The sequence below is a fragment of the Chlorocebus sabaeus genome, chromosome 11 (genome assembly GCF_047675955.1).
Source record: "Chlorocebus sabaeus isolate Y175 chromosome 11, mChlSab1.0.hap1, whole genome shotgun sequence".
NCBI lineage: Eukaryota > Metazoa > Chordata > Mammalia > Primates > Cercopithecidae > Chlorocebus > Chlorocebus sabaeus.
Genome location: NC_132914.1, coordinates 118534113 through 118605304, shown reverse-complemented (window position 1 = coordinate 118605304; position 71192 = coordinate 118534113). Strand labels below are relative to the sequence as shown.

Below are 71192 nucleotides of genomic sequence, written 5' to 3'. Positions count from 1 at the left end.
AGAGGTGCCTATTATGACCTGGTTTGCATGGCTCATTTCCTTAGAATTGCTTCCCATGCAGTAAGAAAATAATTCTTAGAGCTGACCGTCCAAATCTTTGTGAAGGTAAGATTCATGAGTCTATGTTAATGATGTTTAACTGTGCTCAATGTGTATATATTGTTCTGTATTTGCTGATAGGTCACTTGCTCTCATGTGATGATTTAGTTTCTCCAATTAGACTGCAAACACTGAGGGGCAGATATTGATCTCTGGTTTCTTTGCCCTCCAATACAGTGTTGTGTCAAAAATTAGTTGTTGGCCAGGCACAGTGGCTCATGTCTGTGATCCCAGCACTTTGGGAGGCTGAGGCAGGTGGATCACTTGAGCCCAGGAGTTGGAGACCACCCTGGCCAACATGGTGAAACTCTGTCTCTACTAAAAAATCCAAAAATTAGCTAGGCATGGTGGTGCACATCTGTGATCCCAGCTATTCAGGAGGCTGAGGCAGGAGAGTCACTGGAACCTGGGAGGTAGAGGCTGCAGTGAGCTGAGATGGCACCACTGCGCTCCAGCCTGTGTGACAGAGCGAGACTTTGTCTCAAAAAAAAAAAAAGAAAGAAAGAAATCTGGTTTCTATTCTGCCACCAAAGGGCTGGGTGACCCCCAAGGCCTCAGTTTCCTCATCCTAAAGGACTCAAATTATTTTTGAGAAGGTCACCAGCCAAGTAGCTTTTGTTATAAAATGCAGATGTTCATATTTTTTTTCTACTGTGGTAAAATTCCCTTAACACAAAATTCACCATTTTAACCTTTTTTTTTTTTTTTTTTTGAGACAGAGTCTCACTCTGCCACCCAGGCTGGAGTGCAATGGCACGATCTTGGCTCACTACAACCTCTGCCTCCTGAATTCAAGTGATTCTCGCACCTCAGCCTCCTGAGTAGCCTGGATTACAGGCATCCACCACCACGCCTGGCTAATTTTTGTATTTTTAGTAGAGATGGGTTTCGCCATGTTGGCCAGACTGGTCTTGAACTCCTGACCTCATGATCCGCCAGCCTCGGCCTCCCAAAGTGCTAGGATTACACACGTGAGCCACCGCGCCCAGCCTTAACCATTTTAAAGGGTACAATTCAGTGGCATTTAGTAACTTCACATGCAACCATCACCGCTATCTGTTCCAAAACATTATCGTCTGCATATGGATTATCCAGAAGAGTTAAATTCGAAGAGACAGGAAGCAGATTGGTGGTTGCCAGGGGCTGGGGAGAGGGGAAAGTGGGTAGTGATTGCTTAATGGGTACAGAGTGTCTTTTAGGGGTGATGAAAATGTTTCACAACTAGATGGAGATGATAGTTGCCCAATATTGTAAATGCACGAAATGGGACTGAAGTGCTCACTTTAAAATGGTTAATTTTACCACAATTTAAAAAGAGAAGGGGGAAAAAATAGCTTTGTTTATTAATTAATTAAGCACTTCAGATGTAGAGAGAGATAATTTAGATTAGTTAATGGGCTAACTCAATGAGACCCAGTCTAATGCCCCCATTACATCTACAGCACTGTGCCCTGAGATTTTAGCAGTGGAGACCAGTTAGGCTATTCATGAGCTTTCACATCTCAAAGTATGGTTAGAGGACTCATACTCTCAATATCACCTGGGAGCCTGTTAGACATTCACAAACCCAGCCTGCCCCAGACCAACTGAATGAGAATCTGTACTTTTTAATTTAATTTTATTTTTGAGACTGAGGGAGTCTCCCTGTGTCACCCAGGCTGGAGTGCAGTGGTGCAATCTCAACTCACTGCAACCTCCGCCTCCCGGGCTCAGGCAATTCTCTTGCCTCAGCCTCCCCAGTAGCTGGGATTACAATGCATGCCACCACACCCGTCTAATTTTTGTATTTTTAGTAGAGACAGCGTTTTGCCCTGTTGGCCAGGTTGGTCTCACACTCCTGGCTTCAAGTGATCTGCCTGCCCCAGCCTCCGAAAGTGCTGAGATGACAGGTGTGAGACACTGTGTCCGACAGAATCTATATTTATTTAACAAGCTTTCCAGTGATTTACTTGCACATTAAAGTTTGGAAAATCACAGTTATAGGAACACTGAAGTGGTACAAGCTTATCCCACTCTAGGCAACTAAATGTATATTAATATAATTTCAGTTTTGTTTTTGTTTTTTTTTGAGACGGAGTCTCACTCTGTCACCCAGGCTGGAGTGCAGTGGCACGATCTCAGCTGACTGCAGCCTCCGCCTCCCAGGTTCAAGCAATTCTCCTGCCTCAGCCTCCTGAGTAGTTGGGATTACAGGTGTGCACCACCATGATCGACTAATTTTTTTTTTTTTTGGTATTTTTTTTTTAGTAGAGATGGAGATTCCTCATGTTGGCCAGGGTGGTCTCAAACTCCCGACCTCAAGTGATCCACTGGCCTTGGCCTCCCAGAGTGCTAGGATTACAGGCTTGAGCCACTGAGCCTGGACATAATTTCAGTTTTTTACAGAGGATGCATTGCGGCATGATTGCTCGCTTAACAGGCTCCCTTCAGTCTTTAATTTCCGATCTCCCTTAAGGCATTGGAAAATTTAACCACCATCAAAATATTTACCCATGATTTTCAAGGAACTCAGCTTTTGAGTAGATGAAAGTCTTTACAATTCAAAACACACACCAGCGACCAGAAAAAGTTAACATAAGCTTCCAAATCAGCAAGGGAAATTGCCTTCTTATATGAGATGTGGCAGAGTTTATTTAAGGAGTGATGCGCCTTAATTCCAGCACTTTGGGAGGCTGAGGCAAGAGGATCACTTGAACCCAGGAGTTTGAGAGCAGCCTGGGTAGATAGGAATACACGTTGCTACAGAAAATGTTAAAAACATTAGCCAGGCGTGGTGACATGTGTCTGTGGTCCCAGCTACTTGGGAGGCTGAGGCAAGAGGATCACTTGAGCCTAGGAGGCTGAGGCTGCAGTGAGCCAGGATCAATCATGCCACTGCACTCCAGCCTGGGTGACAGAGTGAGACTCTGTCTCTGAAAAAATAAGTTAAATAAAAAAGTAAAAAGAGGCCGGGCGCGGTGGCTCATGCTTGAAATCCCAGCACTTTGGGAGGCTGAGGCAGGTGGATCACCTGAGGTCAGGAGTTTGAAACCAGCCTGGCCAACATGGTGAAATCCTATCTCTACTAAAAATACAAAAATTAGCCAGGCATGGTAGCGCAAGCCTGTAATCTCAGCTACTCAGGAGGCTTGAGGCAGGAGAATTTCTTGAACCCGGGAGGCGGAGGTTGCAGTGAGCCGAGATTGCACCACTGTGCACTCCAGCCTGGGCTACAGAGCGAGACTCCATCTCAAAAAAAAAAAAAAAAAAAAAAAAAAAAATTAAATATTTTGTTTTAGAGTACACTTCTGAATAGGAATTTTTTTTTTATGCCTCCGCCTCCTGGGTTCTACCAATTCTCTTGCCTCAGCCTCCCAAGTAGCTAGGATTATAGGCGGCCACCACCATACGGGGCTAATTTTTGTATTTTTAGTAGAGATGGAGTTTCACCACGTTGGCCAGGCTGGTCTCGAACACCTGACCTCAAGTGATCCGCCTGCCTCAGCCTCCCAGTGTGCTAGGATTAGAGGTGTGAGTCACCATGCCAGCAGGATTCTTTCCTCTCCCTCTCTCTCTCTCTTTTTTTTTTTTTTGAGACAGGGTCTTCCTCTGTCACCCAGGCTGGAGTGCAGTGATGCGATCATGGCTACTGCAGCCTCAAACTCCTGGGCTCAAGTGATCTTCCTACCTCAGCCTCCTGAATAGGTGGGACTACAGGCATGCGCCACCATGCCTATCTAATTTTTTTTTTTTTTTTAAGTAGAGAGGAGGTATTGCTATCTTGCCCAGGCTGGTCTTGAAATCCCAGGCTCAAGTAATCCACCCACGTCACCTTCCCAAACAGCTGGGATTACAAGTGTGAGCCACTGCGCCTGGCAGTGAACAATATTCTCAATGGATGATTTTAAAGACGCTGTTCCCTTCAGCCTAGGGTACCCCACCTTTTCTTTGTGCTTTGGTCCTGTCATTAGTACTTCCTCAGTATCCCAAACTTGAAAATCAAAAGATACGAAGCGAACACGATGATACCCATGTTCTACCTAATTTTATGGTTTTAACTTTCTTTTTTTTTTTTTAATTTTTTAGATGGAGTTTCGCTCTTGTTGCCCAGGCTGGAGTGCAATGGTGCGCTCTTGACTCACTGCAGCCTCTGCCTCCCAGGTTCAAGCAAGTCTCCTGTCTCAGCCTCCCGAGTAGCTGGGATTACACGTGCATTCCACCACGCCTGGCTAACTTTTTTTTCTATTTTTAGTAGATACCGGGTTTTATCATATTGGTCAGGCTGGGTTTGAACTCCTGACCTCAGGAGTGATATGATCATGGTTCGCTATAGCCTCCACCTCCCAGGTTCCAGTGATCCTCCCACCTCAGCCTCCTGAGTAGCTAGGACTACGGTTGCATACCATCATGCCCAGCTAATTTTGTTTATTTTTGTAGAGACAGGTCTCCCTATGGCTCCACTTGCCTCGGTCTCCCAAAGTGCTGGGATTAGAGGCGTGAGCCACCACACCGGTGGTTTAACTTTCTCTTACCAATACATTTAACAAATATTTATTACATGCCAATTACATACTAGATGCTGCTACTTGTATGAAGATTTAGCAATGACCAAAGGAAAGGGAAATGTATTAAAATGACATAGAAATTATCACTGGGTTGTGGAATGATAGTTTTGCTATTTCTGATTTATCTTGTTCTCCTTTTCTATATTTTTCATGTTTTCTGCAAAGAGTATGTATCACTTTTTATAATACCTGAGAAAACATGGATGGGCTTAGTGGCTCATGCCTATAATCCCAGCACTTTGGGAGGCAGAGGCCGGAGGATCGCTTGATTCCAGGAGTTAGAGACCAGCCTGGACAACATATATGACAATGTCCATTCTTTTATTCATTAATTGGCACAAATTAAGACCATGAAGAAGTGTTTCCTTCCTTTACCCCATACACACGCAGTGAAAAAAATACTCATTCAAATAACTCAAAATGACCAGAAGACTAGAGAAGTTTTCTGGCAACTTAATTGCTTTTGTCGTTCAAGATCATTAAGAACCTGAAAGGAAAGAGATAATCATCTAGTTTTTAAACCAGAAGCTTATGGGAAACATGAGTTCCAATGCTGTGGCTGGGAAACATGAAACCACTTTGAATTTTCCGATAATTCTGGCTTAACGATGACTTGTTAATCATTCCCTCAAAATTGGACTGGGCTTTAGAGTGAGTATATATTATATCCCTGACGTCTTGTAGAAATAGGGATTTATTTTATTTTATATATCAGAGATGTTGTCCAGGCTGCTTTCGAACTCTTGGGCTCAAGCGATCCTCCTGCCTCGCCCTCCCAAAGTGTTGGAACTACAGGCAAGAGCCACCGTGCCTTTTTTTTTCCTTTTTTTTTTTGAGACGTAGTTTCGCTCTTGTCACCTAGGCTGAAGTACAATGGTACGATCTCAGCTCACTGCAACCTCCACCTCCCAGGTTCAAGTGATTCTCCAGTCTTGCCTCCTGAGTAACTAGGATTACAGGTATGTGCCACCATGCCTGGCTAATTTGATGTTAAGTAGAGATGGGGGTCTCACCATGTTGGCCAGGCTGGTCTTGAACTCCAGACCTCAGGTGATCCACCTGCCTGAGCCTCCCAAAGTGCTGGGATTACAGGTGTTAGCCAGCACACCTGGCTAATCTGGCCTATTTTTTATTTTTTTATTGCTTTTCTTTGAGATGGAGTCTTGCTCTTCCGCCTAGGCTGGAGTGCAGTGGCATGATCTCGGCTCACTGCAAGCTCTGCCTCCCAGGTTCTGGCCGTTCTCCTGCCTCAGCCTCACAAGTAGCTGGGACTACAGGCGCCAGCCACCATGCCCAGCTAGTTTTTTGTACTTTTTAGTAGAGACAGGGTTTCACCATGTTAGCCAGGATGGTCTCAATCTCCTGACCTCGTGATTCGCCCGCTTTGGCCTCCCAAAGAGCTGGGATTACAGGCGTGAGCCACCGCACCCGGCCAACCTGGCCTGTTTTTAAGGACTAAATAAGAAATTTGTTCTGATCATCTCTGAGACTTTGGAAAGTTCCAGCTTTGATTTCTAATATTAGGAAGGTTTTTTTTTTTAACTAATTTTTTAAAATTTATTTTTGAAACGGAGTCTCAGTCTGTCACCCAGGCTGGAGCGCAGTGACACAATCTCGGCTCATTGCAGCCTCTGCCTCCCGGGTTCAAGAGATTCTCATGCCTCAGTCTCCTGAGTAGCTGGGATTACAGGCGTACGCCACCACGCCTGGCTAATTTTGTATTTTTTAGTAGAGATGGAGTTTCACCATGTTGGCCAGGTTGGTCTCAGGTGATCCACCCGCCTCAGCCTTCCAAAGTGCTGGGATTACAGGTGTAAGCCACTACACTCGTCCATAAACTAACTTTTTAAATTGATGCATAATATTTGTTTGTTTGTTTTTTTAGACAGAGTCTCACGCTGTTGTCCAGGCTGGAGTGCAGTGGCGCAATCTTGGCTCACTGCAACCTCTGCCTCCCGGATTCAAGCAATTTTGTCTCCCTGTCTCGAGTAGCTAGGACTACAGGTACATGCCACCACGCCTGGTTAATTTTTGTGTTTTTAGTAGAGATGGGGTTTTACCACATTGGTCAGGCTGGTCTCGAATTTCTGACCTCAGGTAATCCACCCACCTCGGTCTCCCAAAGTGCTGGGATTAGAGGCGTGAGCCACTTCGCCCAGCTGATGCATAATATTTGTACATATTTATGGGGTACATGTGATATTTTGTTATGTACATAGAATGTGTAATGATCAATTCAGGGCATTTAGGGTATTCATCACTTCATGTATTTATCATTTCTATGTGCTGGGAAAGTTTCAAGTCCTTTTAGCTATTTTGAAATATATAATGGGGTGGGCGTGATGACTTATGCCTGTAATCCCAGCACTTTGGGAGGCTGAGGCAGGTGGATCACTTGAGATCAGGTGTTTGAGACCAGCCTGACCGACATGGTGAAACCCTCGTCTCTACTAAAAATATAAAAATTGGCAGGGCACGTTGGCTCAAGCCTGTAATCCCAGAACTCTGGGAGGCCAAGGCGGGCAAATCATGAGGTCAGGAGATCGAGACCATCCTGGCTAACACGGTGAAACCCCGTCTCTATTAAAAATACAAAAAATTAGCTGGCGTGGTGGCAGGCGCCTGTAGTCCCAGCTACTTGGGAGGCTGAGGCAGGAGAATGGCGTGAACCCGGGAGGCGGAGCTTCTCCAGCCTGGGTGACAGAGCGAGACTCTGTCTCAAAAAAAAAAAAAAAAAAAGGCCGGGCGCGGTGGCTCAAGCCTGTAATCCCAGCACTTTGGGAGGCCGAGACGGGCGGATCACGAGGTCAGGAGATCGAGACCATCCTGGCTAACATGGTGAAACCCCGTCTCTACTAAAAATACAAAAAAATAAGCCGGGCGAGGTGGCGGGCGCCTGTAGTCCCAGCTGCTCGGGAGGCTGAGGCAGGAGAATTGCGCGAACCCGGGAGGCGGAGCTTGCAGTGAGCAGAGAGCGGGCCACTGCACTCCAGCCTGGGTGACAGAGCGAGACTCCGTCTCAAAAAAAAAAAAAAAAAAAAAAAAAAAAAAAAAAAAAAAGAACAAGGTGTGATGGCAGGCACCTGTAGTACCAGCTACTTGGGAGGCTGAGATGGGAGGATGGCTTGAGCCCAGGAGGCAGCGTTTGCACTGAGCTGAGATTGCACCACTGCACCCTAGCCTGGCAGATAGAGTGAGATTCCGTCTCAATAAAAATAAATAAATAAATAAATAAAAATTAGACAAAAAAACCCAAAATGGACTGCAAAGGTGACGAGAACGGACTGCTTCAGATAGGTTATCCTCTGGGGGTATTCTTTCCCTTTCCCTGTGTTCAGGACTTTTTGCTATGTGACTCTGTAGTTCTTCTGGCTAAAAAGGCAGAATTTATTTCCCAACCCTTGAATCTGGGCTGTACTTACGCTTTAGCCAAAAAAATGTGGCACAAGCATTGTGTGTCACTACTGAGCTTAGGACTCAAGAGACCCAGGTGTTTCCCCTTTTGCAGTCTTGCACCTCCACCTTCACCGCAAGATCATTCTCTGGGGTAGCCTGATGGGGAAGAGACAGAGAGAAACACTCTGGTCACACCCATTCTAGATCAGCCACTCAGCCAGCCCTCTCATCTGTGATCCAGCGCCCCCAACAAAATCCACAAGGCTCCCCAGCCAACCACAGATGTGTGAACAATTATGCTTATTGTTATATCACTGAGGTTTTGTAGTTGTGACACAGCATTATTGCAGCAGTAGGGAACTGATGCATTGCTGTTATTTGGCATTGCATTGCCAAATAATCAGTTCCCTACTGCCACAATACATTATATGTATTCATCAAACATTACAGGTTCAGGAACTCTTTCACACTAAAATGTATGCTTTTTTTTTTTTTTTAAATGGAGTCTGACTCTGTCACCCAGGCTGGAGTGCAGTGGTACCATCTTGGCTCACTGCAACCTCCACCTTCCTGGTTCAAGTGATTCTCCTGCCTCAGCCTCCCAAGTAGCTGGGATTACAGGCATGTGCCACCATGCCCAGCTAATTTTTGTATTTTTAGTAGAGACGGGACTTCACCATGTTGGCCAGGCTGGTCTCAAACTCCTGACCTCAAATGATCCACCTGCCTTGGCCTCTCAAAGTGCTGGGATTATAGGTGTGAGTCACCACACCCAGCCAAATGTATACATTTTTTAAAAAGCAAGGAATTAACATCCTGAAAAGAAGCAAAAACAATAAGCAAATGTGTTTCTACTTCTATTACTGAAAGTAGCCAGTTCTGCTGGCAACTGCCAGTTAAACATTGAGAGTAAGTCAGGGTGGCTCCAAGGAAATGAAAAAGGTAAGTGTAAAATTATGTAATCTTTCTCTGATTAGCACTAAGAGATATGGGTAGTGGGTTTAACCAAGCAAATGATGAGAGTTGACAATAAAAATGTAAACTCAACCCCAATTAATTAATTTGTCCATTGATCCTTCAGCAGCGGAGTCTCCTTTGGATGAAATACGCGGTCCAGAGACAACAGTGAGAATTCCTTTTCCCAGGAAGGGAGGTCAATTCAGTTCGTGAGCCTTGAGAAGCTGAAATGCTACCTTGGATCTGGAAACTTAGTGATGCTTATCAGGCTAGTAATCGAGTTTCCCCAGCAGCTCAGTTCATTACCCAGAACTTTCTGTACTGAGTGAGTCCTGAGACTCTGCGTGACTCTCTCAAAGTCAGGCCTCATTTTATTTGACAGGAGACATTTTCCCCCTTTCAGCTGGATTTTCTTGTATTATCAGAAGAGAGTGTTTATGCATGCACACAGGAGAACCGGTTCACACATTACATTTTCCTTGCCCAGAGGAATCAGAACAATTATCCATTCCCTCTAACATCATGTCTCAGAATTGTAGGGTTAGGGTTTGTCATTTTCTGAAGTTTTAGATCTGAGCAGCAGCAGGTATGGCGTGTGTACGGTGACACTGCTGCCTTTCCCATCTGGGGTGGGTGCTGGGAATGACGTGTCAGCACTTAGCTGCTGGTGAACTTCTGTCTAATGAACAATGGAGAAAAATTGGCTCTAGTTGGTACAGTTCTACTCAGGGTGTACAGTGTTCAGAGATACATGAAATCAGGAATATAATCATCCACTACTCAGAATAACTTTAAAATCTTTGATAATTATTTAGTTCTTTCAAAATCATCACATTGCTGAACATGATTCATGGTTAAACAGCAAGCTGGGTTTCTGATCCTCATTAAAATGTAGAGTCATTTCTGGTGGATGTAAAATGGTGCAGCCACTTTGGAAAACTGTCTGGCAGTTCCTCAAGAAGTTAAATGTAGAATTCACATACGGCCCAGAAATTCCACTCCTAGGTATGTAACCCAAAGAACTGAAAACATATGTTCATGCAAAAACATGTACGTGAATGTTCATACCGTCACTATTCACAATAGCCAAAAGGTGGAAACAGCCCAAGTGTCCATGAACTGAGGAATGGACAAACAAAACGTGGTCTATCCATACAATGGAATATTAGTCAGGCACAAAAAGGGATAAAGCCCTGATCCACGCTATGATGTGGATGAACCTCAGAAACATGAAGCTAAATGAAAAGAAGCCAGACACAAAAAACCACATATTGTATAAATTCATCGGAATGGAATTTCCAGAATAGGTACATCTATAGAGAGAAAAAGTAGGTTCGTGCCTGCCAGGAGTTAGGGAGGGAGAATGGGGAGTGACTGCTACTGGGTATGGGGTTTCTTTTTAGGGTGATGGAAATGTTCTGGAATTAGATAGTGGTGATGGTCGCAGGCTTCTTTTCCTGGCTCCTGAGTCACCCTGATGGGTTGAACTAATAGGAGGCCCTGCAGGGAGATTGGAGGGCGAGGGAAAAGGAGAAGCTTCAGAATTTCTCCCCCTTTCTCTCTGCCTCAGGCAACATCCTCCAGCAGTGGCTGTATTTTACTTGGCACCACCAACTCCTTCTCAGTGGCTCTAGCTGGTCACCACTTTCTTTGGCCATTTCGACCTAGGAGTGGCAGGATCTTGTTATTCATATTCTCTCTCTCTCTCTCTCTGAGACAGGGTCTTGCTCTGTTGCCCAGGCTGGAGTGCAGTGGCACAATTGTGGCTCCCTGCAGCCTTGACCTCCTGGGATCCTGAGATTCTCCCCACTCAGCCTCCCAAGTATTTGGGAATACAAGTGTGTGCCACCACACCCAGTTTTTTGTTTTTTTTTTTTTTTTTTTTTTAAGACAGAGTCTTGCTCTGTCGCCCAGGCTGGAGTAGAGTGGTGGGATCTCCAGCTTACTGCAACCTTTGCCTCCTGGGTTCAAGCAAGTCTCCTGTCTCAGCCTCCTGACTAGCTGGGATTACAGGCATACGCCAGCATGCCTGGCTAATTTTTGTATTTTTAGTAGAGATGGGGTTTTGCCATGTTAGGCCAGTCTCAAACTCCTGACCTCATGTGATCTGCCTGCCTCAGCCTCCCAAAGTGCTAGGATTACAGGCGGGAGCCACTGTGCCCAGCCCACACCCAGCAACTTTTATTTTTTTTTGTAAAGACGAGGTCTTGCTATGTTGCCCAGGCTGGTCTTGAACTCCTGGGCTCAAGCAATCCTTCCTCCTTGACTTCCCAAAGTGCTGGGGTTATAGGTGTGAGTCACTGCACCCAGCTTTATTGCTAATCTCTGTTCCGTTTGGGTTCTTAGATCTTTCATTACTTGTGGAACCAATTCTCTGTATTCATTTTCTTGTTTGTAGCTTCTGTTTCCTGCCTGCACTCTGATAGATAAACCCTTCTAAGGGCTGTATCAATTCGTATTCCTTCCAGTACTGTGTGAAACTGTCTCCTCCAAATCTTACTGCATTTTATCATTGTGGGAAATTGTGTCCCCCACTTCTACCCACCCGAATTTATATGTTAAAGCCCTAACCCTGAATAACTCAGAAGGTGACCTTATTTGGAAATAGGGCCATTGCTGATGTAGATTAGTTAAAATATGGGATCCTATGAATCAGGGTGGGCCTCTAATTCAACATGACTAGTATCCTTATAAAAGGGTGACATATGGACCGGACACAGTGGCTCATGCCTGTAATCCCAGCACTTTGGGAGGGTGAGGCAGGCGATTCACATGAGGTCAAGAGATCGAGACCATCCTGGCTAAAACAGTGAAACCCTATCTCTACTAAAAATACAAAAAAAAAAAAAAAAAAAAAATTAGCCAGGAGCGGTGGCATGCACCTGTAGTCCCAGCTACTCAGGAGGCTGAGGCAGGAGAATCGCTTGAACCCTGGAGGCAGAGCTTGCAGTGAGCTGAGATTTCACCACTGCACTCCAGCCTGGGGGACAGACCGAGACTCCGTCTCAAAATAAATAAATAAATAGCAAGCAGGGGTGGAAATATGAACACAGATATGTGTACAGGCTATGTGAAAATGACCATCTGCAAGCCAAGGAGAGAGGCCTGGAAAGCAGCCTTCACTCACAACCTTCAGAAGGAACTGACCCTGCCAACACCTTGATCTTGGACTTCCAGCCTCCAGAGTTGTGAGGCGACACATCTCTGTCGATTAAGCCACCCAGAGTGTGGTGCTTTGTTATGGCAACCAGAGCAAAAAAATACTGGTTTTTCATTAGGCATTTTTAAAAACACTCATGCACAATAAAGAATGGATGTTTTAAACCGGGCACAGTAGCACCTGCCTGTAGTCCTGGCTTCTAGGGAGGTCGAGGCAGGAGGATTGTTTGAACCCAGGAGTTCAAATCCAGCCTGGGAAACATAGCAAGACTACATTTGTAAAATAAATAAATAAAAAATAAAGACAAAAAGGGATGTTTTATGACAGATCAAGGAAATAATTAACAGGGAGATACAGGTGCTGGAGTCTATGGGGAAGAAAGCAAGAAAGAGGATCGAAGTGGTGGGGAGTCTTTAACAAAGAGGAGGCCAGGCACGGTGTCTCATGCCTGTAATCCCAGCACTTTGGGAGGCCGAGGTGGGTGGATCACCTGAGGTCAGGAGTTCGAGACCAGCCTGGCCAACATGGCGAAAACTCGTCTCTACTAAAAATACAAAAAATTGCTGGGCATGGTGGCACACACCTGTAATCCCAGTTACTTGAGAGGGTGACACAGGAGAATCGCTTGAACGCAGGAGGCAGAGGTTGCAGTGAGCCAAGATCGGGCTGCTGCACACTTCAGCCTGGGTGACAGAGTGAGACTGCATCTCAAAAACAAAACAAAACAAAAAACCAACAACAACAAAAAACAGGCTAAGATAGAGGTAAGCAAATAAAAAATAACTAGGTGGCAGCCTATAATGTCCTTCCATTTAACAAACACGTGTTGAAGGCCTGGAGTGGTGGCTCATGCCGGTAAAGCCAGGACTTTGGGAGGACAAGGCAGGAGGGTCCCTTGATCTCAGGATTTTGAGACCAGCCTGGGTAACATAGTGAGACCCCCTCTCTACTAAAAATCAAGAAAATTAGCCAGGCATAGTGGCATGTGGCTGTAGTCCCAGCTACTTGGGAGACTGAGGTAGGAGGATCACTTGAGCCTGGGAGATGGAGGCTGCGGTGAACTGTGATTGTACCACTACACTGCAGGCTGGGCGAGAGTGAGACCACCACCTCAAAAAACAAACCAAAAAAAAACCCTCAAAACAATCCAAAACCATGTACTGATGGTCACGCCAGAAGCAGGGTGGTCTGAGGGGCACCCAGGGGTGCCCAAGCTTGCTGAAATTCAGCCGCTCAAATGTTATCTTTATTTTTATTTTTATTTTTGAGACAGGGTCTTGCTCTGTCGCCCAGGCTGGAGTGCAGTGGCACAATCTCAGCTCACTGTAACCTCCACCTATGGGGCTCAAGTGATCCTCTCACCTCAGCCTCCTGAGTAGCTGGGACTACAGATGCTCACCACCATGCCCAGCTTTTTTATTTGTATGTTTTTTGTATATTTTGTAAAGATGGGGTTTAGGCCAGGCGCGGTGGCTCACGCCTGTAATCCTAGCACTTTAGGAGGCCAAGACGGGCGGATCATGAGGTCAGGAGATTGAGACCATCCTGGCTAACATAGTGAAACTCCGTCTCTCCTAAAAATACAAAAAATTAGCCAGGCGTGGGGGTGGGTGCCTATAGACCCAGCTACTCACGCGGCTGAGGCAGGAGAATGGCCTGAACCCAGGAGGCGGAGCTTGCAGTGAGCCGAGATCATGCCACTGCACTCCAGCCTGGGCGATAGAGCGAGAGTCTGTCTCAAAAAAAAAAAAAAAAGATGGGGTTTCGCCATGTTGGCCTCGAACTCCTGGCCTCAAGTGATTCATCTGCCTGAGCCTCACAAAGTGCTGGGATTAAAGGTGTGGGCTACCATGCCCAGGCTCAAAAGTTTTTTTTTTTTTGAGATGGAGTTTCGCTTTTGTTGCCCAGGCTGAAGTGCAATGGCATGCTCTTGACTCACTGCGCCCTCTGCCTCTCAGGTTCAAGCAAGTCTCCTGTCTCAGCCTCCCGAGTAGCTGGGATTACAGGTGCATGCCACCACGCCGAGCTAACTTTTTTTTTTTCTATTTTTAGTAGACACGGGGTTTTATCATATTGGTCAGGCTGGTCTTGAACTCCCGACCTCAGGTGATTCACCTGCCTCGGCCTCCCAAAGTGCTGGGATTACAGGCGTGAGCCACCGCACCTGGCCTAAGTTATTTTTTGTTAAGCACTATTTTCTTCTGTGGCCCTGTGAGAAGATTAAACACTCTGAAATTTGTAGACACAGGTTCGTTGCAGCATTATTCACAATAGCCAAAAGGTGGAAACCACCCAAACATCCATCCATGGACAAATGGGTAAACAAAATGTGGTCTCTCCATATAGTGGAATATGACTCAGCCATTAAAAGGAAAGGAGCGGCCGGGCACAGTGGCTCACACTTGTAATCCTGCACTTTGGGAGGCTGAGGCGGGTGGATCATGAGTTCAGGAGATCGAGACCATCCTGGCTAACACGTGAAACCCCATCTCTACTAAAACTACAGAAAAAATTTAGCCGGGCATTGTGACAGAAGCCTGTAATCCCAGCTACTCTGGAGGCTGAGGCAGGAGAATGGCGTGAACCCAGGAGGCGGAGCTTGCAGTGAGCCGAGATCGCACCACTGCACTCCAGCCTGGGCGACAGAGTGAGACTCCATCTCAAAAAAAAAAAAAAAAAATGGAGTACTGAAGTACTAACACATGCTGCAACATGCACGAGCCTTGAAACAACGTTATGCTAAGTGAAAGAAGTCCGACCCCAAAGGCTGCATATTGTATGATTCTATTTATAGTAAATATCCTGAAAAGGCAAATCCATAGAGACAAGAAGCAGCCTAGTGATTTCTGGAGGCTGGGGAGAGGGGACAGGAGAATGGGGAGTCACTGCTAAAGTGTGTGGGTTTTCTTTTTGGGGATGATGAAAAAGTTCTGGTACTGAATAATAGTGAAGGTTGCATATCACTGTGAATGTACTAATGACACTGAATTGTATACTTTATATGATTAAAATGGTAGGTTTTTGTTTGTTTGTTTTGAGATGGAGTTTCTCTCTTGTCACCTAGTCCGGAGTAGAGTGGTCTGATCTCGGCTCATTGCAACCTCTGCCCTACCGGGTTCAAGCAATTCTCGTGCCTCAGCCTCCTGAGTAGCTGGGATTACAGGCACGTGCTACCATGCCTGGCTAATTTTTGTGTTTTTAGTAGAGATGGGGTTTTGCTGTGTTGGCCAGGCTGGTCTCGAACTCCTGATCTCAAGTGACTCGCCTGCCTCGCCCTCCCAAAGTGTTGGGATTACAGGCATAAGCCACTGTGCCCGGCCTAAAATGGTAATTTTTTTTGTTTTTTTTTTTTTTTTTGAGAGACACTGTGTTGCCTAAGTTGCTCTCAAACTCATGGGCTCAAGCAATCCTCCTCCTTTGTCCTCCCAAAGTGCTGAGATTATAGGTGTGAGCCACTGCTCCTGGCCCTAAAATAGTAACGTTTATGTTTGACCTTTAAATTATTATTATTACTGTCATTACTACTCACAGGGTCTCCTTCTGTTATCCAGGCTGGAGTGCAATGGTATGATCATAGCTCACTGCAGCTTCAAATTTCTGGGCTCAAGCAATCCTCCTGCCTCAGCCTCCCATGTAGCTAAGACTACAGGTGTATGTCACCATGCCCGGCTAATTTTCATACTTTTTTTGTAGAGATGGGGTCTCACTATGTTGCCCAGGCTGGTCTCGAACTCCTAGTTTAAAGTGATCTTCTTGCCTTGGCCTCCCAAAGTGTTGGGATTACAGGTATGAGCCACAGTGCTTGGCCGACATTAATTTCTTCTTTTTTTTGAGATGAGGTCTCACTCTGTCACCCAGGATGTGGAATGCAGTGGTGTGATCGTGGCTCCCTGCAACTTCCGCCTCCCAGGCTCAAGTAATCCTCCCACCTCAGCCTCCTGAGTAGCTGGGACTACAGGCATGCACCACCATGCCTGACTAATTTTTTGTATTTTTAGTAGAGATGGGGTCTCACCATGTTACCCAGGCTGGTCTCTAACTCCTGAGCTCAAGTGATCTACCTGCCTCGGCCTCCCAAATTGTTGGGATCACAGGCATGAGCCACTGCGTCCGGCCACTGGCTGACTTTTTATTTTTAAAACATTTTTAGGCCGAGCACAGTGGCTCACGCCTGTAATCCCAGCAATTTGGGAGGCTGAGGCAAGCGGATCATGAGGTCAGGAGATCGAGGTCATCTGGCTAACATGGTGAAACCCCGTCTCTACTAAAAATACAAAAAGAAACTAGCCGGGTGTGGTGGCGGGCGCCTGTAATCCCAGCTCCTCTGGAGGCTGAGGCAGGAGAATGGCATGATCCCGGGAGGCAGAGCTTGCACTGAGCCGAGGTCATGCCACTGCACTCCAACCTGGGTGACAGAGTGAGACTCCGTCTCAAAAAAAAAAAAAAAAAAAAAAAAAAAAAAATTAAATAAAAATAAGGAGTAACAAGTCAGAATTTTAGCACTGCAGACGACTTAACACATCATCTAGTACAGACCTTTCATTGCAAAGGCGATTAACCCAAGAGAGAAAAGTAGGTTGTTGCTTGAATTACAGAGCTGGTTTCAAGGCCAACACTAGAACCTAGGGGTTCTGATTCCCAGGGTAGCTCTTTTGTCTCATCGATCACGAATATTCTTGAATCATGGTTTTTCTCATTATGCTTGATTCTGTTTCTCTTTGCAGATTGGCCTTGTTCTCTTTCTCTACAGGCAGCAAAGAATATGCCACCTAAGCCTTGTTTAGCAACCTCAGGAGAAAGAGAGCTCTTCTTTCTCTCGAGTCCACAGTGCAACCCCAGAGAAGGGCTGATTAGCTCTACTAGGGCTCCACGCCCGTCCCTGTATGCAGAGGGACATGTTCTACAACTTCATGCAAATTAAAAACAGCACATTTATGGGGAGGACAGTAGAGTATGCTGGGCAAACTAAATAAATAAAAATAAATAGGCCAGGCGCGGTGGCTCAAGCCTGTAATCCCAGCACTTTTGGAGGCCGAGACGGGCGGATCACAAGGTCAGGAGATCTAGACCATCCTGGCTAACACGGTGAAACCCCGTCTCTACTAAAAAACACAAAAAACTAGCCAGGCGAGGTGGTGGGCACCTGTAGTCCCAGCTACTTGGGAGGCTGAGGCAGGAGAATAGCGTGAACCCGGGAGGCGGAGCTTGCAGTGAGCTGAGATCCGGCCACTGCACTCCAGCCTGGGCAACAGAGCAAGACTCCATCTCAAAAAAAAAAAATAAATAAATAAATAAATAAACAAACCAAAGTCCACTGCAAGTTACAAAGCCCTGCTTCCTTTATTACCTTGGAGTGCTGCTTTGAAACGTTGGTGTAAGGAACACCATTTATAGCAGCCAATCACTCACCTGTAATGGCAGGTCCTCCTTAGTCTCCTGGAGACAGAGACTGGTTCATCAAAGGGATTTCTGGCTAGTTTCTTTCTTTTCTTTCTTCCTTTCCTTCCCTTCGTTATCTCTTTCTTTTCTTTTTCTTTCTTTTTTTTTTTTTGAGACGGAGTCTCACTCTGTTGCCCAGGCTGGAGTACAGTGGAGTGATCTTGGCTCACTGCAACCTCCACCTCCTGGGTTCAAGCAATTCTCCTGCCTCAGCGTCCTGAGTAGTTGGGATTAGAGGCACGCGCCACCATGCCCAGCTAATTTTTTTGTCTTTTTAGTAGAGATAGGGTTTCATCATGTTGGCCAGGCTGGTCTCGAATTCCTAACCTCAGCTGATCCACCCGCCTCGGCCTCCCGAAGTGTAGGGATTACAGGCATGAGCCACCGCACCCAGGCCTCTTTCTTTTCTTCCCTCCCTCTCTCCATTCTTTTTCTTTCTTTCTCTCCCTCTCTCTTTCCTTCACTCTTTCTTTTTCTTTCTTTCTTTTCTTTCTTCCTTCCCCTCCCTCCCTCCTTCCTTCTCTCTGGCTCTTTCCCTCTCTTTCTTTGGTTTTGATACAATGTCTCACTGTCACCCAGGCTGGAGTACAGTGGCATGCTCACAGCTCACCGCAGCCTTGACCTCCTGGACTCAAGTGATTCTCCCACCTCAGCCTCCTAAGTAACTGAGGCTACAAGCACCCACCACCATGCCTGGCTATTATTATTATTTTTTTTAAATTTCTTGTAGACACGGGGTCTTATCATATTGTTCAGGCTGGTCTTAAACTCCTGGGCTCAAGCAATCCTCCAACCCTCGGCCTCCCAGGTGCTGGGATTACAGGCATAAGCCACTGTGTCCAGCCTTGGGTAGTTTCTTATGACAATTGTTTTCCTCCATGAGGCCAAGCACCTAGTTTGTATATTCACTGCTGTACCTGCATGGACTTAGCACAATGTCTGGCATATAGTATGTACTCAAATATATTTGTTGAGTGAATGTCAAGGCTTTGCAGCACAGCTGACTCAAAGGCATATTGACAATAATTGAGCCTATACTAAATGTGTCAGAAACTAAGGATGCAAAGATTTTTTTAAAAAAGCAAACCTGCTCCCTGCCTATTACAGTCCCTCAGAGGACGCAGTTAATTATGTAAGTCATAGATATAAAATCATACATATAATAAATGAAGCTTGAATGAAGTGCTATGAAAATGGTCACATCATCTCTAAGATGATGGAGTAAGTCCAAAATAGTTCAAATCTTTTCAGGGTTTTGATATTTAGCCATGTTCTTTTTTTTTTTTTTTTTTTTTTTCTTTTCTGAGAAGGAGTTTCGCTCTTCTTGCCTAGGCTGCAGTGCGATGGCGTGATCTTGGCTCACTGCATCCTCCGCCTACTGGGTTCAAGCGATTCTCCTGCCTCAGCCTCCCAAGCAGCTAGGATTACAGGTATGCGCCACCATGCCCAGCTAATTTTGTATTTTTAGTAGAAAAGGTTTCACCATGTTGATCAGGCTGGTCTCGAACTCCTGACCTCAGGTGATCCACCTGACTCAACCTCCCAAAGTGTTGGTATTACAGGTGTGAGCCATGGCGCCCAGCCTACCCACATTCTTTTTTTTTTTTTTTTTTTTTGAGACGGAGTCTTGCTCTGTCACCCAGGCTGGAGTGCAGTGGCGCGATCTTGGCTCCCTGCAAGCTCCTCCTCCCGGGTTCCCGCCATTCTCCTGCCTCAGCCTCCCGAGTAGCTGGAACTACAGGCGTCCGCCATCTCGCCCGGCTAATTTTTTGTATTTTCAGTAGAAACGGGGTTTCACCGTGTTAGCCAGGATGGTCTCGATCTCCTGACCTCGTGATCCGCCCGCCTCGGCCTCCCAAAGTGCTGGGATTACAGGCGTGAGCCACCGCGCCCGGCCCTTACCCACATTCTTAAAATCAGATATGTACAAAGAGAAAAGTCTAGGCCAGGCAGGATGGCTGACACCTGTAATCCCAGCATTTTGGGAGACTGAGGTGGGAGGATTTTGTGAGCCCAGGAGTTACAGACCAGCCTGGACAACACAGCGAGACTCTATCTCTACAAAAAAATTAAAAATTAGCCACATGTGGTGGTGCATGCCTGTGGTCCCAGCTACTTGGGAGGCTGAGGTGGGAGGATCACTTGAGCGCAGGAGGTGGAGGCTGCAGGGAGCTGTGATCATGCCACTGCACTCCAGCCTGGGCCACAGAGTGAGACCCTGGCTCCAAGAAACAAAACAAAACAAAACAACCCAATAATGATTGATGAGGATTGTAGTGAGTTGGAAACGGCATGCCCTAAATAAAGGTGGTTTATTTATTTATTTATGAGACAGAGTCTCACTCTGTCGCCCAGGCTAGAGTGCAGTGGCAATTATAGGTCACTGCAGCCTTGGACTCCTGGGCTCAAGGCATCCTCCGGCCTCAGCCTCCAGAGTAGCTGGGATTACAGGCACCCATCATCATGCCCGGCTAATTTCTGTATTTTTAGTAGAGATGGGGTTTCACCATGTTGGCCAGGCATGTGTCGAACTCCTGGCCTCAAAGTGATCCACCCACCTCGGCCTCCCAAAGTGCTGGGATTACAGGTGTGAGCCACCACCCCCAGCCTATTTATTTATTTATTTTTGAGATGGAGTTTTTGCTCTGTTGCCCAGGCTGGAGTACAGTAGCATCATCTCAGCTCACTACAACCTCTGGCTCCTTGGTTCAACTGATCCTCCTGCCTCAGCCTCCTGAGTAGCTGGGATTACAGGCACCCGCCACCATGCCTGGCTAGTTTTTATACTTTTAGTAGAGACAAGGTTTCACCATGTTGGCCAGGCTGGTCTTGAACTCCTGACCTCAAGTGATCTGCCTGCCTTAGCCTCCCAAAATGTTGGGATTACAGGCATGAGCCACTGTGCCTGGCCAAAGGCAGCTAACGCTGTGCATATCCAGTCAGTTGCTACCATCTGGGAATAAATCAAGTTACCAAATTTTCTAATTTTTCAAGTGAAGCTGGAAATGTATTTCTTTTTTGGCAGAAATATCCTATTTTTTAAGTGTTGGTAAACACCATGCAAGGCAAATAAAATATATCTAATGAGCCACATTTAGTTTAGATTACAACTTTAGTTTGCAACTTCTGGTTTAGAAATTCATCCCTTTTGGTCCCCAGCACCTAGAACAGTGCCCTAAATATAGTAGGAGCTTAGCACAGAGTTATCGAATAAATGAATCAATGGCTTGAAAGTCTTACCAATTTAGAGTAAGATTGTTACTTAGGATTTTGTAAAATTACTTTCCTCTTTACATTCATTAAGTGTTCCTACTCAGAATTATTTTTTCTTTTTTTTTTTTTTTGAGATGGAGTCTGGCTGCGTTGCCCAGGCTGGAGTGCAGTGGCACGATCTCGGCTCACTGCAAGCTCCGCCTCCCAGGTTGACGCCATTCTCTTGCCTCAGCCTCCCAAGTAGTTGTGACTACAGGCGCCCGCCATCACGCCCGGCTAATTTTTTTTTTCATTTTTTAGTAGAGACGGGGGTTCACCGTGTTAGCCAGGATGGTCTTGATCTCCTGATCTCATGATCCAGCCGCCTCGGCCTCCCAAAGTGCTGGGATTACAGGCGTGAGCCACCGTGCCAGGCCCCTACTCAGGATTTTAAGGTTGAATACTAGTTTATTCCACAGACTTTGTCAAACCTTATTTATGGTATACACATATGCAAAAATATCCTAAAGAGCTGGGAGATTGTAAGTATGCTTTTTCATTAATGGAGTGAGGCATAAAAATAAACCAAGGCAAAGAAAGAGGTTAAGTAAATATTAAATTCCTGGCAAAAGCCAGCTTCTCCTTTCACAAATAAAAGATAGTTATATAATAATTATATATGGTAACTAAAACACACAGAGTTCTCAAGATAGGTAAGTTAGCTTGTATTTTAACAGATCAATGTCTTTTTTTTCGATAGCATTATTTAGCTTATACGCATCTGCCTTCTTTTTTGTTTTTGTGAACTAATAATGCATATTCATTCATTATTCATTAAACAAATAGCGATTGAGAAAACAAAAACCAGGCCTGAGGCTGGATGCAGTGGTCCATGCCTTTAATCCTAGCAATTTGGGAGGCTGAGGCAGGAGGATCGCTTGAGTCCAGGAGTTCGAGACCACCCTGGACAACACAGTGAGACCTCGTGTCTACAAAAAATAAAAAAAATCAGCCATGCGGCCAGGCGCGGTGGCTCATGCCTGTAATCCCAGCACTTAGGGAGGCCGAGGTGGGCAGATCACCTGAGGTCAGGAGTTCAAGACCAACCAGTTCGAGACTAGCCTGGCCAACATGGTGAAACCCCATCTCTACAAACAATACAAAAATTAGCCGGGCGTGGTGGTGCGCTCCTGTAGTCCCAGCTACTCAGGAAGCTGAGGCAGGAGAATTGCTTGAACCCGTGAGGCAGAGGTTGTAGTTAGCCGAGATCAAGCCATTGCACTCCAGGCTGGGCGACAGAGCAAGGCTCCGTCTCAAAAAAAAAAAAAAAAAAAAAAAAAAAGAAATGCAGAGTACAGGTTTTGTAGTTTATTAGGTAGGAAACCGACTCACCATAGGGAGGTGATATTGTTTATCTTCTATTTCACGTAAGGATACATGACCACTGGCAACCTGATCTGGCTGTCTGCAAAGGGCATTTGTTGTGAAACGCTGAAGAAAAATCTCATGTTCCTATCTTTAAAAAGACAGAGTTAAATGAAACTCCTAAACATTTGAGTTTAAAAGTAACATAATGAATTAAATACATACTTTAACGGTGACAATTTAATTTCGTTACTTTTTTTTTTTTTTTTTTTTTTTTGAGACGGAGTCTTGCTCTGTCGCCCGGGCTGGAGTGCAGTGGCCGGATCTCAGCTCACTGGAAGCTCCGCCTCCCGGGTTTACGCCATTCTCCTGCCTCAGCCTCCCGAGTAGCTGGGACTACAGGCGCCCGCCACCTCGCCCGGCTAGTTTTTTGTGTTTTTAGTAGAGACGGGGTTTCACCGTGTTAGCCAGGATGGTCTCGATCTCCTGACCTCGTGATCCGCCCGTCTCGGCCTCCCAAAGTGCTAGGATTACAGGCTTGAGCCACCGCGCCCGGCCATTTCGTTACTTTTAAACAATCATTTAAACATTGAATTTGAACTATTTTCAAATTACACGAACAAGCCAGGCGCGCTGCCTGTAGTCCCGGCAGCTCTGGAGGGTGAGGCGGCAGGATCGCTCGAGCCCAGGATTTGGAAGGGTGCAGTACTTCTTTGATGGCGCCTATGAATAACCACTGCCCTCCAGCCTTGGAAACATAGCGAGATATCCTCTCAACAACAACAAAACCACATGGGGAGCTCCTTAGTCCCTTCCGCCCTGACCCCAAGCGTCGACTTTGCCTTCCATCCGATCCCCGTCCACGTCGCCTGGGAACCTGCTCCCACTCGACGAGAGTTTCTGTAGGGAATCGGTCTTTGGGTGCAACCCGCGCCGCACTCTTGTGCATTCTGATTGGCTGTGGCCATCCCATGTGCTCTGATCGACTGCTCTGATTGGTTAACAACATGCCGCGAGCACGCGGATGCCTGTTTCCTGGGATACTGTGGGGGCGGGCGGAGATGTAGACCCGGTAGTGTTGCGCCCTGTGGTGAAAACTGGCGGCAGCGCGCCGCGGGCCCGGGACTTAGTCTCGGGCCGCCATGGCCAGCGTCCACGAGAGCCTCTACTTCAATCCCATGATGACCAATGGGGTGGTGCACGCCAATGTGTTCGGCATCAAGGACTGGGTGACGCCGTACAAGATCGCTGTGCTGGTGCTGCTGAACGAGATGAGCCGCACAGGCGAGGGCGCCGTCAGCCTCATGGAGCGGCGGAGGCTCAACCAGCTGCTCCTGCCCCTGCTGCAGGTGAGAGGCGACCGCTGGCTCCTGTTCGTGAAGCAAACTTTTACTGAGCATCTGCTCTGTGCGGAACCCTGGGCTTGAAGACACGTGTGTGCATTAGATACTCACCCTGCCTGAAGGAACGTGAAGAAATAAAGATAGCTACTACCGCTAGCTAATGCGTACTGAGCGTTTACGGTGGGCCAGGCGCTTTGCATGCATTTTTTTTTTTTTTTGCAAGTTCATGTCTGGCTCCAGTATTTATTAGCTGAGAGTTAGAGTCTCAGATCCTGTGTCTTCTGTAAAATGGACCGTTGGAGATACAGGGATAAGTCATACAGGTTCCCTGTCCTAGAGGACTGTAATAAATAGTAAAAATGCCATGAAACCGGGCCGGGCGCGGTGGCTCACGCCTGTAATCCCAGCACTTTGGGAGGGCCAGGCGGGTGGATCACGAGGTTAGGAGTTCAGAGACCAGCCTGACCAACGTAGTGAAACCCCGTCTCTACTAAAAACACAAAAAATTAGCCCGATGTGGTGGCGGGCACCTGGAATCTCAGCTACTCGGGAGGCTGAGGCAGCAGAGATCGCTAGAACCTGGGGGGCGCAGGTTGCAGTGAGCCGAGATCGCGCGACTGCACTCCAGCTTGGGCGACAGTGCAAGACTCCGTTTCAGAAAAAAAAAAAAAAAAAAGGCTTAAAGCCAAGGACGAGCATTGATTGAATACTTAACTGTGTGCTAAGCACTTCGCTTAAAATTTGTTTTAAATTATTATTATTTTTTGAGACAGGGTCTCGCTTTGTCGCCCAGGCTGGAGTGCAGTAGTGTGATCTGGGCTCACTGCAACCTTGACCTCTCAGGCTCAAGTGATCCTCCCACCTCAGCCTCCCAAGTAGCTGGGAGTACAGGAGCAGGCCACCACGCCCAGCTAAGTTTTAAATTTTTTTTTGTAGAGACGGGGTTTTGCTATATTACCCAGGCTGGTCTTGAACTCCTGGACTCAAGCGATCCTCCCGCCTGGTCTCCCAGAGTATTGGGATTACAGGTGTGAGCCACTGCGCCCAGTTGTCATGTGTTATTTCATTTTGCAGACACAGGTCTAGCTCAGATACTTAAGTTCCTTAATTCATTTGGGTCTCAGTTTTCTGTCTGTAAAATGGGAACAGTAGTAGAAACTGTTACTATATGTAGTAAATGCTCAGTGTTACTAGTATTTTCATTTTAGTGTGTTCACATAGGGCATATACCTTCCCTTACAGCAGTTGTGCTTTTCGATTTATATTCATGGTTACGTGATTGATGGCCTTCTCCCCCATTAGACGGTAACCTCCATGAGCGCAGTACTTAGTTCTGTTTTTGTTTAGCGGTACATTCCCGAAGCCTCCTGGAAAGTCTGAGTAGTTTTTTGTAAAATTAATGAAATGCGATAGAGGTGGATGAGTGCACTCAGGTGAATGGAGACGCTTTTTGTTTGTTTGTTTGTTTGTTTTGAGTCTCGCTCTGTCGCCCAGGCTGGAGTGCGGTGGCCGGATCTCAGCTCACTGCAAGCTCCGCCTCCCGGGTTCACGCCATTCTCCTGTCTCAGCCTCCCGAGTAGCTGGGACTATAGGCTCCTGCCACCATGCCCAGCTAATTTTTTTGTATTTTTAGTAGAGACGGAGTTTCACCTGTGTTAGCCAGGATGGTCTCAATCTCCGGACCTCGTGATCTGACCGCCTCGGCCTCCCAAAGTGCTGGAATTACAGGCATGAGCCACTGCGCCCGGCCCGAGGATTTCTTACAGAAAGTGTGAAGCTGTGTCTTGATGGATAAGCATTCTCTTTTGAGTAATACTGATGGCAGAAACAGATCTGGGTTCCTGGGCCTCCATATTATGGGATCTTAAGAGATAATAAAATTAGTATCTAGAGTTGCATTTATATTCCTTAGTATAGTTTATAAAGGATTTTAAAAAAAATTATCACTTGTATTTGTGGGTGAGGGGAATGGGAGGAGGGGAGAACTGAGGACACCATGGTTAAGAGACTTACCCGGTTAAATAAAAGGGGTGTCTTTATAACTTATAGCTCCCAGGGCTAGACACATTTGCTATTGTTATAAATGCATTTCCCGCCATTTTTTGTTTTTGTTTTTGTTTTTTTGAGACGGAGTCTCGCTCTGTCGCCCAGGCTGGAGTGCAGTGGCCGGATCTCAGCTCACTGCCTCCCGGGTTTACGCCATTCTCCTGCCTCAGCCTCCCGAGTAGCTGGGACTACAGGCGCCCGCCACCTCGCCCGGCTAGTTTTTTGCATTTTTTAGTAGAGACGGGGTTTCACCGTGTTAGCCAGGATGGTCTCGATCTCCTGACCTCATGATCCGCCCGTCTCGGCCTCCCAAAGTGCTGGGATTACAGGCTTGAGCCACCGCGCCCGGCCATTTCCCTCCATTGTTAAAGCTGGAATACTAAAATTTTGGTAAATAAAAGGCCGAGTGCGATGGCTCACACCTGTAATCCCAGCACTTTGGGAGGCTGAGGTGGGCGGATCACTTGAAGTCAGGAGTTCGAGACCAGCCTGTCCAACATGGTGAAACCCCATGTCTACTAAAAATACAAAAGAATTATCTGGGCATTGTGGTGTGCACCTGTAGTCCCAGCTACTCGGGAGGCTGAGGCAGGAGAATCATTTGAACCCAGGAGGCAGAGGTTGCAGTGAGCCAAGATCATATCACTGCACTCCAACCTGGGCATCCGTCTCAAAAAAAAAAAAAAAGAAAAAAACAGTGATTCTGGTCTCTTAACTCTCACCTTCCTGCTCATGCTGTTTTTTGCTGTTTGGAATTCTCCTTTCTGGTTTTTAAACTGGCTAACTACTATACAGTTATTTAATTTTTTATTTTTAAATTTATTTTTTAAAATTAATTAATTTTTTTTTTTTGAGACGGAGTCTCGCTCTGTCGCCCAGGCCGGAGTGCAGTGGCACGATCTCAGCTCACTGCAACCTCTGCCTCCCGGGTTCATGCCATTCTCCTGCCTCAGCCTCCCGAGTAGCTGGGACTACAGGTGCCCGCCATGACGCCCTGCTAATTTTTTGTATTTTTTAGTAGAGACGGGGTTTCACCGTGTTAGCCAGGATGGTCTCGATCTCCTGACCTCGTGATTCGCCCGCCTCAGCCTCCCAAAGTGCTGGGATTACAGGCTTGAGCCACCGTGCCTGGCCTGTTGTTTTTCAATTTTTTTTAGAGTAGTGAGATCTCACTCCCTCAGTCATCTGGGCTGGAGTGCCATGGCGTGATCATAGCTTACCATAGCCTCCACTTCCCGGGCTCAAGCTGTCCTCCTACCTCAGTCTCCTAAGTAGGTGGGACTGCAGGCACCTGCCACCATGCCTGGCTAATTTTTAAATTTTAGTAGAGATGAGGTCTCCCTATGTTGCTCAGGCTAGTCCTGAACTCCTGGGCTCAAGGGATCCACCTGCCTCAGCTTCCCAAAGTGCTGAGATTATAGGCATGAGCCACCACACCTGGCCCCCTGCTGTACAGTTTTAATCAAAATGTATGTAGAGTTCATGTAGTAGCATTCCAGCCAGACCTCAACTCCTTTACTAACTGTTTGACTTCTTAAATTAGTTAATTTTTGGCTGGGTGCCTATACTTTGGGAGGCCGAGGTAGGAGAATCACTTGAGCCTAGGAGTTCAAGAGCAGCCTGGGCATGGAGTTTCACCATGTTGGCCAGGCTGGTCTTGAACTCCTGACCTCTAGTAATCTGCCTGCTTCAGCCTCCCAAGGCACTGGTATTATAGGCGTGAGCCACTGCGCCAGGCCCTGAATGGTCTTTTTAATGGCTGCATTATATTTCACAGTAAGAAAAGCAACATAATTCAACTCTGTATTATAAATTAAGTCTCTGTTGGACTTATAGGCTCTTCTCAGTTTTTCTTCATTTCAAACAATGCATGCCAAAATAACTCCCCTAGAAGTGCAATTGCTGGGTTATCCACATCTAAAGTTGGCATATATGCAGTCACCTTATTCTCTGAAAAAGATTCTGTATTTAGTTTTAAATCTCAACTAGACTGTAATCTTCTTGGTAGCTGAGGTTGCATACTCTTGTTCCTCATGGTACTGGTTTTTTTTTTTTTTGGAGACGGAGTCTTGCTCTGTTACCCAGGCTGGAGTGCAGTGGCATGATCTTGGCTCACTGCAACTTCTTTCTCCCGGGTTCAAGCCATTCTCCTGCCTAAGCCTCCCGAGTAGTAGCTGGGACTACAGGTGTATGCCACCATACCTGGCTAATTTTTGTGTTTTTAGTAGAGACAGGGTTTTGCCATGTTGTCCAGGCTGGTCTTGAACTCCTGACCTCAGGTGATCCACCCGCTTTGGCCTCCCAAAATGTTGAGATTATAGGCGTGAGTCACTGCACCTGGCCTCTCGTGGTACTCTTTGTAGACTTCAGCGCATAGTATGTCTGCCTATGTTACAAGGTTTGGGAGAAGATCAAATGAGATTATGTTTGTGAAAAATAGTATTTGTATAGTGTTTTCCAGTTTACAAAGCACTTCGTATTATCTTATTTAATCTTTGCCAAAAACAAGGGATATATTATTATCTCCATTTTGTTGATGAAGGAAACTAGGACTCAGAGGTCACAATTTCGCCATGATTACAAAATTAAGAAGGAAGGAACAGTGGATCCTCAGACTATAAATCCTATGTTTTTTTTCTATTTTAGACCATTCCACTGACTAGACAAAAATGGTATGCAAATGTGAAGTATTACTTTAGTGTTTTAGGTACACAGAAAAATCCTTATTTGCATATTTGGAGTGATTATTAAAGCAGAGGGGTTGATAAATGAATTTATGTTTGCAATTCTTTATCAGTCTCCAGCTCTTTAAAATGTATCCATACCTCCCTATCTCCCCTTTACACAGGGCCCAGATATTACACTGTCAAAACTTTACAAGTTAATTGAAGAATCTTGTCCACAACTGGCAAATTCAGTGCAGATCAGGTAAACTTCATTTTCTTCTTTATATATGAAAAGGTGTCAAGGTAGACGAAAATCACAAAAGGGTATGTGGTAGTTAATTCTTTTAAAAAGATACCTTTATTATTCTAGGTTGTTTTCCCAAGAACTTTTACTTAGGTTTTTTTTTTTGTTGTTGAAAAATGGATAGCTTTTTTTTTTTTTGGAGACAGGGTTTCACTCTGTTGCCCAGGCTGGAGTACAGTGGCACAATCAGGGCTCACTGCAGCCTGGACTTCCTGACTTCAGGTGATCTTCCCACCTCAGACTCCCGAGTAGCTGGGACTACAAGCATACACCACCAAACCTGGCTAATTTTTTGTAGTTTTAGTGGAGATGGGGTTTTGCTGTGTTGCCTAGGCTGGTCTTGAACTCCTGGGCTTAAGCAGTCCATCCGCATCTACCTCACAAAGTGCTGGGATTGCAAGTGTGAGCCACCGCACCTGGCTGAAAAATTGGTAACCTTAAACATACTGTTTTATAGCTTTTTCCACCAAGTTTTATTATTCTTTACCCGTCTTACTCTTTTTAGTCACTGCAGATAATTGCATTTTTACTGGTTGATGTGATAGTTTGACAAATTTTATGATCAAGAAAACAACAATGATACTTTTCCTAAATATGGGAGTAACATTTTGAATCATGAAGTTTGTTTTATGAGCCACCATTTTATACAAATCTCTGAATTGCCTGTAAACTACATTATTCGAGATAATTGAGGAATATGAAACGAGAGAAGTTGTTCAAAGGGCCTTTCTAAAATATGCACCTCGATTTTCTCATTCAGAATCAAACTGATGGCTGAAGGCGAGTTGAAGGATATGGAACAATTTTTTGATGACCTTTCAGATTCTTTCTCTGGAACTGAGCCAGAGGTTCACAAAACAAGTGTAGTAGGTATGAAACTCTTCTAAGAAGAGCAGAGAGTATTTTCATTGAAGTGAGCAGCTTTCTAAGTCATGTCTGTCATTGCTGTGCTATATCTGTGAACAGACTCAGTGGGGATGTTGGAGGTGTTACACTTTGTATTTATTGCCTTGCTGTTTTGATCTATATTTAAATCATTAACTGTGGAAAAGCACCTTCTGTTTTGTCTACAATAGTAAGAGTCAGAGCCTGGTCCTGGGGTTTTTGGGGGTTCCCAGCTCTTTCTCTCACAGTCTTCTGGATCACTTGCCTGCATGGTCCATCTGTGAGTGAGGGTCACCAGCCCAGACTTACGAAGAGAGGTAAGTAAAAATACATTACTGATACAGTATGCAAAGTGAGGGCATACATGGTGTTTCTTTGATGCTTTTCTATTAGCTTTATCCCATGCTCTATCCCTCTGGCTTTTTTGCATGGTAATTTTTATGTTATTCAGCGTGAGCTGTTTCTCTATCTCTTCCTATGTGCCAGGCTCTGGACGTGTAAGATAGACATGGAATTTCCTCTTATGGAGATTACCTCTGGTTGGGGGAGCCAGTTGGTAAAAGTAAACACATAAATATCATTTCAGATAATGTAACAGCCATGAAGAAAGTAAAATGGAAGCCTTCAGGTGGAGGTGGGGTGGGTAGATTGAGCCCTGTATAAGAAGAAACCAGCTTTGTAAAGGACTGGGGAAGAACATTCCAGGAGGAGGGAATGGCAACTGCAAGTGTGTCTTTCTTATTCTTCTGAAGGAAGAATTGCAGCAAACAGTTGTTGCCGTTGTGGAGTTGCCGTTGTGTAGCCTGGATGTCAGTTAATGCTTTCCCCTTGTCTCTGGTCTTATTTTGTAGGTTTGTTTCTGCGTCACATGATCTTGGCCTACAGTAAGCTTTCTTTCAGCCAAGTGTTTAAACTGTACACTGCCCTTCAGCAGTACTTCCAGAATGGTGAGAAAAAGACAGTGGAGGATGCTGATATGGAACTGACCAGTAGAGATGAGGGTGAAAGAAAAATGGAAAAAGAAGAACTTGATGTATCTGTAAGGTAATTTGGCTTTTTCTGACAGGGATCCTTTTTCTGTAAAATAGTATAATTTTAAGTGCAGTAAGTCCTTGTTCATTTAGAGTTCATTTGCTGCCTTATGCTCTTTTTACCCCTCCAGATCTGGGAAGTTAACTGATAAAGGCTGCACCAGTGGGTCCCTTGCCCTCTGACTTGTGATTGGCCAATGGGAGTCACTGGCAGGAAATCCCAAGGGCCAGGGAGAATGGGGTGGAGTGTGGATTCATTGGCTTCCTTCCTTGGGGGTCCTAGGGAGCTGGCTGTAGGGTCACAGCTTCTGTCAGGTTGCCCTTTCTGCACTCCTTAAGGGGGTTCGGTCACTAGGAGCAAGTGTTTGTCGGCCCCAGGTGAAAGGTTCCCACTGTTATCAGTGCGGGGGACTATGTTGTCTCTTATGACTTCTCTGTCCTTTCCCCTACTTTTGTAAAGTGATCTTTTGTTAAACTTTTCTCAGACTACTCAATTCGAATGTGTTCTTTGCTTTCTGCTGGGTCCCTGACTGGTATTGTTCGTTAAATCAGAGTGAAGTAACAATTGATTAATTCAGTGAAAATTTACTGAATGCCTTGTAAGGTCTAGTCTCTAAGGAAGCTGTTGTAAGGAAGTTACTCACCTAGTTGGCCAAGCCCAAAATCCAGTAGTGTCCTTGATTCCTCCGTGCCCTTCACCCCAGTCCCTCAGCAGATCCAGTCAGTCCTTCTCCTTGCTATGTTTGGAACTTGTTCACTTATCTCATGGCCATTGATACCCCTGGAGTCTAAGCACCAAACCTCTACCAAATCTACTCACCAAATCTGCAGTAGCTTCAGTTTTCTTCTTGACTTAACTCCTGTCTCCCTACATCTGTTCTTCAGGCAGCATCCGGGGAAGCCCCTAAGATTATTAATCAAATCCCAGCACTTTTCTGCCCAAACTCTTTGGAACTTAGAGAGGAGTCTGAGCTTACCATGGCTTCAGTGCCTGTATAACCCAGCCCGATGATCTTCCCTGACCTCTTTCTCTTTACTTTCCCCTTCCCTCTCAGCATCGAGACTGCTCTGGCTTTCCTTCAGTTTCCTGACTACTCCAGTCAGTTTCTGCCTCAGGTTGCCTGGAATGCTCTTCCGTGGCTTTTCACCTCATGTGCTCTCTTTTACCGTTCAGATCTCAGCGCCAGTTTCCTCAGACAGGCCTCCCTGAGCACGAGGTAGCCCCTATCCCAAATACTTTCTTTTTCTTTCTTTTTTTTTTTGCGTTTGAGTCTCACTGTCGCCCAGCCTGGAGTGCAGTGGTGCGCTATTGACTCACTGCAACCTCCACCTCCTGGGTTCAAGCGATTCTCTTACCTCCGCCTCCCAAGTAGCTGGGATTACAGGTGCCTGCCACCATACCTGCTAATATTTTTGTATTTTTAGTAGAGACAGGGTTTCACCGTGTTGGCCAGGCTGGTCTCAAACTCCTGATCTCAGGCAATCCACTCGCCTTGGCCTCCCAAAATGCTGGGATTACAGGCATGAGCCACTGCACTCGGCCCCAAATACTTTGTATTTCTTTATTCCTCCATACCTCTGATCACTAAGTAACCTTCTTAAGCTTACTTGCTTATCTGTTTCCCCTGCCTCTTCACCGCTTGAGAACTGAGACCCTTCTCTGTCTCGTTTCATCACATTTCCCCAGTGCTTAATAGAGTGCCTGACTCATAGAATGTGTTCTGTACCTGAATGTTGGATGAATCAGTAAGTCTATCACCCATACTGGTAACTGGCCCAGTAACGCACTTTGTATTAACTGTCCTTTCTTTTGCTGTTTTACTTCTCCTTCCCCAACTACTATTATCTGGGATTACTTCCAAATAAACTACTTGTACTTGCAGGCAAAAATATATTTATTTCATATTCCCTGGTGTCAAAGAGCCTGTGGTCTGGTGAGGAAGGCTGACAAGTAAACAGATACAGTGTCCAGAGCTCTGAGAGAAGTAAGCCCCTCCTGCCCTAAGGAGGTGGTCAGGGGACCTTATCATTTACTGGGAGCTTATCATTTACTGCATTGTAGGTTGTTAGGCTACCGTAAGCCCCAGGGTGGCAGGGGGTGACGTTGTTTATAAATGGGGAATGCTTATCGCGCTTTCTATGAGTAGTTTTTGTACTGTTACATGATTTGTTCAGCACATATTGGGAGCAAGAGGATAATAGTACCATTAACTGCTCCCCAAAACTCATTTCCTGACAGATGCTTCTTGTCTGGTGAAAAGACAACATAGTGTGTGGTTAAGAGTCTGGCTCTGCAGTCAGACCCACAGGTTTGCCTGCTGCTCCTCTGCCTTTGGTCTGTGAGACCTTGGGCAAGTTACTCACCCTTTCTGTGCTTTGAGCTCTTTGTCTGCAAAATGGGACTCATACCACTTCCCCAGAGGGTTCCAGAATTAAATGATAAATTCATATAAAGTTTCCAGAACTATGCCTAGAAATGTTAACTGTTATTATTCTCTACTTTCTTTTAGTTAGTTCTCCTCAGAAATGCTTATAGGCTACAGTGTAATCCTTTTTCTAGCTACTTTATATGCTTAAAGTAGCAAAGTGTCAGTTCTGCAGAAATGTTAAAATTCAGACTTTTCTTATTTGGATTGGTTTTCTCTTAAATTAACTTGATTTATTTAGGTCTAACTCCATCTTTTTGTTTTTATCTTATTCCAAGAAGTCATTTATGTATAATCTAATATATTTACTGTAAAGGTACATGGTTTCAGAAAATTGTGCATATTTAGTAAACTGAATTTAATCATGAAAATTGAAGAAACGTTTTCTTTTTTTTTTTTTTGAGACGGAGTCTCACTCTGTCGCCCAGGCTGGAGTGCGGTGGTGCTATCTCAGCTCACTGCAAGCTCTGCCTCCCGGGTTCACGCCATTCCCCTGCCTCAGCCTCCTGAGTAGCTGGGACTACAGGCACCCGCCACCTGGCCTGGCTAGTTTTTTGTATTTTTTTTTTTTTTTTTTTTTCCTGAGACGGAGTCTCGCTCTGTGGCCCAGGCTGGAGTACAGTGGCGCGATCTTGGCTCACTGCAAGCTCCGCCTCCCGGTTCATGCCATTCTCCTGCCTCAGCCTCCCAAGTAGCTGGGACTACAGGTGCCTGCCACCTCGCCCGGCTAGTTTTTTGTATTTTTTAGTAGAGATGGGGTTTCACCGTGTTAGCCAGGATGGTCTCGATCTCCTGACCTCGTGATCCACCCGTCTCGGTCTCCCAAAGTGCTGGGATTACAGGCTTGAGCCACCGCGCCCAGCCAGTTTTTTGTATTTTTAATAGAGACGGGGTTTCACCATGTTAGCCAGGATGGTCTTGATCTCCTGACCTCGTGATCCGCCCATCTTGGCCTCCCAAAGTGATGGGATTACAGGCGTGAGCCACCGTGCCCAGCCTGAAATGTATTCTTTAAATTTAAATCTAACTAATGATTATAATTCTTTGTCTAAAAAGAAATTACTTTGTTAGAGAACCTTTTTATTTTATAGGATGTTCTTACATATATTTTTAAACTCTTTTTTAAAGGAGAATTTCAATTTTTTAAATTTTTGTGATCTTTTTTTTTTCTTCTTTTTTTTTTTTTTTTTTTTGAGATGGAGTCTTGCTCTGCCGCCAGGCTGGAGTGCAGTGGTGTGATCTTGGCTCACTGCAACCTCCGCCTCCCAGGTTCAAATGATTCTCCTGCCTCAGCCTTCTGAGTAGCTAGGACTACAAGCACACACCACCATGCCTGGCTAATTTTTTGTATTTTAGTAGAGATGGAATTTCACCATGTTAGTCAGGATTGTCTTGATCTCTTGACCTTGTGATCCACCTGCCTCAGCCTCCCAAAGTGCTGGGATTACAGGCGTGAGCCACTGCACTTGGCCTACTCTATGTTTTCTTCTAAGAGTTTTTAGTTTTTTTAATTTAAAAATGTACTATTTATTTTTTATTACTAGCAGGTGGAAGGAAGATCTTCTAAGAGTTTTATAGTTTTTGGCCTCACATTGAGGTCTTTGAGTCTTTGTGAGTTAATTTTTGTTTATGGTATTAGATAAGGACTCACCATCATTCCTTTGTATGTGGATGTGCAGTTTTCCCAGCATCACTGGTTGGAAAGGCTGTCCTTTCCCTATCAAATGGTCTTGTTGCTGTTGCCAAAAACCATTTGACCGTGCATGCCAGGGCTTCTTTCTGGGCTCACTGCATTGATCTCAACATCACTTTTTAAGTTTTTCTTTCCTAGTTCTGAGGAGAGAATTAAATTTTTTGAACTCTTTTGATACAAGAATCCATTTGATTTTATAAATGTTATCATTTTCACTTATGTATAATTCTTTACTATTTTTGTTTTTTTATTTTTTCCAGAGAAGAGGAGGTATCTTGCAGTGGGCCTCTGTCCCAAAAACAAGCAGAATTTTTTCTTTCTCAACAGGTATGTGAATTCTGTAATTTATCATGAACTTCTGTTTTAGTCCTGTGATGTGTGTCATGGCATAGGCCCGTTATGTGCATAGGTTTGTTAGTGAATCTGTGTCAGCCTTTACTCTTGGTCCCCTCTGCTTCACTAACGAAGCACTTGTAACTCTGTGCCCCTTCCTATTTTGTGTGTGATTTTATTTTTCTATTAAAGTTATAATCAAGGTTCATTTAGTAATGGTGTGTGACTAACAGCCTAAAACCCTGTGGTTTAAAAGACTTGCTTCCTTTCTCTCAACATTTTATTGTAGACATTTGCAAATGTAAAGAGAGCCTGAAAAGCAGTGTATGGTAATTACCCATACTTATTACCTTGATTCTACAATTAATATTTCTGTTTTATTTATTTATTTAATTTTTTATTTATTTATGTTTTTGAGACGGCGACTCAGGCTGGAGTGCAGTGGTGTGATCTCCACTCACTGCAAGCTCTGCCTCCCAGGTTCACGCTATTCTCCTGCCTCAGCCTCCTGAGTAGCTGGGACTACAGGTGCTTGCCACCGCGCCCGGCTAATTTTTGTATTTTTAGTAGAGACGGGGTTTCACCGTGTTAGCCAGGATGGTCTCGATCTCCTGACCTCATGATCCGCCTGTCTCGGCCTCCCTAAGTGCTGGGATTACAGGCGTGAGCCACAGGACCCAGCCTATTTATTTATTTTTTTGAGACGGAGTCTCGCTCTGTCGCCCAGGCTGGAGTGCAGTGGCGCGATCTCAGCTCACTGCAAGCTCTGTCTCCCGGGTTCATGCCATTCTCCTGCCTCAGCCTCCTGAGTAGCTGGGACTACAGGTGCCCGCCACTGCGCCAGGCTAATTTTTTTGTATTTTTAGTAGAGACAGGGTTTCACTGTGGTCTCGATCTCCTGATGGGGGTTTTACCATGTTGGTCAGGTTGGTCTCGAACTCCTGACCTCAAATGATCCATCTGCCTTGGCCTCCCAAATTGCTGGGATTACAGGCATGAGTCGCCACACCCATCCTGTTTGCCTGTTAATTATGCTAAAACAAGTCCTGATATGGAGATGCTTTCAATTTTTATTCTGAAAGTCAAATTATCTTCTCCTACCTGTTTTCTTCCACAGCATTTTGTTTTTTTTCCCCTCCAGATGGAGTGTCGTTCTTGTGGCCCAGGCTGGAGTGCAGTGGTGTGATCTTGGCTCTATTAAAACACAAAAATTAGCTGGTGTGGTGGCATGTGCCTGTCGTCCCAGCTACTTTGGAGGCTGAAGCAGAAGAATCACTTGAGCCCATGAGGCGGAGGTTGCGGTGAGCCAAGATTTCGCCACTGCACTTCAGCCTGGGCGACAGAGCGAGACTCCTTCTGAAAAGAAAATTAAAAAAATTAAAAGGCAAACAGCAAAGGTGTTCTTGGGCTCTAATACTTTGGGAAAAAGCATTTACAATAAATGTGACAGTGAAAGTTTAGATTTTGGATTTGGTTTAGAAATCATATTTTCAGGCCAGGCGCGTTGGCTCACGCCTGTAATCTCAGCACTTTGAGAGGCAGAGGCAGGTGGATCACCTGAGGTCAGGAGTTTGAGACCAGCCTGGCCAACATGGAGAAGCACCGTCTCTACTAAAAATAGAAAAAATCAGCCAGATATGATGGTGGACGCTTGTAATCCCAGCTACTTGGGATGCTAAAGCCGGAGAATTGCTTGAACCTGAGAGGTGGAGGTTTCAGTGAGCCAAGATCGTGCCACCGCACTCCAGCCTTGGTGACAGAGCAAGACTCTGTCTCAAAAAAAAAAAAAAAAAAGAAAGAAAGAAATCATATTTGATGATGAGACAAAGTTTACAATATAAAATGAAAAGAACAGGAAATAAAGTTACAGATCATATTTTGATTTTGTTAAAAATATAGTGTGTGTGTATACATTATATAAATTTAGAATACATCCTGTATTGTAAACATATTGTGAGTTTATTAGAAATATAATGTGTATACACAATATATGTTTACAATACAGGGTGTATTGTAAATTTATATAATGTGTATACACACATTTTTTTTTTTTTTTTTTGAGATAGAGTTTCGCTCTATTGCCTGGGCCGGAGTGCAGTGGCCAGATCTCAGCTCACTGCAAGCTCTGCCTCCCGGGTTTACGCCATTCTCCTGCCTCAGCCTCCCGAGTAGCTGGGACTACAGGCGCCCGCCACCTCGCCCGGCTAGTTTTTTGTATTTTTTAGTAGAGACGGGGTTTCACCGTGTTAGCCAGGATGGTCTCGATCTCCTGACCTCATGATCCGCCCGTCTCGGCCTCCCAAAGTGCTGGGATTACAGGCTTGAGCCACCGCGCCTGACCTACACACATATTTTTAACAAAATCAGAATATGATATGTAACATATATATACACACACACACACACACGGAACAAAGACACGATAATATACACTAAAGTATTAGTAGTGTTATTTCTTGGTAGTGGGATTGCAGAAGATTTTTGTTTTCTTCTGTAGGTTTTCTATATTTTTGGAATAATTTTTCCCCTTACTACACCTACATAATAATTCTTTTTTTTTTTTGAGACTGAGTCTTGCCCTGTCACCCAGGCTAGAGTGCAGTGGCACGATCTCGGCTCACTGCAACCTCTGCCTCCCGGGTTCAAGTGATTCTCCTGCCTCAGCCTCCCGAGTAGCTGGGATTACAGGTGCGCGCCACCACACCCGGCTAATTTTTTGTATCTTTAGTAGAGACAGGGTTTCACTGTGTTGGCCAGGCTGGTCTCCAACTCCTGACCTCATGATCTGCCCGCCTTGGCCTCCCAAAGTGCTGGGATTACAAGTGTGAGCCACCACACCTGGCCAATAATTTTCTATAATGATATAAATTAACAATGGAATTAGAAATTATTTTTACTTAAAAAAAATTTTTTTTAAGAAATTATTTTTAAATAGAGATGAGGTCTCAGTATATTGCCCAGGTTGTTCTTGAACTCCTGGGCTCAAGCAATACTCCTGCCTCAGCCTCTGCCTCCCAGAGTTTTGGGATTATAGGCATCAACCACCACACCCTACCCTTAGAAATTACTTTACTTATAGAAAAACTCATCTAGGTAAAATTGGAGTAAAGTGTCTATAACCCAGCTAAATGTAAACATTTAATTTGTAGCTAACTTTCTACGTATGTTATATAATTGTTGCTGATATCATCCATATGAAACAAATAAGTAGGGCTGGGGCAAGGCACCTGGCTCCTATAAGGCCTCATACAGGCACTGGAAAAGAAGCAAACACGTTACTTGCCTGGAAGGAGCTTACAGTCTGGGGTGGGGTTAGACTGGCAGTTTTACTAGAGTTTGATAGTGCTACAGGAAGGGTAAGTGCAGAGGGCTTATGGGAGCATGGAGGGGCTTTTAGGATCTCACCTCATCTAGAAGGTGACAGAAGCAGGTGGCCTGGAGGATGAGCTAGGCAGGGGCGTGGGTTTGCTCAGCCTTGGGTAGTATATGGCTGGGGAGTGATGGGTGGGAGGCTTGGCGTTTCTGGCAGAGGAAAGTGTTTTCGTGTATGGTCAAGAGGAGAGCATGTGGCAGAGTCCACCTTCAGTGTACCTAGAGTGAGGGAAGACCAGCCAAGGCTGGCTAGATGAGGGGCCAGAGCCTGAAGGGACCCCTGTAGGAAAGAAAATAATGAGGTGATGCTAGTTAGTATATCTTTTCATATGTTTATTGACCCTTTCTTTCTACTGAGTTATCATTTTTAAATTTCAGGCTTCTTTGCTAAAGAATGATGAGACTAAGGCCCTCACTCCAGCTTCCTTGCAGAAGGAGTTAAACAATTTGTTGAAATTTAATCCTGATTTTGCTGAAGCGGTGAGTCTTTCCCAGAATTTGTTGCTGTGTTAGAAAGGAATGACAAGGCTACTTTTTTGTTTGTTTTTGGAAATGGAGTCTTACTCTTGCCAGGCTGGAGTGCAGTGGCATAATCTTGACTCACTGCAACCTCCGACTCCCTGGTTCAAGCGATTCTCCTGCCTCAGCCTCCCGAGTAGCTGGGATTACAGGCACGTGCCATCACGCCCAGCTAATTTTTGTATTTTTAGTAGAGACAGGGTTTCACCATGTTGGCCAGGATGGTCTTGATCTCCTGACCTCATGATCTGCCCGCCTCGGCCTCCCAAAGTGTTGGGATTACAGGCGTGAGCCACCGCGCTCAGCCAAGGCTACTTTTTATATTGAGTAGCTTTGCAAATGAGGATCAGCCCATTGGCCCAGGTTCTTGAAGGAAATCATGTTCTTGGCAGGCAAACAACTTGGTATAGGTCGCAAAGCTCCCCCCTCCCTCCCCGGGCCATAGGTGATTTCTTCAAACTCTTGATATTCTCTTTCAGTCATCATCTCCCTGATGTTGTAAAGTTTAGACTGGAGATAATATACTAGACTGATGCAAAAAACTTTGTTTGTTTTTTTTGGAGACTGAGTTTCGCTCTTGTCACCTGTGCTGGAATGCAATGGTGCGATCTTGGCTCACTGCAACCTCTGCCTTCCAGATTCTAAGTGATTCTCCTGCCTTAGCCTCCCGAGTAGCTGGGATTACAGGCACCTGCCACCATGCCTGGCTCATTTTTTGTATTTTTAGAAGAGATGGGGTTTCACCATGTTGGCCAGGCTGGTCTCGAACTCCTGACTTCAGGTGATCCACCCTCCTCAGCCTCCCAAAGTGCTGGGATTATAGGCGTGAGCCATCGCGCCCAGCCCAAATGACAGTTTTGAGGCTGAAAAGCTCTTTTCCTTTATCTTCTTTTGTCAGTGTTTATTTTTAAAGTTCTAATAATTACGTTCCTTAATGGATTTTTTACTCGGAAAATTTTCTTAAATAGTATCTGGATTTTCCATCTGACTTTGTGTGTAGAAGTATATCTAGTTTGCTTCCTAGTAACTGAGATCTGCCTGTTAGGAAAGTTTCAGTGACTCAAAAAAAAAAAAAAAAGTAGAAAATAATTAACTTAGTAAGCTAGTAAGTCTCAGTGTGTTTTAACTTGTACATTAATAAAACTTAATTTTATAATTTGTATATGAATTCAGGTTTTAGGATCTTTAATTCTGAACTCTAAGTTTTCCTCAATATTTGAACTGGGTAAGGCCCAGTATTCTCATCTATCACTCGTGTGACCAGTGACATAGTGGCGTATATTTGAGATAAAACTAACACAAATACTAATGGAACTCCCATTTTTAGTTTGTGGACTCCCTCTAGGGGGAATGTGTCTTGAAGCTGTTTTATTCTGCCTCTAGGGAGAAGATTAAGCTAAACTATGACCATCTTATTAGAAGGGTATGGTATACACTAGTGTTTGTAGCCAGTGGAACTCTCTGCAGTTGTCTTACACAAGATATATTTACAGCATTTAAAATACATTGATTATTTCTTGTTTTAGCATTATCTCAGCTACTTAAACAACCTCCGTGTCCAAGATGTTTTCAGTTCAACACACAGTCTCCTTCATTATTTTGACCGTCTGATTCTTACTGGAGCCGAAAGCAAAAGTAATGGGGAAGAGGGCTATGGCCGGAGCTTGAGATACGCTGCTTTGAATCTTGCTGCCCTGCACTGTCGCTTTGGTCACTAGTAAGTTTATAGACTTTCGTCCTTGCGCAAATTGAAGAAACTGATAACAATAAAAGATCTGCTATTTGGCCGGGCGCGGTGGCTCACATCTGTAATCCCAGCGCTTTGGGAGGCCAAGGTGGGTGGATCACGTGAGGTCAGGAGTTCAAGACCAGCCTGGCCAACATGGTGAAACCCCATCTCTACTAAAAATACAAAAATTAGCCAGGCATGGTGGCAGGCGCCTGTAGTCCCAGCTCCTCAGGAGGCTGAGGTAGGAGAATGGCTTGAACTCGGAAGGCGGAGGTTGCAGTGAGCTGAGAGCGAGAGCACGCCATTGTACTCTAGCCTGGGCAACAGTGAAACTCCGTCTCAAAAAAAAAAAAAAGATTTGCTATTTTGTGGAGAAAAGAAAAGGGAAAAGAAATGGAAGAAATGAATTCTGAAATGTTAATTGTGATGCGTTTTTTAAAAATGTATTTTTTAAAAAGAAGAAAAGAAAGAAACTCATTAACTTGGACTAGTCAGTAACTTCCATAGCGGGAACCTTTTTTGCACTGGAATAAAGTTAATGAAAACCTTCTGCCTAAATAGTCTGCCCCCTAGTGTCACTATTTAACATTGCCATCTTAGTGCCTGGCCTCTTTCATTACTTCTAAGAACAACAACAGGCCATTCAGTGGAAAGGAAATTAGGTCATTAGGCCAGTGAGTCCCTAAAGGAGTTTTTGGAGGTAAAAATGGGGATGCAGAAGCTATTTTTAGTATTTCAAAAAGCCAGAAGGCAGTCGTGCCTTTACTGGATGAAAGACTACACAGGCTTACTAAAAGTCACGTTTGCTTTCAGATGGAATTCAGGCCGCTCAGTTAGGTGACACTGGTTTATACTGTTGCCTTGATATGCCTGTGTTTTTAATGAATAGAAATAGGAAAATTGATCAATTATTTTTTAGTAAATAGAATTAAGTAGATAAAACAACTTTCAAAACATGGAGACTATCTTGGAAATAATAAAATCATGTAAATAATGGCAAAAGGTGGGAAATTACTAATTCAAAGATCCCTTTGCCCCCCCACCTGCCCTGTGGTTTTTTACCAGTTGAGAGAAGTGTAGTGTTTGCTATAGGCATCCTTGAATACAGACTATAGCGTGTATTAATGGGAGTATAGTGTCCACAGTTCAATAATGGAGACGTCTATCCCTTTCTCTGTGTGTCAGGCAGCACCTAGGGAATTCTTTTTATTTCTGGTTGTCAGGTTTTTGTTTTTTTTTTTTAAGAGACAAGGTCTCACTCAGTCACCCAGGCTGGAGTGCACTGGTGTGATCATAGCTAACTGTAACCTGAAACTCCTGGGCTCAAGCAAGCAAGCCATCTCAGCCTCCTAGCTATGACTACAGGCATGCACCACAATACCCAGCTAATTTTTTATTTATTTTTTTTTATTTTTTTTGAGATGGAGTCTCGCTGTGTCACCCAAGCTGGAGTGCAGTGGCCGGATCTCAGCTCACTGCAAGCTCTGCCTCCTGGGTTTACACCATTCTCCTGCCTCAGCCTCCTGAGTAGCTGGGACTACAGGTGCCCACCACCATGCCCAGCTAGTTTTTTGTATTTTTTAGTAGAGACAGGGTTTCACCATGTTAGCTAGGATGGTCTCGATCTCCTGACCTCGTGATCCACCCGTCTCGGCCTCCCAAAGTGCTGGGATTACAGGCTTGAGCCACCGCACCTGGCCTTAATTTTTTTTTTTAATTATTTTTCATAGAGATAGGATCTTGCTATGTTGCCCAGGCTGGTCTCAAACTCCTGGCTTCAAGCAATCGTCCCACCTTGGCCTTCCGAAGTGCTGGGATTACAAGCATGAACCACTGGGCCCACCCAGTTGTCAGGTTTTAAAAGGGACACAGACAAGCTGAAGCTTGTGTGAGGAACAGTCTCAGGGTGTTGAGACATTCAAAGCCATATCATATAAGTAATGTGGGAGGGATGTGAGTTGTTTAGCCTGGAGAAAAATGACTTATCCAAGCATGTGTTGGACATCTTTATGTAGTAAAAGGTCATGTGAAAAGAGCTTAGATTGATCGAGGGTATGGCTACAGGAGAAGATTGAGAGCTGGTAAGTAAGTGTAAGTTAAAGGACAAAATATTTCTGCTCATTATAAGGAAACAGTTTCCCCTTATTGAACCCTCTGAGGAAGGCATCAGTGGGGTGCAGCAGCCTAGACCAAAGATGTTATTAAGGGTATTCAAACATCAGATTGATGGTTGTACCCAAAAATGTTTAAGGCGCCAAAAAACTCCATGATTTTTGCAACATTCCATGATATCTTGTAATAACTAACTGCGGTCTCGCCACCTGGATTCAAGTAATTCTCCTGTCTCAGCCTCCCAAGTAGCTGGGACTACAGGTGCGTGCCACTACGCCCGGCTAATTTTTATATTTTTAGTAGAGATGGGGTTTCACCATATTGGTCAGGATGGTCTCAAACTCCTGACCTCAGGTGATCCACCTGCCTCGGCCTCCCAAAGTGCTGGGATTACAGGTGTGAGCCACTGTGCCTAGCCACAAATAATATTTTGATGAACAGAATTTCTTCTTTTTATTTGTAAAAATATAGAGATGAGGTTTCGCTATGTTGCCCAGGTTGTTCTTGAATGCCTGGTCTCAAGTGATCCTCCCACCTTGGCCTCCCAAAGTGCTGGGATTACAGGCATGAGCTACTGCACCCATCTCAGAATTTGTCTATGTTTACAGTATTATCAATGGGTAGACAGCTAATTGCACAGAATATGAACAAGGAAAGGTAGATTTTTATTAATGTGTACATTTTCCTTAATTCCTGATTTATTCAGGCCCAGCCTTCTTTGTTTCTGGTCCTGGATCTATGGGCCTGTGTAAATCTTTGTCACTTAGCTAAAAGGATTTCTTGAAAATCCTTGTAGTTATTTATTGAGCATTTACTGTGTACTAGGCACTATTATAGGTACTAGGGATACAGCAGTGAAAAAGAAAAAGAAAAAAAAAAAAACACCCTGTTATAGAGCTTATATCAGGGGAGGTAGGGAATAAACAATGCTAAGCATAGTTGTAATATCTCAGGTAGTGATAGGCCAGGATAAGAGGTTAGAAAGTGATGGCAAAGTGCTCTTGTTTGCTCTTGTTTTCCTGAGTAACACTCTTACTCCAGATACATGCATAGATCACTCACTCCTTCAATTTGTAAATCTCTGTTTAAATATAAAGGTAGCAGATCAGCCCTCCTTGATCTCTACCAACTTAATATTTGAACAGAGATTTAAAGGAAAAAAATATTACAGAAGTGGGAATCCTCAAAATACTTTCTAAAACTAGCTTTGGGCTGGGCACCATAGCTCATGCCTATAATCCCAGCACTTTGGGAGGCCAAAGGAGGAGGATCGCTTGAGGCCAGGAATTGGAGACCAGCCTGGGGAACACAGTGAGACTTTATCGCTTTAAAAAAATTAGCTGGGCCGGGCGCGGTGGCTCAAGCCTGTAATCCTAGCACTTTGGGAGGCCGAGACGGGCGGATCACGAGGTCAGGAGATCGAGACCATCCTGGCTAACATGGTGAAACCCCGTCTCTACTAAAAAAATACAAAAAACTAGCCGGGCGAGGTGGCGGGCGCCTGTAGTCCCAGCTACTCGGGAGGCTGAGGCAGGAGAATGGCGTGAACCCGGGAGGCGGAGCTTGCAGTGAGCTGAGATCGGCCACTGCACTCCAGCCTGGGCGACAGAGCGAGACTCTGTCTCAAAAAAAAAAAAAAAAAAAAATTAGCTGAACATGGTGGTGTGAACCTGTAGTCCCAGTCACTTGGGAGGCTGAGGCGGGAGGATCGCCTGAGGCCAGGAGTTTACCAGCCTGGGGAACATAGTGAGACTCTTTTTCTATTTAAATAAAAATTAGCCTACCAGGCATGGTGGTGAGTGCCTGTAGTCCCAGCTGCTCGGGAGGCTGAGGTCCATCGCCTGAGCCCAGGAATTCAAGGCTGTAGTGAGCTAGGATTGCGCTGCTGTACTCCAATGTGGGTGACAGAGGGAGACCCTGTCTCTAAAAAACAAAAAAGTGATTTTGAAAAATGATAAAAGTAACAAATGCACATAGTAAGAAAAAAGTTCAAATAATGTAGGAGGGAATGCCATGAAAAGTAAAATATTATGTCCTCTCCTTGCCCTTCCCCTCAGCAGTGCACCTTTAAAATAAACATCTTAGGAGCAGAGATAAAAGTCTTTGCTTTATGCCCTTTTCGTAGAAATTCCCCTTAGAAGCGACATGTCCTATATTTCCACTGTCAGTGTTTTCTGCTGCTGGGGTTGGGGCACGCCTCTGAGAGAATAAGCCCAGAAATAGTTACAGCTTCCAACCCAGAGACCTGCACTTGCATGACTGTGTACAGATGACTTCCTGCTATGGTTGCTTATGCATGTTTGTGGTTATTAATGGGATATTAATGTTTAGTCTGTCATTAGTCAACAGGCAGAGCTCGCCCTGCAGGAGGCAATTAGGATTGCCCAGGAGTCCAACGATCACGTGTGTCTCCAGCATTGTTTGGTGAGGCCGTCCTCTGGTCTTGGGAGTTTTGTTCACGGGTTGAGTTGGCCTTCACAAGGCCCCATTTGAATTGGGTTGTTTTGCAGTTGGAGCAGAGATCTTCAGCAGTAAAAGGAAACAAGTTAGGTGGTCATGGGAATTCAGAAAGGGCAACCTAGCTTTACTTATCTTTCTTAATTCATGACATCTGTGTTGCTTTTGACATATATCTGGTCTACAAAGTTTAATGCAACTTGCCACGAAAGAAGAGGAAAAACCTTTATCACATTTAGGACTGGCATTAACAAAAGATATATGCTACACTTAGTAACTGGGTGAGATGTAGTCCTGTAATAGCAAAATCACCAAGCACAAGTGGAACACAGAAGCTACTTGACAAGCACCTGAGAATCTTATTTCTCAATTAAAGGCCATCTAGGAGCTTCATGATTTTTTTCTGAAACACCCGCCACTCAGTGGCTGGCAGTTGAAGCAGAACAATGACTCGTTTATTTCAGCCTGGCTTTAATGGTGTTGATATGCTTGACAGGTCTCATTGAGATTCTTGATATTTCTTGAAAGAGTATCTAAGAGGATTCATTTTGTCCCTTTTAAATTCCTTCTTATGACCACATTGATATTTCACTAGAACATCAGCCCATTGCCATTGTTATGATATATTTTGATGATTTCTCTTGCCAGAGCTGGCTTTATGTGCTGGGGCAGAAGAGATCCGATAGCTATGTTCTGCTGGAGCATTCTGTGAAGAAAGCAGTACATTTTGGGTTACCGGTAAGGCTCATCTTTCTGTGCTGTGAGATTGTTTCCATAAATGGTCGAGCCTTTGTCTCTTTTTCTGCCCACCTCTGTCATTAACCAGCGATAGATTTAGAATGGGTTTCAAAGTGTGGTTTTATTCTTGGCAGTTTCATATGACTTTAATTATTAATCAGACCACTAAATTCTGTGTGGTAGGTTTTTCTCTGTTCCCTGTATCCTAATAACATCTGTGGAAATTCCCTTTACCAATTTGATAAGAGATTGTTGTTTAGTTTATTGAGCAACATTAATTTTAGCACATAGTCACTTAGAAAAATTTTAGCAAAGGCTTATTTTTAAACCAGGGATTGGTGAACTTTCCAGCCCTTAGGCCAAATCTGGCTTTCTGCCTACTTAGGGGCTTCAGGCTGAGTGGATTTTACAATTTTAAGTGATTGGGGAAAAAATGAACAACAGAGAAGAAATGTGTGACAGAAACCAAATGTGGCCTGAAAAATTGAAATTATTTACTCTCTGGCCCTTTATAGAACAAGTTTGCTGATCCTTGTTTTAAACAATAAACAAAGCCAGGAACCAATAAACTTGACAGGCAGATTTGCCCTTTCTCGTTTTGAGTGATAGGGAAGGCCGTGAATTATAGTCCTCAATGACATACACAGAGGGACATTGAAAAGACTTAATCTGGCCAGCACAGTGGCTCACACCTGTAATCCCAGCACTTTGGGAGGCTGAGGCAGGTGGATTACCTGAGGTCAGGAGTTCGAGACCAGCCTGGCCAACATGGTGAAACCCCATCTCTACTAAAAACACAAAATTAGCCGGGTGTGGTGAAACATGCCTGTGATCCCAGCTACTTAAGAGACTGAGGCAGGAGAATCGCTTGAACCTGGGAGGCGGAGGTTGCAGTGAGCCGAGATTGCGCCATTGCACTCCAGCCTGGACAACAAGAATGAAATTCCATCTCAAAAAAAAAGGAAGCACAAGCTTGGAGAACCTTATTCTCACTCAGAAACACCTATTGAAAACTAGACCATAGGCAGTGGGACTGCTTAAGCATTCTGTCTTATGAAGTTTGTGACAGACTTTGGTAAAATAGAAAGTAATTATGTGTAGTAATTTAATGTGTACACTTTAAAATCTGGTCCTGGTGCGGTGGCTCACGCCTGTAATCCCAGCACTTTGGGAGGCCAAGGCGGGTGGATCATGAGGTCAGGAGTTTGAGACCAGCCTGACCAGTATGGTAAAAGCTCGTCTCTACTAAAAATACAAAAATTAGCCGGGCGTGGTGGCGGGCGCCTGTAGTCCCAGCTAGTTGGGAGGCTGAGGCAGAAGAATTGCTTGAACCAGGGAGGCGGAGGTTGCAGTGAGCCAAGATTGCGGCACTGCACTCCAGCCTGGGTGACAGAGCAAGACTCCGTCTCAAAAAACACCCAAAAACCAAAAAACACATCTGTAGCTTGTCCTTTGATTCACACCTGGGAAAGAAACTTACACATACAGAATTGATTGTAATGACAAAAGTGGCTCCTTGAACTAAGTGTAGGCTTAACTACAATTTTTGCCATGAATTTAAGCTGGCATTTTTTAGTTGAGCTTTCATCCTTGTGAAGATGACACCAAAAGTTAATGACAAGATAATTTTGTTGCTCATGATAGGCATCCTTTTTTGATCTCCTATTACATATGTGCGCAGCACTGTTTGACATCTATTATTTCATTGTAATCCTTACGATAATTCTTTATGATAGGTTTGATGCGCATTTTACAGATGAGGAAGCTGAGGCTTAGCTAAGAAGCTAAGTGACTGGCCCTAAGTCACACAGTAAGTAGCAGAGGCAGTGTTTAAGTCCAGGTCCATCTAATGCTAAAGCCCTGCTGGCTCTTTCCCGTGTACCCTCTGCCTCTCTCCCAGACCCAGGTTTTCAGGAACACGTCTCGTATGGATCAGGGTTCAGGCCAGGTTGTAGGTACTTTCCTTTTAGATAGTGCTGTCACTGTGCATGTGCTGAAATGTGAAATCCACCACATTTCTGAAGAGCAAAACAAATTCTGTCATGTAATCTCTATCTTGGGTCGTGGGTATATCTGTCCCCTTAGTACCTCGCCTCCCTGGGAATACAGTCCCTTGTTCAACAGAGAGCTTTTGCTGGGAAGACGGCAAACAAGCTGATGGATGCCCTAAAGGACTCCGACCTCCTGCACTGGAAACACAGCCTGTCAGAGCTCATCGATATCAGCATCGCCCAGAAAACGGCCATCTGGAGGCTGTATGGCCGCAGGTAGGTCACCCAAGGCCCTGGGGGTGTAAATCCTTTAGAGAGAAGCAGGAGCTAGCAAACTGTTTCTGTGAAAGGCCATACGTACAAGATTTACCCACCTTGGGCAGACGTTGTTCCTGCAGGGGATTAGACAAAATGTTTTATAGTCTAAAACATTTTGTATTTTGCACAGACTGAAAAGTTTTTTCCCATGCATGTTCCTTCTTACTCCTCCCAACCACTCTGTGAGGTAACGGGTGGGTGATCTCCATGCTGGGAGAGTAAACCAAGGTTCACACATCTGATCTACCCGAGATTGCAAACGCAGTTAACAAGTGACAGAGAAAGGACTCAAACCCATGTCATCTGACTCCAAGCACCGGGCTCCTCTGCTCTGTGACAGGAACCTTTCTTCCTGTTTATAGCAGGCATGATCTATGGTTGCTCTAGTTGAGTGTCACCTGAACCCCAAAGCTATTATGTAAAGAAACTTGCTTTTCTGTTAACTGAGGTGTTTTCTGTGGAATATTTTCAGCTTCTTGCGTACTTTCCCATTTAGCCACTTTTAGCCTGGAAGTAAACTTTGTTGCGGGATTTTAATCCTGGAGTTCTGTTGCTACCTCACCCCTCACTTAGACAGTCTGTTTCTAGGAATTCAGTAATGAAAGGAAGTGCCTTTTTTTACCAGTCTTGTTTTTGTATTTCAGATAATTTTTTGGCACGGTGTGCTCTGAAACAGCTGCAGACACTGGCCACTGCTTACATTGCCAGAGCAGCCTGTGCCAGGATGGCATCGGGTCTGAATTCACCCGTGAAAACTAATTAACATACTATGACTGCAGGGACCATGGGGTGGGGGCGGGGGGATCTGGGAGCACGCACTCCCAGCTGTGCCCTAACCACTACGTGTCTCCTCGGGCTGCACATCCAGGATGCTTTTCTGCTTTTCTTATCCTGAGGGCAGGGTTGATGGCACTGGGAGGCAGCTGCTCCCAAGAAAGCCAGAGCCTGTGAGGTGTTTGACTTGACGCCTCCACTCAAGATAGCTGACGGGCATGGCCAAAGGGCAGCCAGGTCTGCTGCTGAAAGGAAATCCTGTTCCCTCTCCCCACCCAGCACCATGGCCCTGCAACAGGCCCAGATGTTGCTGAGCATGAACAGCCTGGAGGCGGTGAATGCGGGCGTGCAGCAGAACAACACGGAGTCCTTTGCTGTCGCACTCTGCCACCTCGCAGAGCTACACGCGGAGCAGGTAGGCAGGTGGCCGGGCCCACGTGCTTCTGGGGCAATGGAGGCTCTACCGTTTCTCTCCTCTAGTGCTTGAGGAAAGCACTGGACACGTCTTGGACAGGTCTGCTCAACAATGTGGCTGAAAGAGTGAAACCCCACCAGTGGAAGGGGACCAAGTGTGGAGTCTGCAAAGTTGGTTGAATTTGGGGTCTTTTTTTGGCATCAGTGAAGGGAATTCTAAGAGGTCAGCCAGTTTCATGTAACTAAGGAAATAAATAGGATTCTTTGACATTTAAGGTAGTAGAGGTTTGTGTGTTTTAGGAGAGAGGAGAGTATAATAGAAGTATAGCTGAGGCCGGGCGCGGTGGCTCAAGCCTGTAATCCCAGCACTTTGGGAGGCTGAGACGGGCGGATCACGAGGTCAGGAGATCAAGACCATCCTGGCTAACCCGGTGAAACCCCGTCTCTAGTAAAAAATACAAAAAAATAGCCGGGCGAGGTGGCGAGCGTCTGTAGTCCCAGCTACTCGGGAGGCTGAGGCAGGAGAATGGCATAAACCCGGGAGGCGGAGCTTGCAGTAAGCCGAGATCCAGCCACTGCACTCCAGCCTGGGCGACAGAGCGAGACTCCATCTTAAAAAAAAAAAAAGTAGTATAGCTGAGATCATAATAACTAATGTTGGTTGTAAATTTCTTCTGTGCCAGTCCCTGTGCCTATTTTATGTGTACTGTCTTATAGAATCCACTTCATAGGCTCAGGTTTGTTGTTATCCTTGTTTCACAGAACTAAAGACTGAGGTTGTGGGAGCTAAATCCTGTATCCAACACCCATAAATGTCAGAGGCAGGTTTCCAACCCAAACCTGGTTGACTCTAAAAAAGAGCAGTGGGAATAGGACATAATCTTGATGACTTACAGCCCAAGTAATTTGACGAGATTCTCTTTATATGGGATCAATTAGTGTATCTCTTCTGCTACTGTAGGCTTTATCTTCCCTTTGTTCAAAATGTCTTCTTTCGTGGGAAAGAGTCAGGGAAAGCTATTTTATCTAAAGCCCTCCATCTCACTAAACACTGCCGTGGCAATCCAGACGTTTCCTTGATCATATTTTTCTCTTCCTCTTTGTGATACCTGTTACTGTTAGTTTGCATCATAATACTCAATATTTCCCTAATTGCAGCCTAAAGATTTTTGAGTGATTTCCACTCCTTTCAGAGGTCTAGAAATACTTCCCTATAGCAAACATGTTAGCATTTTACAGTCTCTTACATGGCTGTGTAAACTGAGGGGTGGATGGGCCCTGACTGATGGGTTCCATGGCGCCTTTGCCAGCTGGTTTCTTCCCGTGCCTGGGAAGTACCGCCTGTGTTTTCTGAGGTTGAAAGGGCTGGCTGGTTGCCTTCCCCCCGGGAATGTTGCAGGTCTGTCTCTCGCTTGTTTCTTCCCTCTTTGTGGCACTGGCACCTCTTTAACATCACTTCACTTCCTTTCCTGGTGCCATGGATAAGAGGAGCATCTGGTAATGAATGAGTCGGTGAACATATTGAAGTATCTAGGTGTTTTTTTTTTTTTTTTTTTGAGACAGAGTCTGGCTCTGTCGCCCAGGCTGGAGTGCAGTGGCCGGATCTCAGCTCACTGCAAGCTCCGCCTCCCTGGTTTACGCCATTCTCCTGCCTCAGCCTCCGGAGTAGCTGGGACTACAGGCGCCCGCCACCTCGCCCGGCTAGTTTTTTTTTGTATTTTAGTAGAGACGGGGTTTCACCGTGTTCGCCAGGATGGTCTCGATCTCCTGACCTCGTGATCCGCCCGTCTCGGCCTCCCAAAGTGCTGGGATTACAGGCTTGAGCCACCGCGCCCGGCCTTTTTTTTTTTTTTTTTTGAGACAGAGTCTCTCTCTGTCACCCAAGCTGGAGTGCAGTGGCTCAATCTCGGCTCACTGCAAGCTCTGCCTCCCAGGTTCACACCATTCTCCTGCCTCAGCCTCCCAAGTAGCTGGGACTACAGGCGCCCATCACCATGCCCATCACCATGCCACCAGGCTATTTTTTTGTATTTTTAGTAGAGACAGGGTTTCACCACGTTGGCCAGGATGGTCTCGATCTCTTGACCTCGTGATCCACCCACCTCGGCCTCCCAAAGTGCTGGGATTACAGGCATGAGCCACCGTGCCTGGCCAATATTTAGTTTTTTTTGAGACAGAGTCTCGCTCTGTCGCCCAGGCTGGAGTGCAGTGGCACTATCTCGGCTCACTGCAACCTCCGCCTCTGGGGTTCAAGCAATTCTCATTTTTCAGTCTCCCGAATAGCTGGGACTACAGGTGTACACCACTATACCCGGCTAATTTTTGTATTTTTAGTAGAGATGAGACTTCACCATGTTGGCCAGGATAGTCTCAAACTCCTAGCCTCGTGTGATCTGCTTCCTCAGCCTCCCAAAGTGCTAGGATTATAGATGTGAGCCACCGTGCCTGGCGAAATTATTATTTTTTTACTATTAGAATAGAAAACTACTTTTCAAAAACCTTAGTTTTGGTTCAATTCTTTTTATTTTTAATTTTAAATTTATTTTTAATTTAATTTTATTTTTTTGAGAGGGAGTCTCACCCTGTCACCTAGGCTGGAGTGCAATGGTGCGATCTCAGCTCATTGCAACCTCCACCTCCTGGGTTCAAGTGATTCTCCTACCTCAGCCTCCCAAGTAGCTAGGATTACAGGTGTGTGTCACTACACCCAGCTAATTTTTGTATTTTTTGTAGAGATGGGTTCTTACCATGTTGGCCAAGCTGGTCTCAAACTCCTGATCTCAAATGATCCATCCGCCTCAGCTTCCCAAATTGTTGGGATTACAGGCGTTAGCCACCGTGCCCAGCCAATTTTTAATTTTTTTTGAGACAGGGTCTCGCTCTATCACCAGGGCTGGAGTGTAGTGGTGCAATCACAGCAAACTGCAGCCTCAACCTTTTGGGCTCAAGTGATCCTCCCACCTCAGCCTCCTCAGTAGCTGAGACTACAGGAGCATGTGACCACACGGTTAATTAAAATATCTTTTTGTAGAGATGGAATCTCACTATGTTGCCCAGGCTAGTCTCAAACTTCTGGGCTCAAGCAGTCCTCCCACTTCAGCTTCACAGTGTTGGGATTACCACACCCAGTGTATTTTTTATTTTTTTAAGAGATGGAGTCTCACTGTTGCCCAGGATGGAGTGCAGTGGCACAATCAGAGCTCACAGCAGCCTTGAACTCCACCTCAACCTGCCCAGTAGCTGGGACTACAGGTGCACACCACCTCACCCAGCTAATTATTTTAATTCTTGTTTCTTAGAGATGGAATCTTTCTATGTTGTGTTGCCCAGGCTGGCCTTGAACTCCTGGCCTCAAGTGATCCTCCTGCCTTGGCCTCCCAAAGTGTTAGAATTACAGGTGTGAGTCACAGTGCCTTGTGGCTCAATTCTTTAGCCTTGTAACTTTGTCCAAGGCCATTTGTTAGAATTTTGTGTTTTTTTCCTGGGAGTAAGACCCTGAAAAGTAACCATGCTCTTTGGGTCTCTATTAGTAATGCCATCTGCATCCCCCTTTCACCTCTGGGCTTATGTGAAAAACCTGCTGATCCAATCATTGTTTGGCTTCAACAGCCAGGGTGTGTTAGGAAGCCTTTTAGTACAAAACTAGAAGGTAGCTGCCTTTTTGTTTTAAGTCAGTCCTTTACCCCTTTCTTCATCTTGCCTTAGATCTTTCTAGTTTTAGAACATCAGCCATGTGGATATATATACTTACTGGGCTGATGACTGTCACATTTTTAATTAGACAAGTTAGACTCGCACCTGTGAAATTAAGTTTGGCCAGCTGCAGAGAAGGCAACTTTATCTTGAGTCTCCAGTTACTCTTTTATTTCTTTTGTATCTGCTTCTGAAACTTGCCTCCAAGTCAATTTCATGGTGCACTTTGTTTTGTGGTATGGGAGTAATTGGGGTTTTGGTAAGCCTATAAATAAGTTATGGACATGCCTGTAATCCCAGCACTTTGGGAGGCTGAGGCGGGCGGATCACAAGGTCAGGAGATCGAGACCATGGTGAAACCCCGTCTCTACTAAAAAATAGAAAAAAATTAGCCGGGCGCAGTGGCGGGCGCCTGTAGTCCCAGCTACTCGGGAGGCTGAGGTAGGAGAATGGCGTGAACCCGGGAGGCGGAGCTTGCAGTGAGCCGAGATTGCGCCACTGCACTCCAGCCTGGGCGACAGAGCGAGACTCCATCTCAAAAAAAAAAAAAACAAAAACAAATAAGTTATGGAACTCAGAACTGCTTTCTGAGCTTCCTCTTGCAACCCAGAGGAAGTAGAGTGAATTCTTTTTTTTTTTTTTTTTTTTTTTTTGAGACGGAGTCTGGCTCTGTCGCCCGGGCTGGAGTGCAGTGGCCGGATCTCAGCTCACTGCAAGCTCCGCCTCCCGGGTTTACGCCATTCTCCTGCCTCAGCCTCCCGAGTAGCTGGGACTACAGGCGCCCGCCACCACGCCCGGCTAGTTTTTTTGTATTTTTTAGTAGAGACGGGGTTTCGCCGTGTTAGCCAGGATGGTCTTGATCTCCTGACCTCGTGATCCGCCCGTCTCGGCCTCCCAAAGTGCTGGGATTACAGGCTTGAGCCACCGCGCCCGGCCGTGAATTCTTTCTCTAAGATAACCATTCTCCTTTTCTCTTTCTGTGTAATTCTAGCTCATCTTATATCATTCCTCTCTCAGTCTCAGGAATTGTAGGCCACAATGGGAATGTTTTTGGGGGATACTGCAGGATCTATATCCCCATGCCTGACTGTGTGGCAGTCATGAAAATAATTGGTGAGACTGGCCAGTTAAAATCACAGGAATAATGATCTTTTGTTGTAATTCAATGTAATTTCTGCTTATTCACTTCAAATAAAAGTCCACTTGTGGCCTGAGCTTCTATGTAGACAAAAAGAGCATTACCTCATGAAAGGATTGAGACAAATTGAAAAGACTTCCGGATCAATAAGATAAACCTCCCAGCTGGGCGCTGTTTATCTTTATACTTGTAATCCCAGCACTTTGGGAGGCTGAAGCAGGCAAATCACTTGAGCTCAGGAGTTTGAGACCAGCCTATGCAACATGGTGAAACCCCCTATCTAGAAAATATACAAAAATTAGCTGGATGTGGTGTGTGGTGGCACACGGCTGTAGTTCCAGCTACTAGGGAGGCTGAGGTGGGAGGATTACTTGAGCCTAGGAGGCAGAGGTTGCAATGAGCTGAGATTGCATCACTACACTCCAGCCTGGGCAGTAGAGCAAAACCTTGTCTCAAAAAAAAAAAAAAAAGATAAACATCCCAACAATATAAGAGTATTAAAAAAGTGATGAATGTATATTCACAGAAAAAGCATGGCCCAAAAACATGAAAACATTTCAATCTAGTCATTGAAATTAAATTTAAAGCAGTTAAGGTACTACTTTCACCAATTATATAAGCAAAGATACTTCAGTATTAGGGGAAGAAAAGCACACAGAGTTTTGGTATGAAAGTACTTGGTACATTTCTATAGGGTAATTTAGTAATATATCTCAAGGAACTTAAAAGTGCCTGTCATTTCTACTTCTAAGGTTTTTTGTTTGTTTGTTTGTTGTTGTTTTGTTTTTGAGATGGAGTTTCGCTCTGGGGCCAAGGCTAGAGTGCAGTGGCGTGATCTCGGCTCACTGCAACCTCTGCCTCCTGGGTTCAAGCGATTCTCCTGCCTTTGCATCCTGAGTAGCTGGGATTACAGGCACATGCCACCACGCCTGACTAGTTTTTTTGTACTTTTAGTAGAGACGAGGTTTCACCATGTTGGCCAGGCTGGTCTCAAACTCCTGGCCTCAAGTGATCTGCCCTCCTTGACCTCCCAGAGTGCGGGTAAGATTATAGGCATGACCACTGCATCCAGCCTACTTCTAAGGTTTTATGCTAAGGAAATAATTGGACAAGTATGCGAAGCTATGTGCACCAAGATATTCATTGTAGCATTTTTAAATGGAAAATATTAGAAATAACCAAAATATCAAAAACTAGGAGATTATTTTCATGTACCATAATTGAGTTACCTGATAAAATACTATGATGATATAGATCTGTATTTATTGACATTGAAAGATTTATTCATTCAACAAATATTCATTGGATGCCTACCATGTGGTAAACAGTGTTATAAGTAATTTATAAAAATATATGTAAGCCGGGCATGGTGGCTCATGCCTGTAATCCCAGCATTTTGTGAGGCTGAGGTGGGGAGATCACCTGAGGTCAGGAGTTCGAGACCAGACTGGCCAACATGATGAAACCCTGTCTCTACTAAAAATACAAAAATTAGCTGGGTGTGGTGGTGTATGCCTGTAATCCCAGCTACTTGGGAGGCTGAGGCAGGAGAATTGCTTGAACTTGGGAGGTGGAGGTTGCAGTGAACTGAGACCGCACCACTGCACTCCAGCCTGGGTGAGACAGTGAGACTCCGTCTCAAAAAAATATATATATTATTTTTGGAATAATTATATATTTTCAGTTTATGTGCATAAAAGAAGCATGGGAGATATGCCACAACATTAATTGTGATTATCTTTTCTGAGATTAAAAGTAATTTGTCACCAGGTGTGGTGGCTCAAGCCTGTAATCCCAGCACTTTGGGAGGCCGAGGTGGGCAGATTACGAGGTCGGGAGTTTGAGATCAGCCTGACCAACATGGTGAAATCCTGTCTCTACTAAAAATACAAAAATTAGCTGGGCATGGTGGTGCGTGCCTGTAGTCCCAGCTACTTGGGAGGCTGAGGCAGGAGAATCCCTTGAACCTGGGAGGCAGAGGTTGCAGTGAGCCGAGATCTCACCATTGCACTCCAGCCTAGGCGACAGAGTGAGACTGTCTCAAAAAAAAAAACCAAAACAAACAATAAAAACAACAACAACAACAACAACAAAAACCCAAAAGTAATTTGTCAGCTGGGCACATTGGCTCATGCCTGTAATCCCAGCACTTGAGGAGGCTGAGGTGGGTGGATTGCTTGAGGCCGGGAGTTTGAGACCAGCCTGGCCAAACATGGCAAAACCCTGCCTCTACTAAAAGTGCAAAAATTAGCTGAGTATGATGGCACATGCCTGTATTTGTAGCTATTTGGGAGGTGGGGGCTAAGGCATCAGAATTGCTAGAACCCAGGAGGAGGAGGTTGCAGTGAGTCAAGCTCACGCCACTGCACTCCAGCCTGGATGACAGAGCAAGATTCTGTCTCAAAAAAAAAAAAAAGTATTTTGTGTAGCCAGGTGTGGTGGCATGCACCTGTATTCCCTACTACTCGGGAGGCTGAGATGAGAGGATTGATTGAGCCTAGGAATTTGAAGCTGCAGTGAGCTGAGATCAAGCCGTTGCACTCTGGACTGGGAAACAGAGCAAGACCTGTCTCAAAAAAAAGAAAAGAAAAGAAAAAAGTAATTTGTCTGTTCTTGTTTACATGTATTTTGTAAGTGTTTTCCTAGAATGGATATGTCTTATGTGTGTAATTTAAAAAAAAATTTTTTTTTTTTTGAGATGGAGTTTCGCTCTTGTTGCCTAGGCTAGAGTGCAATGGCACGATCTTGGTGCACTGCAACCTCTGCCTCCCGGGTTCAAGCGATTCTCCTGCCTCAGCCTCCCAAGTAGCTGGGACTACAGGCATGAGCCACCATGCCCAGATAATTTTGTATTATTAGTAGAGACGGGATTTCACCATGTTGGTCAGGCTGGTCTTGAACTCCCGACCTCAGGGGATCCACCCGTCTTGGCCTCCCAAAGTGCTGGGATTACAGGTGTGAGCCACCATGCCTGGTCTTGAAATTTTTTTTTTTTTTTTTTTTTTTTGAGACGGAGTCTCTCTCTGTCACCCAGGCTGGAGTGCTGTGGCGCAATCTCGGCTCACTGCAAGCTCCGCCTCCCGGGTTCACGCCATTCTCCTGCCTCAGCCTCCCGAGTAGCTGGGACTACAGGCGCCCGCCACTGCGCCCGGCTAATTTTTTCTATTTTTAGTAGAGACGGGGTTTCACCATGGTCTCGATCTCCTGACCTTGTGATCCGCCCGCCTCGGCCTCCCAAAGTGCTGGGATTACAGGCGTGAGCCACCGCGCCCGGCCTGAAATTTTTTTAAAAATAAAATGTATTAGTCTTTTAAAAATGGCCCTTAGAAATTTGAGTCTCTGGCTGGACGCAGTGGCTCACGCCTGTAATTCCAGCACTTTGAGAGGCCAAGGTGGGCGGATCATGAGGTCAGGAGATTGAGACCATCCTGGCTAGCACAGTGAAACCCCGTCTGTACTAAAAATACAAAAAAATTAACCGGGCATGGTGACGGGCGCCTGTGGTCCCAGCTACTCGGGAGGCTGAGGCAAGAGAATGGCATGAACCCGGGAGGCGGAGCTTGCAGTGAGCCAAGATGGTGCCACTGCACCCCAGCCTGGGCAGCAGAGCGAGACTCTCTCTCAAAAAAAAAAAAAGAAAGAAATTTGAGTCTCTGACCAGTATCTCTCAGGGTGCTGCATCAAGAACAGGTGAATCTGTCACCATCTGTGCATGGTACAGCAGGTGTGGCTTCAACACAGGTTATGTTGATCAAATTGTGTCTTTCTACTTTAGGGCTGTTTTGCTGCAGCTTCTGAAGTGTTAAAGCACTTGAAGGAACGATTTCCGCCTAATAGTCAGCACGCCCAGGTAATCTGCCTTTTGCATGGCATTAGATTTATTTCTGATAATAATAGCTTTTATTATAATATAAAGTGGGATATAATCTTCCCTCAGAAAAATAATATTGAGCTAAAAAGGAACTTGTCAAAGGATGTTTACAAGTATGATATTACTTATACAAAGTTTAAAAACACAGGCTCATACTCTATGTTGTTTAAAGACAAGTGTATATGTTGTAAAAGTATAAAAAACATGAATAAGAATGATAAACACCAAATTGAGTGCCTACTTTGAAAAAAGAGAAAGGGAAGTAGAATTTGCAAAGGACTTCATCGGTATCTAATAGTATATGAAGCAGATAAAGCAAAATGTGAGTTGACAAAGTTGATGGTTGGCACACATCTATCTGCTATTGTATTCTCTGTGCTTTTTCACATACTTGAGATATTTAAAAAAAATTTTAAATACCCCCAAAAAAGAATGTGAGTGAATTATTGTAAGGGTATTTGCTAAGCAATCCAAAATATTTTTATATACTCATTGAGTAAGATGAACATTTGCCATTTTGTACTTAATTGTGTTTTTTTTTTTTTTTCTTACTAGTTATGGATGCTATGTGATCAGAAAATACAGTTTGACAGAGCAATGAATGATGGCAAATATCATTTGGCTGATTCACTTGTTACAGGAATCACAGCTCTCAATAGCATAGAGGGTGTTTATAGGTAAGAAACCTTGAAAATCTAATCCCAGAATAAAATAATTGGTAAATTGTTTTGTTTTTGTTTTATATGTGCATTAACTTATTTTAGCTTAGAAAAAAACTTTTTTTCCTATTTATTACTGGGAATAAGAAAATACAGATAAGCAGCTGGGCGTGGTGGCTCACACCTGTAATTCCAGAACTTTGGGAGGCTGAGGTGGGTGCATCACTTGAGGTCAGGAGTTTGAGACCAACCTGGCCAACATGGTGAAACCCTGTCTCTACTAAAAATACAAAAAATTAGCGAAGCGTGGTAGGCACCTGTAATCCCAGCTACTTGGGAGGCTGAGGGAGGATAATTGCGTGAACCCACAAGGCGGAGGTTGCAGTGAACCAAGATTGCATCACTGCACTCCAGCCTGGGCAACAAAGTGAGACTCTGTCTCCATAAAAAAAAAAAAAAAGAAAAAAGAAAATACAGACAAGTAAAATTAAGAAAATAAGTATCTCCCAGAGATAATCATTAACATGCTGTTATCTATAATTCCAGAATTTTTCCTGCCTGCATATATGTATGTGTGTATACATAGCATGCTCACATACATGCTTACACACACATTCATACACGCATACACTTTATTCTTTCAACAAAAATTAAATCAGGCACAGTTTTTCCCCTTGGGAGGTTTATAGTCTAATTGAATAAATAGCGATTCTTACCCTCAAAGTGACTAGTTAAAACATTTGTGTTCATTTTGATTCTGTTTCAGGAAAGCGGTTGTATTACAAGCTCAGAACCAAATGTCAGAGGCACATAAGCTTTTACAAAAATTGTTGGTTCATTGTCAGAAACTGAAGAACACAGAAATGGTGATCAGGTAAGGGGTCTCTTGTGCATCTCACGGAGACATGGTGGTGGATCTTCTCATCCTGTGTTTTCCTCTTTACGGTCAGTGTCCTACTGTCCGTGGCAGAGCTGTACTGGCGATCTTCCTCCCCTACCATCGCGCTGCCCATGCTCCTACAGGCCTTGGCCCTCTCCAAGGAGTACCGGTTACAGTACTTGGCCTCTGAAACGGTGCTGAACTTGGCTTTTGCGCAGGTAAGCCGATCTCTGTTTTTATCGCACGTATTTGTGCTCAGGAGCTGGTGAGTCTGTGACTACTTTTGAGTATTGAAAGGATAATAATGAGTTTTCATTTGTTCATATTGAAGTCTGGAAAGGTAGTCTTCATGTGCTAGCCCTCCAAAGAAGCCTGTGGAGGTGTGAACCTGGTGGCAAACTGACACCTTCCAGTGGCACTGGCTTTCCTGAGCTGTGTATTCAGTAAGGAGGACTTGCCTCTTTAGTGAGAACACCTGCCTCATATTAATGATTAGCTGACACAGTGATACTTGATTTAGCAACAAGGGGGTGTGAATAAAGAAGTGAGGAACATGGATGTTCACTGAAAACTTTTGGAAATCAAATTGTATTTTATGTTTGTTTTCTTTCTCCCTTAGTAAAGGCCATGAAGGAATTGACTCTTCATTTTCATCTATATTCCCTGGTACCTTATAGGCCCTACACATAGAAGGCTTTCAATAAATATTAATCAATGAATGAGTGAAGGTCAAACTCTTGCAAGAATTTATTAATAAAAGCGGAGGTCTCCAAACTGGCTGTACATTAGAATTATTGTGGAGATTTTTTTTTTTTTTTTTTTTTGAGACGGAGTCTCGCTCTGTCGCCCGGGCTGGAGTGCAGTGGCCGGATCTCAGCTCACTGCAAGCTCCGCCTCCCGGGTTCACGCCATTCTCCTGCCTCAGCCTCCCGAGTAGCTGGGACTACAGGCGCCCACCACCTCGCCCGGCTAGTTTTTTTTTTTTTGTATTTTTTAGTAGAGACGGGGTTTCACCGTGTTCGCCAGGATGGTCTCGATCTCCTGACCTCGTGATCCGCCCGTCTCGGCCTCCCAAAGTGCTGGGATTACAGGCTTGAGCTACCGCGCCCGGCCTATTGTGGAGATTTAAAGAATATCTTCATACCTGAGGACTTGCCTCAGACCTACGGAGTCAGAATCTGTAGGGGTGGAGCTGAGGAATCTGTTTCTTACCGCCTTCCTTAGTGATTCTTTTTTTGTTTTTTTCTTGAGATAAAATGTACATGGCCAGGCGTGGTGGCTCACGCCTGTAATCCCAGCACTGTGGGAGGCCGAGGCGGGCAGGTCACAAGGTCAGGAGTTCGAGACTGGCCTGGCCAGCATGGTGAAACCCCATCTCTACTAAAAATACAAAAATTAGCCAGGCATGGTGGTGCATGCCTGTAATCCCAGCCACTCGGGAGGCTGAGGCAGGAGAAGGCAGGAGAATCACTTGACCCTGGGAGATGGAGGTTGCAATGAGCTGGGATCGTGCCACTGTACTCCAGCCTGGGCAACAGAGTGAGACTCCGTCTCCAAAAAAAAAGTACATAATATGAGATTTACCATTTTAACAATTTTAAAGTGTACATTTCAGTGGTTTTGAGAATATTGACAACGTTGTGCAACCATAACTGCTGTCTAATTTCAGACTATTTTCATTATACAAAAAAGGAAACTACCCATGAAGCAGGCCTTCCCCAGTCCTCCCTTCCCCCGGCCTCTGGTGACCTCTAACTGCTTTCTGTCTCTGTGAGTTTGCCTCTGCTGAACAATTTGCATAATCAGGCTCATATAAATGTGGCTTTTTTTGATTGGCTTCTTTTACTTAGCTTGATGTTTTCAGGTTTTATCCATGTAGTAATAGGTATCAGTGCTTCATTCTTTTTCATGGCTGAATAATATTTCACTGTATGGTTAGATCACATTTTGCTTATCCATTCATCAGCTGATGGACATTTGGGTCGTTTCCACCTTTTGGCTATTATAAATAGCGGCTCTTACCATTTCTGTACAAGTTTTTGTTTGAATACCTGTTTTCATTTGATGCCTACGAATGGAATTGCTGAGTCATGATAATTTTGTGTTTAACTTCTTAAGGAAATGCCACAGTGGCTGTACCATTTTCTTTCAACCAGCAATGTGTAAGGGTTCCAATATCTCCACAATCTTGCCAACCCTTGTTATTTTCCATTTTTTATTATTATATCCTTCCTAGTGGGTATGAATTGGTGTCTCATTGTGGTTTTAATATGCATTTCTCTAATGACTAATGATGTTGAGTATCTTTTCATGTGCTTATTGACCATTTGCATATGTTCTTTGGAGAAACGTCTATTCAGATCCTTTGCCTGTTTTCTGAGTTGTCTTTTTGATGTTCACTTGTAAAAATTATTTATATATTGTGGACACTAGACCCTTATCAGATATATAATTTACAAATATTTTCTCCTATTCTGTGTTTGGTCTTTTCACTTTCTTGATAGTGTCTTTTGATATACAAAAGTTTAAAGTTTTTATGAAGTCCAACTTATTTTTATTTTGTTGCTTGTGCTTTTGGTATCATATCCAATATACTGACAAATCTAATGTCATGAAGATTTTCTTCTATGTTTTCTTCTAACAGTATTATAGTTTTAATGCTTATGTTTAAATCTGAATAATTTTGAGTTTATATATACTGTGAGATAGGGCTCCATTCTCACTCTGCTGCCTGCAGATATAGGTTATTCTGGCACCATTTGTTGAAGACTTTTCTTTCCCCATTTAATGGTTTTGGCACCCCGGTTAGAAACCAATTGATCAAATTAAAAAAAAATTGATTGTAAATATATAGGTTTATTTCTGGGCTTTCAATTCTATTCCCTTGATCTATATGTTATCCTTATGCCAGTACCACATTGTTTTGATTACTATAGCTTTGAACTAAGTTTTGAAATTAGGAGGTGGGAGTCTTCTTTGTTCTTTTTCAGGATTGTTTTGGCTATTCAGCATCCCTTGCAATTATATGTTGATTTTAGAATTAGCTTGTTCATTTCTGCAAAAACAGTAGTTGTAATTTTGATAGGGATTGTATTTGAATCTGTAGGTCAGTTTGGAGAATATTGCTATCTTTTTTTTTTTTTTTTTTTTTTTTTTTGAGACGGAGTCTCGCTGTGTCGCCCAGGCTGGAGTGCAGTGGCGCGATCTCGGCTCACTGCAAGCTCCGCCTCCCGGGTTCACGCCATTCTCCCGCCTCAGCCTCCGAGTAGCTGGGACTACAGGCGCCCGCCACCTCGCCCGGCTAGTTTTTTGTATTTTTAGTAGAGACGGGGTTTCACCATGTTAGCCAGGATGGTCTCGATCTCCTGACCTCGTGATCCACCCGCCTCGGCCTCCCAAAGTGCTGGGATTACAGGCTTGAGCCACCGAATATTGCTATCTTAATACTATTGTCTTCCAACCCATGAACACAGGGTGTCTTTCCATTTACTTGGATCTTTAATTTACTTCAACAATGTTTTGTAGCTTTCTGTGTATAAGTCTTTCACTTCCTTGGTTAAATTTATTCCTAAGTATTTTATTCTTTCTGATGGTAATTTAAATGAAATGTTTTTAAAAATTTATTTTTGGATTGCTCATTGTTAGTGTATATTGATCTTATATCCTGTAACTTTGCCAAACTTATTACCAGTAACAGGTTTTGGGGATTTTTTATGGTTTTGTATGTATAAGATCATGTCATCTGCAAATAGAGATAGTTTTACCTCATCCATTCCCACTTAGATGCCTTTATTTCTTTTTCTTGCTTAAATGCTTTGAGTAAAACTTCCAATATATGTTGAATAAATGTGGCAAGAGTGTGTGTCTTGGCTGGACTCAGTGTCTCACACCTATAATCCCAGCACTTTGAGAGGCCGAGGCAGATTACTTAAGGCCAGGAGTTGGAGATCAGCCTGGACAACATGGTGAAACCGCGTCTCTACTAAAAATAGAAAAATTAGCTGGGTGTGGTGGTGGTGCATGCCTGTAATCCCAGCTACTAGGTAGGCTGAGGACTGAGAATTGCTTGAACCCAGGAGGTGGAGGTTGCAGTGAACTGAGATCATGCCACTGCACTACAGATTGGGCAATAGCGAGGCTCCGTCTCAAAAAAAAAAAAAAAAAAAAAAAAAAAATGTATGTTCTTATTTTGTTACTGTAGGGGGAAAGCTTTCAGTCTTTCATCATCAAATGTCATGCTAGCTGTGGGTTTTTTGTAGAGGTTGAGGAAGTTCCCTCTATTCCTAGTTTATTTAGTTTTTTTTTTTTCATGAAAAGGTATTAGATTTTGTCAAGTGTTTTTTCTGCATTGATTGATTTGATCATATGGGTTTCTGTTTTTTTGTGTGTGTTTGTTTTTGAGACAGGGTGTCTCTCTGTTGCCCAGGCTGGAGTGCAGTGGTGCAATCTTAGTTCACTGCAACTTCTGTCTCCCAGGTTCAAACAATTCTTGTGCCTTAGCCTCCCAAGTAGCTGGGATTACAAGTGTGCACCACCACGCCCTGCTAATTTTTGTATTTTAGTAGAGACAGAGTTTTGCCACGTTGGCCAGGCTGGTCTCGAACTCCTGGCCTCGTGATCCACCCGCCTCTGCCTGCCAAGGTGCTGGGATTGCAGGTGTGAGCCACAGTGCCCAGCCCGATTTTTTCTTTCACTTTATTTGTATGTTATATTTGTGGATTGAATTACCTTGCATTCCTGGAATAAATTTCACATGATCAAAGTGTATGATCTTTTTAACATGCTGTTGGATTTGGTTTGCAAGTATTTTGTTGATAATTTTTGCATCTGTATTCATAAGGGATGTTGATTGATCTGTAGTTTTCTTGTGATATCTTCCTTTGGCTTTAGTATTAGGGTAATAGTGGCCCCACAAAATGGGTAAGGAAGTATTCTCTCCTCTCCTTTTTTTGGGAAGAATTTGAGGATTGGTGTTAATTCTTTAAAAGTTTGGTAAAATTCACCAGTGAAGCAGTCTGGCCCTGGGCTTTTCTTTGTTGGAAGTTTTTTGGTTACTAATTCAGTCTCTTTAGTTGTTATAGGTCTATTCAGATTTCCTGTTTCTTCTTGAGTCCATTTTAGTAGTTTGGTCTTTCTAGAAATCTGTTCATTTTATGTAGTTTATCTAATTTCTTGCATAGAATTATTCATGGTATTCTTATATAATCCATTTGACTTTTGTAAGGTTGTTAGTAAAGTCCGCACTGTTGTCCCTGACTTCGGTCATTTGAGTCTTCTCTCTTTTTTTTCTTGGTCAGTCTAACAGTTTGTCAATTTTGTTGATCTCTTCAAAGAACCAACTTTTAGTTTTATTGATTCTCTCTGTTGTTCTCTTAGTCTCCATTTTGTTTATCTCCACTTTAATCCTTATTTTTTCCTTGGTTCTGTTAGTTAACTTTAAGTCTAGTTTGCTTTTCATTTTCCAGTTTCTTTCTTCCTTTCTTTCTTTCTTTCTTTTTTTTTTTTTTTTTGAGATGGAATTTAGCTCTTGTCACCCAGGCTGGAGTGCAATGGTGCAATCTTGGCTCACTACAACCTCTGCCTCCCAGATTCAAGCAATTCTCCTACCTCAGCCTCCTGAGTATGCCCGGGTAATTTTTGTAATTTTAATAGAGAAGGGGTTTCTCCATGTTGGCCAGGCTGGCCTTGAACTCCTAACCTTAGGTGATTCACCCGCCTTGGCTCCCAACATGCTGGGATTACAGGCGTGAACCACTGTGCCTGGCCTCTTTTTCTAGTTTCTTAAGGTGGAAGATTCGCTTATTGATTTGAGATTTTCCTTCTTTTATAATATAGGCCTTTATAGTTACACATTTTCTTGAGAACTATATTTCATAAGTTTTTACTTTATCCCACAAATTTCATAAATTGGAGTCTGTGTATTTTTATTTTTATTTTTATTTTTATTTTTTTTTTGACTCAGAGGCTTGCTCTGTCACCCAGGCTGGAGTGCAGTGGCTCATTGCAACCTCTGCCTGCTGAGTTCAAGCGATTCTCCTGCCTCAGCCTCCCAAGTAGCTGGGATTACAGACACATGCCACCATACTCAGGTAATTTTTTATTTTTTTTGAGATGGAGTCTGTCTCTGTCGCCCAGGCTGGAGTGCAGTGGTGCCATGTCAGCTCACTGCATCCTCCGCCTCCTGGGTTCAAGCGATTCTTCTGCCTCAGCCTCCCTAGTAGCTGGAACTACAGGCATATGCTACCACACCTGGCTAGTTTTTTTTGTTTTTTTGTTTTTGTATTTTTAGTAGAGATGGGGTGTCATCGTGTTAGCCAGGATGGTCTCAATTTCCTGACCTCGTGATCCGCCTGCCTTGGCCTCCCAAAGTGCTGGGATTACAGGTGTTGAGCCGCTGTGCCTGGCTACCTGGGTAATTTTTGTATTTTTAGTAGAGATGGGGTTTCATCATGTTGGCCAGGCTGATCTTGAACTCCTACCCTCAGGTGATCCACCTGCCTCAGCTCCTAGGGTGCTGAGATTACAGGCGTGAGCCACCGCGCCCAGCCAGAGTCTGGTATCTTTATACATCTCATTGCACTTTCTAATTTCCCTTGTGATTTATTCTTTGACACATTGGTTATTTAAGGGTATATTAATTTCCACATATTTGTGAATTTTCTAATTTCCTTCTGTTACTGATTTTTGATTTCATGTGATCAGAGAAGATTCTTTGTATGATTTCATTCTTCTTAAATTTATTGAGTGTTATTTTGTGGCCCAACACAGTCTATCCTGGAAAATGTTCCATATGCACTTGAGAATAACTTGTATTCTGATGTATCATTGGGTGGCATACTTTATATATCTGTATTAGGGCCAGTTCATTTGTAGTGTCATTCAGGTCTTCTCTTTCCTTGCTGATCTTCTAATTTTTCTATCGGTGATTAAAAGGTGGGATATTGAGCTCCCCAACTATTATGTTGGTTTTTGTTTTGTTTTATTTTGTTTGAGACAGAGTCTCACTCTGTTGCCCAGGCTAGAATGCCGTGGCACAATCATGGCTCACTGCACCCTCAACTGCCAGAGCTCCGGTGACCCTCCCGCCTCACTCTCCTGAGCATCTGGGATTACAGGTGTGCCCTACCATAGCCAGCTAATTTTCTGTATTTTTGTAGAGATAGGTTTTTGCCATATTACCCAGGCTGGTCTCAAACTCCTGGTATCAAGAGATCCACCTGCCTCAGCTTCCCGAAGTGCAGGGATTACAGACGTGAGATACTGTGCCTGGCCTATCATTGTTGAATTGTCTATTTCTCCCTTCAATTCTGTCAGTTTTTGTTTCATATGTTTTGGAGCACTGTTGTTTGTTTGTTTATAATTGTTGTATCTTGATGAATCGACTGTTTCATGAGTATATAATGTCCTCCTTTTTCCTTGTCTCTTGTAACAAATTTTTTTTTGTTTTTTGAGACGGAGTCTCGCTGTGTCACCCAGGCTGGAGTGCTCGAGTGCAGTGGCACGATCTCGGCTCACTGCAAGCTCCATCTCCCAGGTTCACGCCATTCTCCTGCCTCAGCCTCCCGAGTAGCTGGGACTACAGGCGCCCGCCACCATGCCCAGCTAATTTTTTGTATTTTTTAGTAGAGACGGGGTTTCACTGTGTTAGCCAGGATGGTCTCGATCTCCTGACCTTGTGATCCACCTGCCTTGGCCTCCCAGAGTGCTGGGATTACAGGCAACAGTTTTTAACTTAAACTCTATTTTGTGTGATACTCATATAGGCAGTCCAGCTTTCTTTTGGTTATTGTTTGCATGGAATATTTTTCTATCCTTTTGCTTTCAGCTTATTTGTGTCTTTATTTTATTTTTTTAGAGACAGGGTCCCACTCAGTCGTCCAGGCTGGAGTGCAGTGCTGCAATCATAGCTCACTGTGACCTTGAGCTCCTGGACTGATGGGATCCTCCCACCTCAGTCTCCCAAGTAGCTAGGACCACAGGAAAGCACCATCATGCCTGACTAATTTTTAAAATACTATTTGTGTCTTTTAATCTAAAGTGAGTCTCTTGTAGACAGTATATAGTGTATACTTAAAAAATTTTTTTCCGACAGTTTCAGCCATTTTTTTTTTTTTTTTCTTTTTTTTTGAGACGGAGTCTTGCTCTGTCACCCAGGCTGGAGTGCAGTGGCCGGATCTCAGCTCACTACAAGCTCCTCCTCTCGGGTTCATGCCATTCTCCTGCCTCAGCCTCCTGAGTAGCTGGGACTACAGGCACCCGCCACTTCGCCCGGCTAGTTTTTTGTATTTTTTTAGTAGAGACGGGGTTTCACCGTGTTAGCCAGGATGGTCTCGATCTCCTGACCTCATGATTCGCCCGTCTCAGCCTCCCAAAGTGCTGGGATTACAGGCTTGAGCCACCGCGCCCAGCAATTTCAGCCATTTTTTCAGTTACACAAAAAAAGAGTGTAACTCATTTACATCTAATGTCATTACTTCTAATTTGAATTTTTTTTTTTTTTTTTTTTTTTTGAGATGGAGTCTTACTCTGTCACCCAGGCTAGAGTACAGTGGTGCAATCTCTGCTCACCACATCCATTACCTCCTGGGTTCAAGTGATTCTCCTGTCTCAGCCACCCAAGTAGCTGGGATTACAGGTGCGCGCCACTATGCCCGGCTAATTTTTGTAATTTTAATAAAGGCAGGGTTTCACCATGTTGGCCAGGTTGGTCTTGAACCCCTGACCTCAAGCGATCTACCCACCTGCACTGCCCAAAGTGCTGGGATTACAGACATGAGTCACTGCACCTGCGTTGTTTTCTATATGTCATATCTTTTTTGTCCCTCAGTTCCTCCATTACTGCCTTCTTGTGTTAAATAGATGTTTTCTAGTTTTATTTTATTTTGAGACAAGGTCTTGCTCTGTTGCCCAGGCTGGAGTGCGGTGGCACGATTGTGGCTCACTGCTACCTTGACCTCCTGGGCTCAAGTGATTCTCCTGCCTCAGCCTCCTGAGTAACTGAGACTACAGGCATGTGCAACCATGCCCAGCTAATGGTTTTAAATTTGTTTTTTGAGACAGAGTCTTGCTATGTTGCCCAGGCTGGTCTTGAACTCTTGGCCTCAAGTGACCTTCCTGCCTAATGCTCCCAAAGTGTTGGGATTATAGGCATGAGCCACTGTGCCCAGCTCTAGTGTACCATTTTAATTCTCTGTTTTTGTTTTTGTTTTTTTTAAACATACTAACACCAACGGGAATCTCTTGTTTCTTTTGCTCTATTCTTTTGAGCTATTTTCCGAATTGTTACTTTTCTCCCACCTAGTTCAACCCCTCAGAATCACCAAGCTAAAGGATATTAATGCTGGATCTTTTTGTAAAGACGGAAACCTTTCCATAGTGTGAATAACCACTCCCTGCTGTATTTGTCATAGTCTGAAATCAGATTGTCACAGATTGTGTTTTCTAGGAGTGTGGTGCCTGTTTTAATGTAGTATACATGTCAGGTAAAAGATAAGCCAGAGATAGCCATTCAGGAGAGAACTGCCAGAAATGAAGCCTTTCCTGGTGAAGGGCAGTGGGTTTGGGTATGTACAGTGCCGTAATGTTTCTTTTTCAGCTCATTCTTGGAATCCCAGAACAGGCCTTAAGTCTTCTCCATATGGCCATTGAGCCCATCTTGGCTGACGGGGCTATCCTGGACAAAGGTCGTGCCATGTTCTTAGTGGCCAAGTGCCAGGTGGCTTCAGCAGCTTCCTATGATCAGCCGAAGAAAGCAGAAGGTAAGAAGCTGTACAAAGACTGTTGGGCAATGCTGTTCCAGAAAGCATTGAAAGTTTAGGACCCAGAAGAAGAAAAGACATTAAATTTGGAACAGCATTTAAGTTCTGAGTGTTCACAAATATATATTAAAATTTCATGCAGCATTTAAAGTGCTTTCATATGCATGATTGGCAGGAAGACTGAGGACAAGTGAATGGTTATTTTAACCCTATAGAGCCAGGTACCGGGCTAGAAGTCAGGACTTAAAGACCATTTTTTGGTTTTTGTTTTTTGTTTTTTGAAACGGAGTCTTGCTCGGTCGCCCAGGCTGGAGTGCAGTGGTGCGATCTCAGCTCACTGCAAGCTCCACCTCCCGGGTTCACACCATTCTCCTGCCTCAGCCTCCTGAATAGCTAGGACTACAGGTGCCCGCCACCATGCCCGGCTAATTTTTTTTTGTATTTTTAGTAGAGACAAGGTTTCACCGTGTTAGCCAGGATGGTCTTGATCTCCTGACCTCGTGATCCACCTGCCTCGGCCTCCTAAAGTGCTGGGATTACAGGCGTGAGCCACCAGGCCTGGCCTTTTTTTTTTTTTTTTTTGAGACAAAGTCTCGCTCTGTTGCTCAGGCTGGAGTGCAGTGGCGCGATCTTGGCTCACTGCAACCTTCACCTTCCAGGTTCAAGTGCTTCTCCTGCCTCAGCCTCCTAAGTATATACAGGCGCACGCCACCATGCCCGGCTAATTTTTGTATTTTTAGTAGGGCTTTCACCATGTTGGTCAGTCTGATCTTGAACTCCTGACCTCGTGATCCGCCCACCTCAGCCTCCCAAAGTGCTGGGATTATAGGCATGAGCCACTGTTCCTGGCTTTTTTTGTTTTTTGTTTTGTTTTTTTGAGGTGGAGTCTCACTTTGTCACCCAGGGTGGAGTACTGTGGCGTGATCTCAGCTCACCGCAACCTCTGCCTCCTGGTTCAAGTGATTCTCCTGCCTTAGCCTTCCAAGTAGATGAGATTACATGTGTCCGCCACCACACCTGGCTAATTTTTGTATTTTTAGTAGAGACGAGGTTTCACCATGTTGGCCACGCTGCTGTCGAACTCCTGACCTCAGGTGATCCACCTGCCTCGGCCTCCCAAAGTGCTGGGATTACAGGCATGAGCCACCACACCCAGTGTTAAAGACCTTTTTGAAAACCTCACCCTACCTAGTGGTTTGTTTTTTCTCTCTCAAAGAAAAGAGAATATAAAAGAATCTTCTGGTACTTGTTGAACAAATAAAACTAAATACCAAGTTTTGAAAACTGTATGTGAAGTGTTGAGTTAAATGTGTGTTATTTTCCCCCACTTTCCATCAGCTCTGGAGGCCGCCATTGAGAACCTCAATGAAGCCAAGAACTATTTTGCAAAGGTTGACTGCAAAGAGCGAATCAGGGATGTCGTTTACTTCCAGGCCAGACTCTACCACACCCTGGGGAAGACTCAGGAGAGGAACCGGTGTGCGATGCTCTTCCGGCAGCTGCATCAGGAGCTGCCCTCTCACGGCGTACCCTTGATAAACCATCTCTAGAGAGGACATCCCTGCTGGGCTGCTGTGCAGAGTATAAGATTTTGGACTCGTTCGTGTCCCCTCTCTCCTTATAAATGATGTATTTGTGACCTATCTTGTCAATAAACTGCATTCTGATTAGTTTGTCTTACTTGGTTTCTTAGTAACTACATATTTGTTTTATTCCCCTTTTCTTCCCTTTTGGTAGCAAAGGATACCAACTTCTTGTTAATAAATGGGTTAATAAATATAACAAGTTAGTGCAGGCATCTCAGATTATGTTCTCTCTGGGCAAAATTGCCAATATCTTGATTAGAAATTGTACGCACTCCATCATTATGTAAATTCATTTAGCACCTAT

At 44.5% G+C, this 71192-nt stretch overlaps 1 protein-coding gene across 4 annotated transcripts; it reads left to right on the top strand.

Annotated features, from left to right (window-relative positions):
- Positions 1-23196: 23196 nt before the first annotated feature.
- Positions 23197-70972, top strand: ANAPC5 (anaphase promoting complex subunit 5). Of its 4 annotated transcripts, none has more exons than XM_008004984.3 (17): positions 23197-23501; positions 28390-28469; positions 29272-29381; positions 30248-30440; positions 34807-34873; positions 38630-38731; positions 40297-40487; positions 44954-45035; positions 45717-45806; positions 47931-48073; positions 49169-49304; positions 57910-57984; positions 58561-58682; positions 59431-59538; positions 59615-59762; positions 69140-69302; positions 70641-70972. In XM_008004984.3, the coding sequence occupies exons 1-17, from the start codon at positions 23295-23297 to the stop codon at positions 70850-70852; spliced, it is 2229 nt and encodes a 742-aa protein (XP_008003175.3). In that variant the 5' UTR covers positions 23197-23294; the 3' UTR covers positions 70853-70972. The 4 variants fall into 4 exon arrangements, with proteins under 4 accessions (XP_008003175.3, XP_072877259.1, XP_072877260.1 ...); XM_073021158.1 differs by having other exon boundaries at positions 47892-48073; XM_073021159.1 differs by having other exon boundaries at positions 23289-23501; positions 29272-29713; positions 47892-48073.
- Positions 70973-71192: the final 220 nt, after the last annotated feature.

Bases quoted from the DNA above. Each gene is read 5' to 3' on its own strand.
- ANAPC5 (XM_073021158.1), top strand. From the start codon at position 23,295: ATGGCCAGCGTCCACGAGAGCCTCTACTTCAATCCCATGATGACCAAT. The intron at 28,470-29,271 runs GTAAACTTCATT...TTTCTCATTCAG, and splicing joins GCAAATTCAGTGCAGATCAG to AATCAAACTGATGGCTGAAG. The intron at 69,303-70,640 runs GTAAGAAGCTGT...ACTTTCCATCAG, and splicing joins TCAGCCGAAGAAAGCAGAAG to CTCTGGAGGCCGCCATTGAG.